We start from the raw sequence: 72,089 nt of genomic DNA, 5'->3' as shown, positions 1-72,089 counted from the left end.
ACACACACACACACACACACACACACACACACAGACAATGGAATACCACTCAGCCATAAAAAAGAATGAAATGATGCCATGTGCAGCAACATGGATGGACCTAGAGACTATTATACTAAGTGAAATAAATCAAAGACAATATCATATGATACCACTTATCTGTGAAGTCTAAAATATGATACAAATGAACTTATTTAAAAAACAGAAACAGACACACAGATACAGAAATTTAGGGTCACCAAAGAGGAAAGGGGGTGGGGGTGGGATGAATTAGGAGTTTGAGATTAACAGATGTGAACTAATATATAGAGAATGGATAAACAAGATCCTAATGTACAGTGCAGTGAACTGTTCACTGTTCAATATCCTTTCATAAACCACAAAGGAAAATAACATGAAAAAGAATATATACATAACACGATCACTTTGCTGTACATCAGAAACTAATAAAATATTGTAAATCAACTATACTTCAATTTATTAATAAAAATAAAAAGAATGTTCAAACTACCACACAACTGCACTCATTTCAGACACTAGCAAAGTAATGTTCAAAATTCTCCAAGCCAATTCTACCCAAAGCAATATATAGATTCAATGCAATCCCTATCAAGCTACCAACGGTATTTTTCACAGAACTAGAACAAATAATTTCACAATTTGTATGGAAATACAAAAAACCTCAAATAGCCAAAGCAATCTTGAGAAAGAAGAATGGAACTGGAGGAATCAACCTGCCTGACTTCAGACTCTACTACAAAGCCACAGTCATCAAGACAGTATGGTACTGGCACAAAGACAGAAATACAGATCAATGGAATAGAATAGAAAGCCCAGAGATAAATCCACGAACCTATGGACACCTTATCTTTGACAAAGGAGACAAGGATATACAATGGAAAAAAGACAACCTCTTTAACAAGTGGTGCTAGGAAAACTGGTCAACCACTTGTAAAAGAATGAAACTAGAACATTTTCTAACACCATACACAAAAATAAACTCAAAATGGATTAAAGATCTAAATGTAAGATCAGAAACTATAAAACTCCTAGAGGAGAACATAGGCAAAACACTCTCCGACATAAATCACAGCAAGATCTTCTATGACCCACCTCCCAGAATATTGGAAATAAAAGCAAAAATAAACAAATGGAACCTAATGAAACTTAAAAGCTTTTGCACAACAAAGGAAACTGTAAGTAAGGTGAAAAGACAGCCCTCAGAATGGGAGAAAATAATAGCAAATGAAGCATCAGACAAAGGATTAATCTCAAAAATATACAAGCAGCTCCTGCAGCTCAATTCCAGAAAAATAAATGACCCAATCAAAAAGTGGGCCAAAGAACTAAACAGACATTTCTCCAAAGAAGACGTACAGATGGCTAACAAGCACATGAAAAGATGCTCAACATCACTCATTATCAGAGAAATGCAAATCAAAACCACAATGAGGTACCATTACACGTCAGTCAGGATGGCTGCTATCCAAAAGTCTACAAGCAATAAATGCTGGCGAGGGTGTGGAGAAAAGGGAACCCTCTTACACTGTTGGTGGGAATGCAAACTAGTACGGCCACTATGGAAAACAGTGTGGAGATTTCTTAAAAAACTGGAAATAGAACTGCCATATGACCCAGTAATCCCATTTCTGGGCATACACACCAAGGAAACCAGATCTGAAAGAGACACGTGCACCCCAGTGTTCATCGCAGCACTGTTTATAATAGCCAGGACATGGAAGCAACCTAGATGCCCATCAGCAGACGAATGGATAAGGAAGCTGTGGTACATATACACCATGGAATATTACTCAGCCGTTAAAAAGAATTCATTTGAATCAGTTCTAATGAGATGGATGAAACTGGAGCCCATTATACAGAGTGAAGTAAGCCAGAAAGATAAAGAACTTTACAGTATACTAACACATATATATGGAATTTAAAAAGGTGGTAACGATAACCCTATATGCAAAACAGAAAAAGAGACACAGAAGTACAGAACAGACTTTTGAACTCTGTGGGAGAAGGTGAGGGTGGGATATTTCGAAAGAACAGCATGTATATTATCTATGGTGAAACAGATCACCAGCCCAGGTGGGATGCATGAGGCAAGTGCTCGGGCCTGGTGCACTGGGAAGACCCAGAGGAGTCGGGTGGAGAGGGAGGTGGGAGGGGGGATCGGGATGGGCAATACATGTAACTCTATGGCTGATTCATATCAATGTATGGCAAAACCCACTGAAAAAATAAAAAATTAAAAATTAAAAAAAAAATTCTCCAAGCCAGGCTTCAACAGTACGTGAATCATGAACTTGCAGATGTTCAAGCTAGATTTAGGAAAGACACAGGCACCAGAGATCAAACTGCCAAGGTCCGTTGGATGGAAAAAGCAAGAGAGTTCCAGAAAAACATCTACTTCTGCTTTATTGACTATGCTAACGTCTTTGACTGTGTGGTTCACCACAAACTGTGGAAAATTCTTAAACAGATGGGAATACCAGACCACCTTAACTGCTTCCTGAGAAACCTGTATGCAGGTTAAGAAGCAACAGTTAGAACTGGACATGGAACCACAGACTGGTTCCAAATTGGGAAAGGAGTATGTCAAGACTGTATATTGTAACCCTGCTTAAGAAATGCTGGGCTGGATGAGCACAAGTTGGGTCAAGATTGCCGGGAGAAATATCAATAACCTCAGATACACAGATGACACCACCCTTATGATAGAATGTGAAGAAGAACTAAAGAGCCTCTTGATGAAAGTGAAAGAGGAGAGTTAAAAGCTGGCTTAAAACTCAACACTCAGTAAACTTAGATCATGGAATCCAGTCCCATCACTTCATGGCAAATAGATGGGGAAACAATGGACAGTGACAGACTTTATTTTTTGGCCCCCAAAATCACTGCAGATGGTGACTGCAACCATGAAATTAAAAGACGCTTGCTCCTTACAAGGAAAGCTATGACCAACCTAGAGAGCATATTAAAAAGCAGAGACATAACTTTGACAACAAAGGTCTGTCTAGTCACAGCTAAGGTTTTTCCAGTAGTCATGTTTATGGATGTGACAGTTGGACTCTAAAGAAAGCTGAGCAATGAAGAATTGATGCTTTTGAACTGTGGTGTTGGAGAAGACTCTTTGAGAGTCCCATGGACTATAAGGAGATCCAACCAGTCAATACTAAAGGAGATCAGTCCTGAATATTCACTGGAAGGACTGATGCTGAAGCTGAAACTCCAATACTTTGGCCACCTGATATGAAGAAGTGACTCACTGGAAAAGATCCTGATGCTGGGAAAGACTGAAGGTCGGAGGAGAAGGGGACGACAGAGGATGAGATGGTTGGATGGCATCACTGACGCGATGGACGTGAGTTTGAATAGGGTCTTGGAGTTGGGTGATGGACAGGGAAGCCTGGTGTGCTGCAGTCCATGGGGTCGCATAGAGTTGGACATGACTAAGCAACTGAACTGAACTGATTAACAAAAAATTTTCTTATAAAGAAAAAAAAAACTTTACAGGAAAAGCTGTATTTGCCTTGTTCAATAACATAAGAAAGGCTTGGCACATAGAAGTTTCTAAATAATGCAAGAATGAATGAGCCTCTGATAAAAATCTTGCAAAAAACTGTATAAATACCCTAGACAGACGGTTTGCTGCCAGAAAGCAAAGAATGAATCAGATAAAAGTGTTTTAATGCTGGAGCCTCTATGGGACAGTGGAAGCCCTCAGCTACTCCATGTTTTTTGGTCAAGAGACTTTCAGCTCTAGTTGGGGAAAGGCCTTTGTCTTTACCTCAGTATCATGCCCAGTGGAGATGAAGGGTCTTTAGCACAGTTGTGCCCAGCCAAGATGGATTAATATCAGGACCAAAGGGCAATGTCACAGGATGAACAGAACTCTGCTGAAGGACTGGGAAAGCCACACTGAAGGAACAAGACAAGGGTGCCCACTCTCACCACTACTATTCAAGATAGTTTTGGAAGTGTTGGCCACAGCAATCAGAGCAGAAAAAGAAATAAAAGGAATTAAGATAGGAAAAGAAGAAGTTAAACTCTGTTTGCAGACGACATGATCCTCTACATAGAAAACCCCGAAGACTCTACCAGAAAATTACTACAGCTAATCAATGAATACAGTAATGTTGCAGGATATAAAATTAACACACAGAAATCCCTTGCATTCCTATATACTAACAATGAAAAAACAGAAAGAGAAGTTAAGGGAACAATACCAATCACCATTTCAACAAAAAGAATAAAATACTTAGGAGTATATCTACCTAAAGAAATGAAAGACCTATATATAGAAAACTATAAAACACTGATGAAAGAAATCAAAGAGGACACAAATAGATGGAGAAATATACCATGTTCATGGATTGGAAGAATCAATATTGTGAAAATGGCTATACTACCCAAAGCAATCTATTGATTCAACGCAATCCCTATCAAGCTACCAACGGTATTTTTCACAGAACTAGAACAAATAATTTCACAATTTGTATGGAAATACAAAAAACCTCGAATAGCCAAAGCTATCTTGAGAAAGAAGAATGGAATTGGAGGAATCAACCTGCCTGACTTTAGGCTCTACTACAAAGCCACAGTCATCAAGACAGTATGGTACTGGCACAAAGACAGAAATACAGATCAATGGAACAGAATAGAAAGCCCAGAGATAAATCCACGAACCTATGGACACCTTATCTTTGACAAAGGAGGCAAAAATACACAGTGGAAAAAAGACAACCTCTTTAACAAGTGGTACTGGGAAAACTGGTCAACCACTTGTAAAAGAATGAAACTAGAACACTTTCTAACACCATACACAAAAATAAACTCAAAATGGATTAAAGATCTAAATGTAAGATCAGAAACTATAAAACTCCTAGAGGAGAACATAGGCAAAACACTCTCCGACTTAAATCACAGCAGGATCCTCTATGACCCACCTCCCAGAATATTGGAAATAAAAGCAAAAATAAACAAATGGAACCTAATGAAACTTAAAAGCTTTTGCACAACAAAGGAAACTATAAGTAAGGTGAAAAGACAGCCCTCAGAATGGGAGAAAATAATAGCAAACGAAGCATCAGACAAAGGATTAATCTCAAAAATATACAAGCAGCTCCTGCAGCTCAATTCCAGAAAAATAAATGACCCAATCAAAAAATGGGCCAAAGAACTAAACAGACATTTCTCCAAAGAAGACGTACAGATGGCTAACAAGCACATGAAAAGATGCTCAACATCACTCATTATCAGAGAAATGCAAATCAAAACCACAATGAGGTACCATTACACGTCAGTCAGGATGGCTGCTATCCAAAAGTCTACAAGCAATAAATGCTGGAGAGGGTGTGGAGAAAAGGGAACCCTCTTACACTGTTGGTGGGAATGCAAACTAGTACAGCCGCTATGGAGAACAGTGTGGAGATTTCTTAAAAAACTGGAAATAGAACTACCATATGACCCAGCAATCCCACTTCTGGGCATACACACCGAGGAATCTAGATCTGAAAGAGACACATGCACCCCAATGTTCATTGCAGCACTGTTTATAATTGCCAGGACATGGAAGCAACCTAGATGCTCACCAGCAGACAAATGGATAAGGAAGCTATGCTACATATACACAATGGAATATTACTCAGCCGTTAAAAAGAATTCATTTGAATCAGTTCTAATGAGATGGATGAAACTGGAGCCCATTATACAGAGTGAAGTAAGCCAGAAAGATAAAGACCCATACAGTATACTAATGCATATATATGGAATTTTAAAAGATGGTAATGATAACCCAATATGCAAAACAGAAAAAGAGACACAGATGTACAGAACAGACTTTTAGACTCTGTGGGAAAAGGCGAGCGTGGGATGTTCTGAGAGAACAGCATTGAAACAAGTATACTATCAAGGGTGAAACAGATCACCAGTCCAGGTTGGATGCATGAGACAAGTGCTCAGGGCTGGTGCACTGGGAAGACCCAGAGGGATGGGATGGGGAGGGAGGTGGCAGGAGGGATTGGGATGGGGAACACATGTAAATCCATGGCTGATTCATGTCAATGTATGGCAAAAACCACTACAATATTGTAAAGTAATTAGCCTCCAACTAAAAAAAAAAAAAAAAAAAAAAAAAGAAAACAATTAAAAAAAAAAAAAAAAAAGAAAGCCACACTGACAGTTCTTGGAGCATCTGAGAGACAGAGAGTGAAAACTTGGTGATCCTCATTGTGGAAGTTACTTGTAAGAAAAAAGAAGAGGGGATCTGAAGGTTTAGTGATTTCACTTGAGGGGCTGGCAAGTATGGAACCTATTATGCTACCCCTTAATTTTATTTACCATGTTGGTATATTCTGGTCAAATCCATTATGTATCTTTGGAAGAAACTGCCCTCCTGCCTCCCATCTGTTTCTAAGCATAAACCAGCCGTGAGATGTTAGGTACATTTCTCTTTTTAAATTCAGTACTCCTATTTAAAATTATTTATTTTTCATTCACTCATCATTTTAAAGCATTTAAAAATAAATTGACCATTTTTATAGGTGTGACTGCTCTTCTTTTTGTGTCCCTAAAAGAATTAAAGCTGGACAGTGAAAATAACATTGCTTATGTTTACTTTCACAAAAATTTTCTTTGAACCTAAAAATTTTCAGAGTCTATAAATTATAGAGTGCTCTTTTGTCACTACTGCTAAGTCACTTCAGTTGTGCCCATCTCTGTGCAACCTCATAGACGGCAGCTCACCAGGCTCCACCGTCCCTGGGATTCTCCAGGCAAGAACACTGGAGTGGGTTGCCATTGCCTTCTCCGATGCATAAAAGTGAAAAGTAAAGAGAAGTCGCTCAGTCATGTTTGACTCTTAGTGACCCCATGGCCTGCAGCTTACTAGGCTCCTCCATCCATGGGATTTTCCGGGCAAGAGTACTGGAGTGGGGTGCCATTGCCTTCTCCGTTGTCACTACTAATTAATGTCTATGAGGGATTGAATGTATTTGTATGATATGACTCAAGTCTTTCTGTTTGGGAACAATAAAGTTAATAATAGGTGAATAAAATTCTTGCCTCTCAAATGATGGGTAAAAGAAAAAAAAAATGTAAACAGCTCATACAACTTAAGATCAAAACCCCAAACAATCCTATTAGAAAATAAACAGAAGACCTGAAAAGACATTTTTCCAAAGAATACACACAGGTGGTCAAGAGGTGCATGAAAACATACTGAACATTGCTTATCATCAGAGAAATGCAAATCAAAACCACAATGAGATATCACCTCATACCTGTCAGAATGGCCATCATGAAGACGACCACAAATAACAAATTTGGCGAGGATGTGAAGAAAAGGGAACCCTCATATTCTGCTGGTGGGAATGTAAACTGGTGCAGTCACTATGGAAAATAGTATGGCAATTCCTCAAGAAACTACATCATGATCCAGGAATTCCACTCCTTTGGGTATATATCCAAAGAAAATGAAAACAGTAATTTGAAAAGGTATACACACCTCAATGTTCACAGCAACATTATTTACAGCAGGCAAGATACAGAAGCAACCTAAGTGTCCATAACACATAAATGCATAAAGAAGATTCACAAAATGAAGCATTATTCAGCCATAAAAAAGAATGAAATTCTGCCATTAGCAAGAGAAGGGTAGACCTAGAGGGTATTATGATCAGTGAAAAAAGTCAGACTGAGAAAGACAAATACTGTACATTATCACTTATATGTGAAATCTAAAAAAAGAAGGAAACAAATGACAAACTCAGAGGTATAGAGAACAAATGAGTATCTACCAGTGGGGAGGGGGAAGAGGGGCCAGCAGGATTGGGGTGAGAGTTAAAAGGTACAAACTACTATGTATAAAACAGAGAAGCTACAAGGACATACTGTACAGCACAGAGAATATAGTCAATATTTTTTTTGTAAATTTAAATGAGTATAATCTATTGTTACAGCCTGGTGGAGCAGAGACCAGAACCTGCCCCATGACTCGAGGTTGAGGCAAACTCTGCCCTCGTCATTGTCCTAATAAGCATGCCTAACCGACATTCTTGGGACTGGACTCTGCTCCGCTTCACTGCCTGCCTCTGCGTCCGTCCCCATGGAAACAAAACAAGATGTTCCTCATTAACAGCAGAGCCTTAACTTTACTCCCTCTTTATGGTGTGCTGATCAAACTCCCCAGTATAGTTATTCCCTAATGATCTCGTGTGACTTCTGTCAATAAAAGTGTGACCTGAAAGGAGCCATTTTGTCTGCCTGCCATGGAGAGCAGGAGGGCCCCCTGACTCCCTGCTTGCCAAATTATTGTGTCTCTTTTCTTTACGTGCTTGCCCCCGATTCAGGTCTTTCTCACCAGCTGCACTGGACTTGGCAATCTATTAAAATATAGAATCATTATGTTTTACACCTGAAACCAATATATAATCAACTAAACTTCAACCAAAGATTAAAAATTAAAATTGACACTGTAACTTCAGAATAAACACACACTAATAACCCAAAAAGCTCACACTCACTGCTGCCATGAAATACCAGAGAAATCCTGCTCCATCTTGAGCCAGAGAGGTAAAGGTGTGCCATGTTACCCACCAGGCAAAGAGTATTGGGGTTTGTTTCACAGGTAAGGACATAAGCCCTGAATGCTGTGACTCTTCACTTATTACAGCAATGAAATACATGAATAGGATTACGCAGCAACTCTACCTAATGCATACATACCAGGAAGCTGTCTTAGAGAACAGCATTCTCTCTGGTCCACTTCAGCTCATCCTAGATAAATAAGCAACATGACTGCTCAGACCTACACCAAAAAAATCTGTATTGTAAATGCAGAACCTAAGGCTGAGTCTCTGGGGGAAAAAAAAAAGGCAATAATGAGGGCATATGATAGGCTGCCATTCTGCAAAGCTGATAGTGAAATTTGCATACACATTCTTTTCTGAACCAGGATCATTTCAGGGCAGCTTCATCCCTCTGGAGATATAGTTATCTGGAGCCCTGTTTCATAACAATCATAAATCAACCAGTATTAAGTATCAGTCAGTTATTTCTGTGCAGATGACACATATGAAAGCTACCAGAACAGTATGCTGTATAACAAGACAATCAGTGACATCGACTGTCACTGACTGAATATCATTACATACCAGACATGTCCTGAGGAACTTATAAGTCTTATATATTTGGGACAACTTCAATATTTGAATCTGCTCTTTCAACTGTAAATTTTGTACAATCTAAACATTAGTCAAGGGACTTTACCTGGTGGTCCAGTGGATAAGACTCCCCCCTTCCACTGCAAGGGTCATGGGTTCAATCCCTACTGGGGCAATAAGATCCTGCATGCTCCGTGGCATGGCCAAAAAATATAAACAAATAAATGCTAGTGGTGCTTTAGTAGCCAAGTTGTGTCCGACTCTTGCGACCCCATGGACGGTAGCTAGCCAGGCTCCTCTGTCCATAGGATTTGCCAGGCAATAATACAGGAGTGGGTTGCTATTTCTTTCTCCAGAGAATCTTCCCGACTCAGGGCTGGAACCCATGTCTCCTGCCTTGCAGGCGGATTCTTTACCACTGAGCCACCAGGGAAGCCCTAAATAAATAAATGCATACTATACAAGGGCTTTCTGGGACGCTCTTCCATGGTTATAATCCTCAAATGTGGCTCAAATAAAATTCTCCAATTCTTTCTTAGATTAATTTTTCCTGGACAATTTTCCTACACATACCCTTCTCCAAAATCACATAAATAATAACACCTCTTCAGAATAATTTCTCAAAGTTATCTCAGACGCTCACTCCCGGGCCATAATCGTCAGTAAGACACTTAACAACTTACAACTCTTCCATTTTCAAGCGGACAACACAGTAACACGGTAGGGTCACTAGGTTGATGATAACCAGACGGCGCAGGAGCCTGAGCAATCTTACCGAAACAGCGGAGATTGAAGTCCTCAAGGACTAAAGTCACGCAGGCTTTCAAACAGGGAAGCACAGTGAATGAGAACACCCTGCAGATGGTCCTAACCGTACCTACAACTTCGCTGATGGCTGGGATTCAGGTCTGGGTGGACTCGAGACGAGAGTCCAGGCCTGTCCCAGAAGACAGTTCAAAAGTTCGGGCCAATCCTGTCCTTTAACGTGCTCCTTGTATCCCAGAGCCTTCTCTTAACTTAGGCTTCACCAAGGACACGCTTAATTGCACTACAAACAAGTCCGCCTCTCTCCTAGCTGCGCTGAGGGGCCAGATGGAATATCCACGCGGAGCAGTGATGCTACTTCCGCTTCCCATCTGGGCAGTTGCGGGGGCGGGTCTCTGAGATTGAATTTAGCCTAGTTCAACCAGAGCAGGAGGGAACTTGTAGTTTCTGCCCACGTTGCGGTGAGGGGGTTTGGGGTCGGTTCAGTGTGAGGACTGGGAGCAGAAATAGGCCCACCGGACGACGTTGATGCTGCAACCAGCCTGTGGCAGGGGCTAGGGGCAGGAGGGCGATCTATAAGCCGAAGTGGTGTTGGAGGCAGGAAGAGGCCCAACGCAGGGATTAGAGGACAGGGGACAATGGTGGTAACTCACCCAACACGGTGCTCATCAAAAGCTGTAGTACCTGCCTGTTCTCAACTTCCTGGAGCGCTTAAAATGATTCTCATATATTAATAAGCCAGCCAATACATGACATGCTCTATCTTCTCCGTTCAGTCGTGTTTGTTTTCCCTTGTTTCTTCTTATTTACATTGGACACCGTGCTAAACAATAATTATTGATTCTTTTGAATATTCAGAGTAGTACGTTTTCCTTTAACCTTTGAGTTTTTCTTCACGTATGTTTTTTATTTTTCTTGATATTACCATAAAGTGCAAGACCTCCCATACTAAGTTGAGAAACAACACTGACACCAGGCCTTGTTTATTCATTCAGGAATAGTTCTAAATTTTCCCTGTAATCATATTTGCTGCTTATTTCATTGGGTGACCACAGAATAGTTTATAGAAGTTTTTTGGAAACCTTTAAAGGTGTTTTTTTTTTTTTTTAAACACATTTTACCAAAATCGTTCATGTGCATTATCAAATGTTTTATGCAGCTATTGATAGCTCTTTTGCTACATTAATGTTTCATCTGTTGCAAAAAACATACTTTTGGGACTTCCCTGGTGGTCCAGTGGCTGAGACTCTGAATTCTCAATGCAGGGGGCCCCAGGTTCGATCCCTGGTCAGGGAACTAGATCCCACATGCCATAGCTAAATAATCCACATGCCACAACTAAAGATCCTGCATGCTGGAACAAAGACCCAGCACAGCCAAATAAATATTAAAAAAAAAAAAAAAACAAACAATAAAAAACACATACTCACTTTTTATTTGGCCAAAGGACTCTCTTTTTGTTTTAAATAATTTCTGGGTTTTTGCTGGCCTTAAAATTCTCTTCCAACTCTAGGTGTCATAGATTTCCTAATTTTCTTCTAAAATTAAATATTTTTTACTGACATTTTAGTCTTTAATCCTTAAAGAATGTATTTTGGCATGTGGTGTAGGGTAGTATTTCCAATTACTTTTTTCCTATGGAAAGACAGCCAATTGTTTACTGATAATCTATCCTTGACAGATGAATTTGAAATTTCACCTTTAATAAATAATAAATTCCTATGTATACCTATATTTCAGACTCTTCTGTGTCAGTTAATATTTACTTATGTCTGTATCAGACTCTTGATAAAAATAGATTTATGTAATTTTAAAATTTAGTGGTAAAAATATAATGGAATTTTGCTTCCTTTACCTTTAGCTGTTACACCATTTTCCTATACACTTAACATCTGCACTGCCGTGATTCTGCTATTTCTATACATTTGCATTTTCTAGAATTTCATGTAAATAAAGTCATCAGTAATTTTTTCACTTAGTGTATTTTTCAAGATTCATGTGCTTTATAGCAAAAATAATTTCTTTTTATTGCAGAATGATATTCCATTTATTTATTCACCAGTTGATGAATGTTGGGTTGGGTTGTTTCCACTTTGTGCATGTTATAAGTAATGGCGCTTTGAAAATTCATGTATGTCCTTTTGTTCAGATGTATTTTCACTTCTTTTGGGTAGCTATTAGGATTACCCAGAGAAACAGAACAAATGTGTATATATACATATATATACAGACACATACATATTAGATACCTATATAGATATGTATGTATGTGTGTGTGTGTATGTATAGTATGTATCTTCTATTATTACCTACCAGGGAAGGACAGAAAACCAAACCAATTAAAGTAATCATTATCAATTTGATTCCTTTATGGATGACTGGAGCTAAACCCCACCAAACCCTTCTGAAGTACATCATATGTCTCTCAGAACTTTCCAGTCAGTAATTGAAAGACAGCAGTTCATCCATTCTATGGGCCAGAGGTGGTCCCAGAGAGATTAGCATACCTCTGTGTCTGAGTTATACATTTCTGAATACAGAGCAGATTTTCTCAGTTGTCCCATAGTGTGGTATCAAAGAAGCTTTAAGGCAGAAAGCAGGAGGTATATGGCACGGGCCTATGGCAAGGTGTTGTCCAATTGCAGCTGGGCAAAACTTGTCACAGCTTCCACTGAAATAATTACAGCAGATCTCTCCTCCCCTCATGTAGCACAAATGTAAGCTGACCCTGATCTAACCCTACTTTAATGAATAAGACCCCCCACTCCCCCCTCAAAGCTCCTGCACTAAAGAGATACTTGTCTGCTGTTACGCCACGTGGAAAGACAGACTGCTGAAGTGTAATAGCATCTTTTATAATGTCCCTGCCACGGGGATGCACAGGCCACCCTTTATGTATCAAGTGACAGAACACTGAGGAGGGAGAAAAGACCACGGGAAGACAGCTGCCTGTGAGAGCAGCAGGCTTGGGCAAAGAGGGAAGAAGGAACCAGAGCTCCATTGACTGCAGGGTCTCAGAAACAGGACAAAGCAAGTGGGAAACTCAAAGGATGGCACCATTGGGGACTGAGGTTGACAGCCATGTCCAAAGTTGTCTGGTGCAGAAAAGGCCAATGTGTGGAACTTCCCTGGTGGTTCATTGGTTAAGACTCAGTGCTTCCACTGCAGAAAATGAGAGTTTTATCCCTGATAAGGTAACTAAGATCCCACACATCAAGGTGCATGGAAAAAGAAAAGTCCAATGTGAAGCATTCATGACCCAGGAAAAGCGGGGGAACAGTCACAGCCATTCCCATCATCATTACGGTTATGTCCACAATGGGGCAATCAAGCAGTCAGTCTCCACGGCTGTGTCCCTGTGGAGGGAGCCAGTCAATTTACCTCACAAGAGTGCATTAATTTCACTGTTGCTGATGATACAGAGCAGCAATGTTGACTCCAGCTTGTGCTTCAGCAAGCATGGCATTTTGCATGATGTACTATGCATATAAGTTAAATAAGCAGGGTGACAATATAAAATAAAAATAGTGGAGTATATAGATTTCAATCACTGACAGTTAAGTCATTCATGTGAAAATACACTAACGATGCAAAGAAAAATTTCCAAGTGAAGGTTTTCTCACATTTCTTGGGTTTTATTCCAGAGTGAATATTCTTGTAATGTTGAAGGCATAAGGAGTATTTAAAGGATTTTCCACAATAAACTTAACAAAAATTCATAATCTTCACATAAAAACTTTTTAGCATGAATTTTCATGTGAAAAGTGAAGAAAGACCAGATGAAAGCTTTACCACATTCCTCACATTTATATGGTTTTGTTCCAGGGTGAATTTGTGAGTGTTAAGATGTGAAAAACTTTGAAATAATTTCCCTCATTTTTCTCATGGAAAAGGCCATCTTAACTATGAGATTTCATATGTTCTCTGTCTATAGGAAGTATAGAAGGTCTTCCCACACTCCCTACATTTATGCAGTTTTTTATTTCTCTGTGATTCTGCATAGCAGGCCTCTTTCCAGTATGAAATTTTATACAGCTCCTAAGACAATAAGCTCTAAAGAAGGCTTTCCTAGATTCCTTACTTAAAAGCTCTAATGAAGGCTTTCCTAGATTTCTTACTTATAAAGTGCTTGTCTCCAGTATGAGATTTTATATACCGCTTAAGTTTAGAAGCTATAATGAAGGCTTTTCTGTTAGGGGAAGCACACTGATTGAAATCGCCCACCCTGGCCAGGCACCATAGTAACCATTTGCATGAGTTGTTTTATGACAGGAGATCCTGATAAGGAATATGGAACTAATAAGCCACCACCAGCTGGAAGAGTTCGGGAAAGGTCGAGAGGAGACACTGCCTGTCCGTCCACTTCCCAGAATCCCTCTTGCTAGCATCCATCTTGGCTGAGCAATGCGTGTGCCACCAGGAAAGACTCTGAATTAGAATGATTGACCAAAGACCACCCGGAAACTAATCCCATCACCATAAAACCCAAGACTGCGAGCCAGAGCAGTTCTCCTGGGTTCCCTTACCTCCTGCTCTCCACCCGGGTGCCCTTTCTCAATAAAATCTCTTGCTTTGTCAGCATGTCTCCTCGGACAATTCATTTCTGAGTGTTAGACAAGAGCCCAGTTTTGGGCCCTGGAAGGGGTCCCCCTTCCTGCAACATTTCCACATTCTTTATTTACATTTACATGGGTTTCTCTCCAGTGTGAATTCCCATATGAATTTTAAGGGATCTAGGATATCTTCCCACACTCCTTACATTCATAACTTTACTTTGAGGTGTGATTTCATACATGTACATCATAGCCTGTGGAGTGAACAGAAGCTTTCCCATGTTACTTCTATTCACAGTGTTTTTCCCCATTCTGAGTTACCATTTGTACCTGAAGAGAAGGCTGATGCCCAGGGCTTCCAGCTTTCTCTCCCACACTGGTTCTCCCATCTACAGCATTCAGTCGGACTGATGGCTTTTCCACACTAATTAAACAGAATGCTTCACAACAGTAGAGGTTTTCTTATTATGCTCTTAAGTGCTCTTAAGGTTTTTTATTATGCTCTTAAGTGTTCCCTCCATTCTGAGTATTCCTGTGTGTCTATCATAAGGTTAGTGTGTTCACTGAAGCCTTTCTCATGTTGCTCACAGTCATAGACTTCCCATCCATTTTTGATTGCTGCTTGTGGATGGATAAAGAAATGATGATGCTGTTTTGCCAAAAGTTTTCACTTTTGTCTCAGGTTCAAAGCATTTGTTAACAAAACGAGTGACTCATTATATACAGATAAATAATACAAATATTTATTAGAGAATTATCGAGCTCATTTTCAACATACTAACATTAAAAGAAAAGAGAAATAGAAAGCAGAGAATACATCACTAAATTGGGTTTTGACCAACATCCTGACTTAAATAGCACTGAGAAGTCCCATGTCACAGCACATCTGGAATCCCAATCAGGAAAGGGTCTCAGGCAGAAAGTCTGCTCTATGGGTAAAACTTCAAAGATTGCGGTTCAGGGTTCCCATTTATAATCCCAGGAGGGCTGCAAACTGATATTATTATCAATCTGTGACCAAATTGCAAGCCTGGTTTCTTGTTAATACTGTTGGTTTTGTCATGTAAAATTTGGAATGTTGCTAATAAGCCTGGGGCTTGCCTGGCCAGGCCCCTTCCAGGGACTCAACAATCTCAAGACCCCTCCCCCATCTTATCTATGGTGCTGCAAGTCTTGCATTCACAGCAGGCAGTCACTGATAGTCACTCACAGTCAGGACAGTGTCCAGGCAGGTTGGAAGCAATGTCAGAGGCCTGCTTTGTCTCTGAAGCCTAAACAAGACTATTTAATTTCTCGAACAGATGCAAAGATTGCTCAGACTCATTAACTGATCCTATTCATCTCAAACTTGAAATATGATTATAATGATGATGATGACTTTCACCATTTCTATTATATTTACAAACATCTGCTCTGTTGATTTCTTTCAAATTGAATGATGGAATATTTCTGCTAGAGTGATGTTCCACCTACTTCAACCTTGAAATAATCCTCTACAGCTTCATGAATCATTGTGAAAATCTCAAATTTCTGAAAGAATCTGAAAAACACCATGAAATTCCCTGGCCTGTGTAAATTTTCCACTTGCGCAGAATTTTCTGTTTGCAAAATAAGGATAGAGAAATGTAAACGGAACGTCTATAAGTTTCCCAATAACTGCACAAACAAGCCTGCTGTTTTCCGGAACCAACTGACGTCAAGCACCTGTACTCACAGATAAGATGACCCCATATGATACACATTATGTTACTTTTATGTTACTCATTCACTGTACTGGATGCGCTAACGGTATACATTATGTTATTCATTCACTGTACTGGATGTGCTGACAATGTGACTTCTGCCTATAAAAGTCAGCTTACACTGCTATACGGTGCGACTCTGCCTCCGAGGAGACTAGAGTCGCCCGGCTTGCGCAAACTGACAATAAAGCCTCTTGCATATTGCATCTGCTGGACTGTTTATTGAGTCGCGGGAGCTCCTCTCCAGAACAGAGACCTGACGTTTGGGTCTTACATTTCCTGTTACATATGTGGAAGCAAGAACTTAGGGGAACTCTGAAGCAATAAGTATCAAGCTAGGTTTACGATATCCCCAAATTCATCCTATTCAGAGTATCTCACCATAGACACTGCTCTTCCCTGGATGACTGTCACCTATTGCATACATCTATCACTTTGCTTGTGCTGTAAATGAAATTACCTTTCTTTTCTGAATGTGGAAAAAATGAAATATGGCATTTTAATATTACTGAGGTTACTGTTTTCATCTCAACAGATGTTTCCCCGCCAAGGTTATCCTGCTGAAATGCTGAGTCTTTGGTTTAAATTGTTTTTCCCATAAAAAAAGAATAACAATTGTGTAAGAGTTTGTAGCAGGAAAGAGTTCATTTATGGAGTTAAAAATAATACTCATTTTTATTTGCTTCCAAAGTAAAGATGCTAAAAATGTTGATATATACATACTTGATTTGAGGAGTTTGGTTATCCCAAAGTATTTAACAATGCAGAGCTGAAATCTAGTACCTGATTAAAAAGAATTCCATAAAAATTAAATGTGATAGGGAAAAAAAATAGAATATTATCAGTGAAGGAAAAAAGAACTCTTTGGGAAAAAAAAGCCTACATCAAACTGATAAAAAAAAATTGAAAAAGGCATCTTGGATAAAGATGTGATATATATGTAGAATAGAATATTACTCATTCATAAAAAAGAAAAAATGTCATTTGCAACAATATGGATGGACTGAGAGACTACCATATTAAGTGAAGTAAGTCAGACAAAGGAAGACAAATATCCTATCACTTATATGTGGAATCTAATTTAAAAATGATACAAATGAACTCATTTATAAAACAGATTTAACAATATCAAAAACAAACTGATGTTTACCAAGGGAAATGAGGGAGGGAGGGATAAATCAGGAGCTTGGGAGAGATATACACATACTACTATATATAAGATAAACACCAAGGACCTACGGTATAGCACAAGAAACTCTACTAAATATTCTGTAATGACATATATAAGAAAAGAATCTGAAAAATCATAAATATATGTGTATGTATAACTGAAACACTTTGCTGTACACTGAAACTTAACACAGTGCTGTAAATCAACTATACTGCAATAAAATTATATATATATAAGAGAGAAGGACTTCCCTGGTGGTCTAGTAGTTAAGAATCCACCTGGTAATACAGAAGACAAGGGTTTGATACCTGGTCTGGGAAGATCTCACAAGACACCGAGTGACTAAGAACTATAGAACCTGCAAGCTGCAACTACTGAAGCCCATGGGCCTAGAACCTGTGCTCTGCAAGAGAAGCCACCGCAATGAGCACCCCCTACTCTCCACATCTAGAAAAGCCCATGCACAGCAACAAAGACCAAGTGCAGCCAAAAACAAACAGATAAACTAATAAAATTAAAAAAAAAGAGCAAGTCACCTTGTGAACCCATACGAAATTTTGAATCAATGTCAAATAAGTACCTATGATAACTTGAATATATTGTGAAACACTGGAGAACAATGACCTCAGCCCTCTGTGAGAAAGCCCATCATTATTCATAAGTCTCCTCACTATTATTCCAAACACATTGAAAGTTTCATTGACCAAGAATCACTCACCTTGGAAGACTCCGCTTCTTTCCACTGTCCTCAAATCTTATTTCAACCAAGATATCAGAGTGTGTTTCAATGACTGATATCCTGTCCCTGAGGAAAGACATATTAATTAAAGAAGCTCCTGCAAAACAGGAGAAACTATCCAATGAATCAGGTCCTGTATTTCTAAAAATGTGGCAAAACTATTTCAGAATAGATAAAAATGGGAATTCACCTATATCTGTTTTCCACAAAGATTGTTTCTCTTTGGCATCTGAAGCCCACGTTCAGATTGATATACACAATGACAAAGCTTAAGACTTTTTTTTGAAATGGGAAACTAAGTGCAAAAAAAGTTCATTCACATGGAGAAACCAATATGCCAATGATTGTCAAACTTTATTCTTCATGAAAGTCAAGTCCAGAGTTTGTTAGAACATAGATGACTGGGTCCCAATGCTGCAGTTTCATTCAGTGGGTCAAAGGAGTCTGAGAATGTCTAAGAACAATGGTGATACAGTTAGTCTTCAAACTACAATTTTAGACACCACCTGAATTGAAACTCATTCATGTGAAGACTAGTGAGTTTCCATTATATTCAGATTTAACATCACCCTTGCTGCAACATCCCAGACCACCTTACCTGCCTCCTGAGAAGCCTGTATGCAGGTCAAGAAGCAACGGTTAGAAATGGACAGGGAACAACGGACTGGTTCCAAATTGGGAAAGGAGTACGTCAAGGTTGTATATTGTCACCCTACTTATTTAACTTATATACAGAGTACATCATGCAAAATGCCAGGCTGGATGAAGCACAAGCTGGAATCAACACTGCTGGGAGAAATATCAATAGCCTCAGGTATCCAGATGACACAACCCTTATGGCTCTTCGAATCAGGTGGCCCAAGTATTGGAGTTTCAGCTTTAACAGCAGTTCTTGGCTTTCATCACTTCATGGCAAATAGATGGGGAAACAATGACAGTGACAGACTTTATTTTCTTGGGTTTCAAAATCACTACAGATGGTGACAGCAGCCATGAAATTAAAAGATGCTTGCTCCTTGGAAAAAAAGCTATGAAAAATGCTAGACAGTGTATTAAAAAGCAGACATTACTTAGCCAATAAAGGTCCATATAGTCAAAGCTATAGTTTTTCCAGTAGTCCTCTATGGATGTGAAAATTGGACCATAAAGTAGGCTGAGTGTTGAAGAACTGATGCTTTTGAACTATGGTGTTGGAGAAGACTCTTGAGAGTCCTTTGGACTGCAAGGAGCTTAACCTAGTCAATCCTAAAGGAAATCTATTCTGAATATTCATTGGAAAGACTGATGCTGAAGCTGAAGTTCCAGTATTTTGACTACCTGATGAGAAGAGCTGACTCATTAGAAAAGAACCTGATGCTGGGGAAGATTGAAGGCAGGTGGAAAAGGAGACGACAGAAGATGAGATGGCTGGATGGCATCACTGACTCAATGGACATGAGTTTGAGCAAGCTCCAGAAGATGGTGATGGACAGGGTTGCCTGGCATGCTGCAGTCCATGGGGTCACAGAGTTGGACACAACTGAATGACTGAACAATATCATGCTGCAAGAGTAAGTGCATCACAAATATCTGTTTTCTAAGAGGCTATAAGAATGATGGCAGCCTTATCTGCTGCAGTCAGGTTCTTGTAGTTCTCTAGCATCACTTCTCTGTATAGCTTTCTCTGAAAGAGGTCCAGTAAAGTCCAGTCTTCCTGGGTGAACCACAACCACATCAGCAAAGGTCACTGAGTCCTAAACCATCACACACATACTAGCTTTATTAAAGTAAGAGTTCTACCAACGTTCAGTGGGGAATGGAGATGGGTGACCCATAGGAAGAGGTATTCAACATCTCTCATCCCTCCCAGGTCACACTGGTCCTAGGTTCTCTTCCATCTACACTCACTCATGATTTATATTCTTCAGCTATGGCTCTACTGGAAAATGGAATACATGAACTTATCCAAATACAATGAGCCTAAAAGCATTTTATTTCCCTTTGGCAGCACAGTTGTAAGCCAATTGGAGGCCCTGTACATACTGATGAGAAATGCAAGGTCATCTTCGTTACTATGTAAGTGCACCAGGCAAAACAAAAACAATGCAGTCACCATCGTGAGAGGCAGTATTAGGAGGTAATTACTGAAATACTGAGATCATTCAGGGTAATGAATCCCTTGGACTGCAAGGAGATCAAACCAGTCAATCCTAAAGGAAATCAGTCCTAAATATTCATTGTAAGGTCTGATGTTGAAGCTGAAGCTCCAATGCTTTGCCACCTGATGCAAAGAACAGACTCACTGGAAAAGACCCTGATGCTGGGAAAGACTGAGGGCAGGATGAGAAGGGGACGACAGAGGATGAGATGGTTGGATGGCACCGGACTCAATGGAGATGAGTTTGAGCAGGCTCTGGGAGATGGTGATGGACAGGGAAGCCTGGCGTGTTGCAGTCCAAAGGGTCACAGAGTTGGACACAACTGAGTGAACTGAACTGAATGTGTCACCAGAATAAGACTCCATTTTGGGAGGGGATTTCCCAGGGACTGAGTCCTGCAGTGGCTTTTAAGAAGTTCTGGACAAGGGTCTACCTAAACAAAATGTGTCCACTGGTGGATGTAGCAGGCCATTTTGTAGGATACTCTGTCTTCTTACCAAGAACAACTTCTCAAACACTCAGACAATCCTTTCTGTCTATCTTTCCCTCAGGAAGGCAGAAAGGGCCCTTAGAAAGAACACCTAGGAGAAAAGAAAGAAGTCATGGGCACACAGAGATGATCATAATTCCCAGTCACTGCCTGAAAGTCATTCCACTCTAACTCAAATCTTATGAATATTCTTCACATCCAAGAAATCTCACATAAATCCACACTACTGCTGTGAAATACCAGAAGAGCCTTGTCTCACCTGGAGCCAGAAAAGGGGATGGTGAGCCACGCTGCCCGTTAGGAAAAGATAGTGGCTTCACTTTACATGTAAGGGACCTTAAGATCTGGGTAATGTGACTTTTTACTTGCCAAGGCAATAAAATACATGAATAATATTATATAGCAACTCTACCTAACACACATTCCAGAAAATTGACTTAGAGAACAGTATTCTCTGGCTTCCTTCAGCAGTTCCTAGATGAACCAGAAGTATGACAGCTCAGGCCCAGATTAAAGGAAACTGGCAGATCCTAAACTAGGGTCTCTGAAAAATGGCATTAATGAGGACTTCTCATGGGACATATCATAGCTGTCATGTTGTAATGATGGTAAAATTTGCTTCAAAATTTCATTCTTTGACGTCAAGATCATGTAAGGCAGCTTATAAATATAAGTGGATAGGGATATCTCCATCCCCAGGGAGATTGGGTTATCTGGAATCTCGCTTCATACCAAATACCAAATAAGAAATACTAGTTATCTCATATACAACATCATAAGTTAACTCTTTCTATGTAGATAATAGTTACAAAAAGAGTATCCTCTATATAACAATATCAGTAACATTAATTGCTATTCACTGAAGACATTATGTACCAGATATCTCATTAGGAGCTTATACCTTATGTATATGTTTAGAAGAACTTGATTATTGGAATCTACTCTTTCCACTGTGAATTATGTAAACTCTAAAGAGAAATCAAGTACATAGGATAAAAATTTAATGTCCAGTAGATTCAAATCCCTTTGCAGGAAGAAAACAATGTAAAACATCTTATTGTTTTGTGTGTGTATGTGTGCTAAGTCATTTCAGTCACGTGCAACTCTGTGCAGCCCTATGGGCTGTAGCCTGCCAGGCTCCTCTGTCCATGGGATTCTCCAGGCAAGAATACTGGAGTGGGTTGCCATGCCCTCCTCATCTCATTTTTAATATTGACTAAGTGTTTAATAAATATTTGAGTATATATAGGATAAAATAAAATATATTCATATAAACAAATTTCATCTTTTATTTTTGTTTATTGTAGGTACTGAAAATATTTTCATTATGTACATGATCTATATATTATATTTATATTGGAAAAGCACTGGTGTAGGCTGCTGCTAAAAGGGCTTCCCAGGTGGTGCTAAAGGTAAAGAACCCACCTGCCTGGTTTGATCCCTGGGTGGAGAAGATCCCCTAGAGGAGGGCATGGCAACCCACTCCAGTATTCTTGCCTGGAGAATCCCATGGACAGAGAAGCTTCATAGGCTACAGTCCACAGGGTTGCAAAGAGTAGGAAATGACTGAAGTGACTTAGCAGGCACGCAGGGTACTGCTGGGCTTATGAAGGGAGAAAATAAAATGTTTATTTGGTCAACACCCTTGAGTTTCTCTTGATGGATGTTAGAAAAGTTTGAAGCTCTGGGCCTCTTTAAGTTCTTGAAAGTGAAAGTCATTCAGTTGTGTCCGACTCTTTGAGACCCCATGGACTATACAGTCCATGAAATTCTCCAGGCCAGGATACTGGAGTGGGTAGCCTTCCCTTCTCCAGGGTATCTTCCCAACCCAGGGATCGAACCCAGGTCTCCCACATTGCAGGCAGATTCTTTACCATCACTGGATTATTCCTTTATTCTTTCAATGCCACTATGCCAGAAACTCATTTGAGAACAGTAACATATACAGAAAATATTATAGGCATTAAATATCCACATTCTTATTAAAGATAGACAATAAAAGAATAATTGATAAATCAATTCATTAGTAATATGGGAAAACAAACAGGTAAAAAAAAATCATTATCCCACACACACATAGAAACAGAGACACACAGACACCCTACATATATTTTGCTATTTCCTGGGCAAGATAAAGAAAGGAGAAATCATTAGGTCTCCCACACTTGACCCAAAAAGATTACAAAAAAATTTATGAAACTTTTTACAAAAGAATTCAGAATACATTAAAGTACTGGTAAGCCTCCACAGTTCTTCATTGGAAACACTCAAAACAGTTCTGCACTCTCTCCTTGCCTTGGACAAGGAGCAATGCCCCATCATATTTAGTCCAACATTCATCTATTTTATGAATCTCTTCAGAAAACCACCTTCTCATGTTATTTTTCAATTCCATTTTCATTCAATTTGCTTTTGTTTATTCACTTCTTCCACAGACTTTCTTCATGCTTTTTAAGTTCTTTTAACATTCTGTATCTAAAGGTTAACTTCTTTTTATTAAATATCAATAACCTTTAACATATCCAAATATGGACCACCACTTTCCCCCACTGCTCACCAGAATCTCCAGGACTGTATGGATGCGAGGACGTGAGGACATGGGGTTGGAGTCAATGACTTTAAAGGCAGAAATTCCTCACAGCTTGAAGAAAACTCATAAAGGTTGCTTTGGATGCTTTTGCAGAGCAGAGCACAAGATGAAACCAAAATGACCCTGTGGAGGCGCCCTTACATTTTGCTGTAGTGGCCTCTGGACCTGGTTCTGACAGGCCTCGAGGCCCCAACATAAGGGATCGGTACACGCCAGGCATCTCTAGGCCTGTCTGGGGAGTCCCGGGACAAATTTTTCTTTGAATTTTATTTATTTATTTCATTTTGTTTTTAAATCAGTAAGCAAGCTGAGACTAGCATTACATTTGCTGGACTTCACAACTGCTTGGTACATAAAATTTAGTTTCCCCTTTTTTTGATAAGGGTTGAGGGTACTGCCTGTAAACCTGTAAAGCCCCAGCCTTTATACTTTTTCTTTTGGTCTCCTGTCTTTCCCTTTTTTATTTTTGTTAAGACACTTACCTGATAAGCTCCTGATGGTCCTGAGTGACTCCTGCTCTGAGCAGTAGCCTCCCTTTCTAGAATGGCCCTATCAACCTCAGAGAAACTAGAATCTATATCCAAAGTGGGGCAATCCCTGTTTTTAAGTTTGATTTTCAGAAAGATGCTCTTACATGTTGATAGGCGGTGGCATTCACCAGAGCCCAAGCACACTGACCAGGAGCTTTACAACCTGATTTGAGAAACCTGAGATTTCTTGGGAATAAGAACAGAATGTCCCTCCCCCTTTTCATTTTTCATTAAATACTGAGCCACCAGTCTCTATGGATGAGATCCCTCATATCCCAGCAGGTTGGGGAACAAATCATTACAGAAGCAAAGCAAGGAGCAACAGAGAGATAGGTGAGGGCTGCTGGTGTCTTTGGTTGGGACAGCCACTGGGGACCTCCAGGTCTCTTTGTCTCCCACAAGGGATGTTGTGGAGATGTCTCTTGGTATTGCAAGGAACATCATAAATAATATGGTGATGAAGAAAGGTTAAGTTGTTTCTGGTTTTCTTTAAAATTGGTAGGGAGAAAATGTTATCCTGTGGCTTCCCAGGGGCGCTAGTGGTAAAAAAAAAACCCACCCGCCAATGCAGGAGACTTAAAGAGATGTGGATCCAATCCCTGGATCAGGAAGATCTCCTGGAAGAGGGCATGGCAACCGACCCCAGTATTCTTGCCTGGAGAACCCCTTGGACAGAGGAACCTGGCAGCCTACAGTCCACAGGGTCACAAAGGGTTGGACACCACTGAAGCAACTTAGCATGCATGCAGTAGGTCAATAGCTCACATTTATATCAAGTGAGGGAATTCCCTGGTGGCTCAGATGATAAAGCGTCTGCCTACAATGTGGGAGACCCAGGTTCGATTCCCGGGTTGGGAATAAATACTTATTAACAGGAAAAGAACAGACACTATATAAGAATGAAAGGATAATTTGTCAGAAACATATAAAATGACTACATTTGTGTGTATCCAGTTCTATGGCCTCAAAATAAAAGAATTTAAAAAACAACCTAAAATCCACTGTCATACTGGGACACTAAAATACCTCTCTCAATAAAGGGGCGATCAGGAGATAAAGTTCGTAATGATACACGTTTTAAAAACACGATTTATTCATCAGATATACTGAAAATCTATTCAGTTCAGTTCAGTCGCTCAGCTGTGTTCAACTCTTTGTGACCCCATGGACTGCAGCAGGCCAGGCTTCCCTGTCCATCACCAACTCTTGGAGCTTTCTCAAACTCATGTCCATCGAGTTGGTGATGCCATCCAATCATCTCATCCTCTGTCGTACCCTTCTACTCCTGCCTTCAATCTTTCCAGCATCAGGGTCTTTTCCAAGAAGCCAGTTCTTCATATCAGGGAGCCAAAGTATTGGAGCTTCAGCTTCAACATCAGTCCTTCCAATGAATATTCAGGGCTGATTTCCGTGAGGACTGACTGGTTGGATCTCCTTGCAGTACAAGGGACTCTCAAGAGTGTTCTCCAACACCACAGTTCAAAAGTATCATCAGTTCGTTGGTGCTCAGCTTTCTTTATAGTCCAGTTCTCATATCCATACATGACTATGGGAAAAACCATAGCTTGACAAGACGGACCTTTGTTGGCTAAGTAATGTCTCTGCTTGTAAATATGCTGTCTAGGTTGGTCATAGCTTTTCTTCCAAGGAGCAAGTGTCTTTTTAAATTTCATGGCTGCAGTCACCATCTACAGTGATTTTGGAGCCCAAGAAAATAGTCTCTCACTGTTTCCACTTTTTCCCCATCTATTTGCCATGAAGTGACGGGACCAGATGCCATGATCTTAGTTTTCTGAATGTTGAGTTTTAAGCCTACTTTTTCACTCTCCTCTTTCATCAAGAGACTCTTTAGTTCTTCTTCACTTTCTGTCATAAGGGTGGTGTCATCTGTGTATCTGAGGTTATTGATGTTTCTCCTGGCAATCTTGATTCCAGCTTGTATTTCATCCAGCCCAGCATTTCTCATGATGTATTCTGCATATAAGTTAAATAAGCAGGGTGACAATATACAGCCTTGACATACTCCTTTCCTGATTTGGAACCAGTCTGTTGTTTCATGTCTAGTTCTAACTGTTGCTTCTTGACCTGCACACAGATTTCTCAGGAGGCAGGTAAGGTGGTCTGGTATTCCCATCTCTTTAAGAATTATCCACAGTCTGTTGTGATCCACATAGTCAAAGGCACTGGCATAGTCAATAAAGCAGAAGTAGATGTTTTTCTGGAACTTTCTTGCTTTGATGGTTCAGTGGATGTTGGCACTTTGATCTCTGGTTCCTCTGCCTTTTCTAAATCCAGCGTTAACACCTGGAAGTTCTCAGTTCATGTAGTGTTGAAGCCTGGCTTGAAGAATTTTGAGCATTACTCAAAAAAAGAGTCGGACACGACTGAGCGACTGAACTGAACTGAACTTGTTAGCATGTGAGATGAGTGCAATTGTGTGGTAGTTTTGAGCATTCTTTGGCATTGCCTTTCTTTGGGACTGGAATGAAAACTGACCTATACTCAACAATTACAGAATACACATTGTTTTCACCTATACTTAAAGGATTAAAAAAATTTTTTTTTTGATTGGAGAAGAACTGCTTTACAATGTTGTGTTGGTTTTCGCCATACAACAACATGAATCAGCCATAAGAATACATATGCTCCCTCTTCCTTGAAGCATTCTTAAAGCTTGACCATATATGAGATGCGTCAGTTAAGACTGAAATCCACTGTAACAGATTCTTCCCACACGAGTGATTTAAACCAGTTAGGAGTTTATTTTTCTCATGTTACATGAAATGCAGAAACAAGCAACTCATAGTTGTTTATATACAGCCAAAAAATACCTTACGTGTCTATTATATAATCAGTAGTCTATGAATGTCATTTTATTGGTCTATTCTCTAAGAAAAAAGAGGTAAACCTGAGGGCAGATGGTAAAGTGAAAATGCCAGATGCCATGCTCCCATTTCCATGGAATTCTTTAGAACCCACAAGCAGTGACCTCTTGCTTCTTTCTCACAGGCCAAGACTGTGAGCTCATGGGCACTCACAGCTGCAAGGAAAGCTGGGAGATGAGTCCTCAGAAACTGTCTACACTGCTAGTTTGAACACAACTGTAGTTTTGTTACTTGAAGGAAGCAAGAGAGAAATGGATACTGGGACAGCAACTTCTTGTATCTCACACATTAGGCCACAGAGCAAGTCTCTAATAATTTTCTGTTTGTATGTTATTGAATTTATGTCATGAAGATCAGGCATTCTGTGGACAATGCAATTCAGTTAGAAATCTATAACTAAAAGATAACTAAAATATGCCCAGTCTGCACATTAAAATACGTATTTCTAAATAACCTATAGTTCAGTCCAAGATATCTTGATGAGAAATGCAAAATATTTAGTACTTACTTATAAGAAAAACATGACATACCTAAACGTTAGTGAGGTACTTCCCTTGTGGTCCTGTGGCTAAGACTCCACACTCCTGATACAGAGGGCCTAGGTTCAATTCCTGGTCAGGGAACTAGATCCTCTATGTTGTGATTAAAGATCTTGTAAGCCACAATGAAGACAGAGGCTCCTACATGCCACAATTAATACTTGTTGTAGCCAAATAAATACATAAATAAATAAATACTAAAAAAAAAAAAACCTTTGTGATGTAGATTAAGGGAAATTTAGAGTGCTATATAATCTTTAATACTCATCAGCTAATGAGTTGTCACACTTTAAAGATTAAACACTCACTGATAAATATAACCACAGAACCACAACATTTACAATGTTTGCCCCAGTGTGATCTAACTCAAGAGTTGTGACTGATGGCTTTCTAAATTGGTTGTAATATGGTTTCTATCCAGAGTGTGTTTGAAAATGCCTGAGGGGGGAAGGGGCCCTTAAGGCTAGCTTGTAGTCATTTCATTCACAGAGCTTCTGCCCAGTATGTATTCGCTTGTGCATTATAAGGTTAGTGCTAGTGCTAAATGCTTTTCCACACTGGATACATTTATAAGGCTTCTCCCCTGTGTGAGTTCTCATATGCACTCGTAGGCAAGAGGAATTCCTAAAGGCCTTCCCACATTCTTTACATGCATAGGTTTTCTCTCCAGTGTGGGCTCTCTTGTGCACAATGAGATAAGAGCCTGTGCTGAAGGATTTTCCGCAGTGATTACACTCATAAGGTTTCTCTCCAGTGTGAGATCGGGTATGTTTCTTAAGGGATGACTGATCAATAAAGGCTTTCCCACAGTCACTGCATTCATAGGGTTTCTCTCCAGTATGGGTTCTCATATGTTTCTGAAGGGATGAAGGAACGGTGAAAGCCTTGCCACATTCCTTACAGTCATAAGGTTTCTCTCCAGTGTGAGTTCTTTTGTGAACGTTAAGATGAGAGCTCTGGCTGAAGGATTTTCCACAGTGATTACACTCATAAGGTTTCTCTCCAGTGTGTGATCTTATGTGTTTCTTAAGGGAAGATTGAAAAACAAAAGCTTTCCCACAATCCCTACATTCATAAGCTTTCTCTCCAGTGTGAGGTCTCATACATATCTGCAGGGACAAGGGGCCAGTGAAAACTTTCCCATGTCCATTACATTTTGAGCTTTCTTTCATAGTACACATTTTTTTGTGGACACTATGGGAAGCTCTTTTTCCACAGTCACTGCATTCATGGAGTTTCTCTTCAGTAGGTATTTGTTCATGTACTGAGAAGGAAGAGTGTAATTTGAAGGACATAAGATGTTGATTACACTCAGATTTTTCTCCTGTGAGAGTTCTGAAGTCTTTCCTAAGGGATGACTCTTGATTGAAAGTTTTTCCACAATCACTGAATTCAAGAATTTTCTCTCCAATGTGAGAACTCACATGACTCCTAAGAGTTGAGGGATGGCCAAAGTCTTTCCCATATTCTTTATATTCATAGCATTCCTCACTCTTGCAATATCTTGTACGAGTAAGGCAATAATTCTTTCTGAAGAATTTTCTACAATGATTACGTTCCAATGGTTTCTCACCAGGGTGGGCTGGTGCCTACAGACAAAGGAGTAAGTGATGACTAAAGGCTTTCTTGGGGCTTCCCTGGTAGCTCAAACAGTAAAGAGTCTGCCTGCAACGCAGGAGACCTGGGTTTAATCCCTGGGTTGGGAAAATCCCCTGGAGAAGGGCATGGCAACCCACTCCAGTATTCTTGCCTGGAGAATCCCACGGACAGAGGAGCCTGGCAGGCTACAGACCATAGGGTCGCACAGAGTGCGACCTGAAGTGACACGCCTGAAGTGACTTAACATGCACAAAGGCTTTCTCATTTTTATTACACAGGAACTCATTTCCATGTGGATCCTGCCATATATAGGAAGTATATTATTATGACTAACATTTTTGCCATTTTCAGGGTGTGTGTCTATTTTTTGCCTTATTCTTTCATGTTGAAATTGCTGAATACTCTTCCTAAGGCCCCATGGAATTCATTCCATCAAAGGGCATCCTAATTATAGAGTTTTTCTAATCATGGGTGAAGAATGATTGATTTATTAAATACTTAATAGTGGAATGACATTTAAGTAAATGTTTGTTGTTGTTGTTTAGTTGCTATGTTGTGTCTCTTTTGTGACCCTATGGGTTGCAGCCCACCAGGCTCCTCTGTCCATGGGATTTCTTAGGTAAGAATACTGGAGTGAGTAGCCATTTCTTTTTCCAAGGGAACTTCCCAACTCAAGGATTGAACCTGCATCTCCTGCATTGGCAGGCAGATTCTCTACCACTGCACTACCAGGGAAGACCAAGTAAATGTTAGTTTTTGATATTCTCTGCAAGCTGCAAGTGTTGAGGTAGGTTTGGAGATTTCTCCAATTTTATGGGATTAATAAAGGATTTCCTGATGCAGCTTTCTGATGAGTGAATTCTACTTGCCTCAAGTGTCTCCTCTTGCTTGGGTGCTGCTCCTGTTTTAATTCCTTGAAATTCACAGAGCTCTCCCAGTCTTAAAAAACAGGAATCATTTCTAGTGAATCTCACCATTTTTATGCCATTGGCAGTTTTTTCTCCAGGAACATTCTGCATGAGAATTACATCTTTTGATTTAAGTTGAGTAGCCCCATCTGAAAGTGAATGGGGAAATTTTTTATAATTATGGGAGAAAAAGTAGGGGCAGAAAAAAGGAGGCAGGCATGCTATGGATTTCTTTTCAATTAATAACACTAAATATAGGAAGAAAATGTGAGACAGAAGATGTAACCATTGATCAGAGAAATTAATTTAGGAACTTGGTTCTGGGAAAAGATGCCAATGATAGGAACAAGCAATGGAAATGAGAGGTATTTTACATAGAATTCTGGAGGCTTCAGACAGAAAGCTCACGTAATGGTCTCAGCTTTCTTATCTCACAATGACTAATAAACTGTACCACCCCTCACAGGCTGTGGCTATTCCGTACAATGACCCCTTCCTGTGTGGGGCTCACCTGTACAAGCACTTTGGAGAATTCCTCTCCCCTCTGGCCTCAGCTCTTTCTGCACCACCTCAGTGATCGGACTGTGTATGCAGAGATGATACCCTGCTCGTGGGGAAAGACACATGATGTGGGGAGACTGTGAAGGAGACAAGGAATCTTTCCACAAAACTGATTCCAATACTTTGGTTTTCAAGGATTCTGAAGATAGGTAAGAGCAGCAAAAGAATCAGATTACATAGCCCTTTCACAGAGCACCATAAGACAAACACCCACATACCTTTCCCCACATGATCTGACCCTTGAATTCTAAGCCCAAGATCTGTATATTACCTAAATTTTAAGGACTGAGAAAATACAATCAGTGAATTTTCTTGGGAAGTGATAAGACTGCCCCACACAGGCAGGAACCGTCCATTCTGTGTTTACCATATATAGCTGTTCTTTTCAGTTTCTGGGACAGATAAGTGATGAAGAACTAGTACATGCATGAACAAATGAATATGAAGGAATGAGGCCAACTTTACCAACTGAGGCCAGGTTCCTAAAGTTCTCCAACATCACATCTCTGTACAGGATTTTCTGAGCGGGGGCCAGCAGGGCCCACTCCTCCTGTGAGAAGTCCACTGACACTTCCTCGAAGGTCACCAAGTCCTAAAACACCATGTATACATTCAGGTTCAGCCAAGAACTATCTCTAACTCTGAACCAGAAAGATGATGGGTGAGGCTGAGAGGACTTGTGGGGAAGACCCAATGTGCAGTAAGCTCAGACATTCTTCAGAGGTCTTTCATCATTTCATCCAAGTTCTTGGAACTTTCCACTTCCGTTTTCACTCACTGGACCATCTCTTTCAGGCTCATGGTTTTTGGAAGCTTGTCTAACACAGCTGAGCTGATATTGCACAACTAGGTTACAAGGAGTCTTCCAATCTTATTCAAGATCTAGTATAGATTGAGCATACTACAGAAGGAGAAAAATACTTGGAAAATGAATGTTTTTCCTAGTGAAGAAAAGTCTTTATGTTCCTTCATGGCACCCAGCAGAATATGGAACTAACACTCACCCTGGGGGATTATCTCAAACACAAAACAAATATTGAAGCCTTTCCTTAAACATTCTCTCTCTCCCATTCTAAGAAGCCCAAAGAACTGAGGGAGCCTGATGCTAGCCTGGTTGGGCTGTGAAGCTCTGGGTCATGGACAAGAGATGTACCCTTTGGGAACAATGATTTTTTTTGGAAACAGTAACTTCCCACATACCTGTGACCAGGTTGTCAGCAATCCTGCAGACATTCTTTCTTTTGTGTGTCTCTCTCCTGGTTTGGCAGCGTTCTGAGCATGAAGACCTAGAAACGAAGAAAGAAGCCATGAGATTCTGGGCCTGACAGATATTCAACACTTAGAGGCCTTGTAAGCTTCCTCATACTAGCTTCAGAGTAACCACACGTACCGAAATGCACATATATATACACATAATACAGTAAAGAATTTATCTCCTTACCTAAGAACAATTAGGAATTGGGAATACAGTATGTTCTTATTTTTTAAACTTTTCCCTAGATTGAGCCACCAAAATTGCCTAGAGTCACTAACAACTCAGGAGCAATGAGTCCTCTAGTATTAAAATTCCTCTGTATAAGAAACCAGGACTCCTTTGGGAAATATGTTCAGTGTAGAACAAGAAATGTTTCAGCATAAGCCTGGAACAGCTTATACCAGAAAGGAAGGAATCTACCACATAGGAGAAAACTTAAAAAGGTTCCTACTGGCTTATGATGGAACAATTTAATAAAGAGTAATGATTACAATCAGTTGAAATACACCAAATATAAAACAAAGCCATGAGTCCATAATGTTACTAAAAAAAGGTCAATGGTCTCTACCGGAGGTGGCCAGGATATAATTTTGTTATTCTGAAAATTAGTAAAAAAAAAAAATCCAGCCTGTATCATCCTGTCCCCTCCTTTATGAACATTTTATTACTAATAAATAGTTGTGATAAAGGAAAGTTCTTTCCAGAATAACCCTACAAACTTTATTCTAAGTTTCATTTATTATGAAGAAAATGCTAGAATCAGAAAGTCACCATTCTGAAACCACTAGTAAATTAATGCACTTAGGCAATGACAACTAATGGTTACGAAAATAATAGGTGAAAAGTGAATGTACTTAGGCAATGACAATCAATGGTTACTAAAATATTAGGTGAAAAGTGAATATTTATTTTCAACTTCTAGCTTTGAAAAAATTTCAAACTCAAAAGCTTTAAGAATTAGTGTAAAAATGATGAGATTCCCTATACTCTTTACTATCTGTTAAAGTTCTGTCACATTTGCTTCCTTTCTCCTCTCTGTAGGGGTGTGTGTGTGTTTCATCAAGAATATTGAGAGGAAACTACTTGAGAGGAAATTGCAGGTGTCAGACCCTTTTTTCCTATACACTTCAGAGTGTCATAGAACTTGGGACTTTCCCTAACATGATCAAACCCAGGATTTAATATTTATTATCTAACATATAATTCATGTGCAGAATTTTACCAACTAGCCCAATAATATCCTTTAGAGCAGCCACTTTAAAATTTCCCGTCCAGGATTGTGCCCTCAGACTATGTTTCTTTCATCTTCTTTAACCTGGACCAGTCCCTTGGCCTTTCATCTTTCCAGGTTTGAAAAGTCCCAGGTCAAATGTTTTACAGATTACATCTCAGTTTTAGTTTGTCTGTTGTTTTCTCATGGTTAGACTCACAAAGTTTATTTTTGGATGATGTATTTTGTAACTGATGCTTGTCCTCAGTGAATCACTTCAGGAGGCATATGATGACAGTGTGTCTGATTACGGATGTTAATTTTGATCACTTGGTTAAGGTGGTATGCAGCAGGTTTCCCCATTAAGTGACCCCCCCTTTTTTCTGTAACTAAGAAGAAACCTGAAGGAGATAATTTTAAGAGTAAATAGATGTGCTGGGCAACTTTATAAAGGAAGATCAAGTTGATAAATCTTAACATCTTAAAAGAGACACCTGGACACCATGAGTTCTGATATGATGCAATAAGAGGCAATACCAATTATAAAATATTCTTTGCTAAAAAAAATCCTAACAAATCTTTTCATCTAATTAGCAGTTTATAGAAGAAGGGTAAGAGAAAGGGACAGAGGACACGCTAAATGATATATAGAGGACATAATCAGAAATATCCAGTTTGGGGAGAAAGAGGAAAGGAGAACTCTTCCTGATTAAGAGACTTAAGAGGTGTAACAATTCACTGCAATGTGTGGCCCTTACAGCTTTTTTCTTAAAAAAAAAAAAAAAAAAAAAAGTGTTATTTATTTTAGGCTGTGCTGGCTCTTCGGTGTTGTGCGGGCTTTTCTCCAGTTGCAGTGAGTGGGGGCTACTCTCTAGTTGTGGTGCACGGGCTTCAGTAGTTGTGGAACATGGGTTCAGTAGTTGTGGTGCTTGGGCTTAGTTGCTCTGCAGCATGTAGGACCTGCCTAGACCAGGGATTGAACTCGTGTCTCCTGCACTGGTGGGTGGATTCTTTACCACTGAGCCACCAGTTCAGTTCAGTTCAGTCGCTCAGTCGTGTCCGACTCTGCGACCCCATGAATTGCAGCACTTCATGGCCAGGCCTCCCTGTCCATCACCAACTCCTGGAGTTTACCCAAACTCATGTCCATCAAGTTAGTGATGCCACCCAGCCACCTCATCCTCTGTCGTCCCCTTCTCCTCCTGCCCCCAATCCCTCCCAGCATCAGGGTCTTTTCCAATGAGTCAACTCTTCGCATGAGGTGGCCAAAGTATTGAAGTTTCAGCTTCAGCATCAGTCCTTCCAATGAACACCCAGGACTGATCTCCTTTAGGATGGACTGGTTGGATCTCCTTGCAGTCCAACGGACTCTCAAGAGTCTTCTCCAACACCACAGCTCAAAAGCATCAATTTTTCAGTGCTCAGCTTTCTTCACAGTCCAACTCTCACATCCATACATGACCAGTGGAGAAACCATAGCCTTGACTAGAAGGACCTTTGTTGCAAAGTAATGTCTCTGCTTTTTAATATGCTATCTAGGTTGGTCTTTATTTAACTTTTATGCAGAATACATCATGAGAAACGCTGGGCTGGAAGAAGCACAAGCTGGAATCAAGATTGCCAGAGAATTATCAATAAGCTCATATATGCAGATGACACCACCCTTATGGCAGAAAGTGAAGAGGAACTAAAAACCCTCTTGATGAAAGTGAAAGAGGAGAGTGAAAAAGCTGGCTTAAAGCTCAACATGCAGAAAACTAAGATCATGGCATCTGGTCCCATCACTTCATGGCAAATAGATGGGGAAACAGTGTCAGACTTTATTTTTTTGGGCTCCAAAATCACTGCAGATGGTGATTGCAGCCATGAAATTAAAAGACGCTTACTCCTTGGAAGGAAAGTTATGACCAACTGAGTCACCAGGGAAGCCCCCAATTCTTTTTTTATAGATTAGAGAAATATGTTAAAAAATTTTAATGTTAAGGCTTTGTGATGGCATTTACAAAGTTCCTGGTTTCAGCTTGCACCTTAAAGACATATTTAAGTTACATGATTTTAGGTTCTCAATTAACAAAGGTCAACAGACATGGACAAAGTCTAGAAAATGCTCAATTTGTCAAACTAATGACAAATTAGTTTGAAAACTAGAGAATTTGCCTTCAAAAATAGCTATTTCTACCAAAGTGGGAAAAAAGGTATTGTTTTTGGACTAAACTACAATTTTAAGTATCACTGTCCCTTGGAAAATATCAGTATAGCTTGAAAAATCACATTCACTTACAACTCACACTTCTGATCCTTGGAATGACAATTTTTAATTCCAATACGCAGTGTGCTTTTTTTCCCCCACAAAGTGATTTATTATAAAAAGGCTTGCTCCTTCTCAATGCTGAGTTAGTTCAGCAATGCAGCTCCATCCTTTTAAGCATTCTAGTCAAGTGTTAGTCACTCAGTCGTGTCTAACTCTTTGTGGCCCCATGGACTGTAGCCCACCAGGCTCCTCTGTCCATGGAATTCTCCAGGCAAGAATACTGGAGTGGGTTGCAATTCCCTTCTCCATGCAGTGTACTTCTGAGTCAGCAGTTTTATACTGGATGCCCTTTAAAGCAACCTTCCTGAATGTTAAAATGATCTATGATTTTTTCATTAAACTTATGAGCAAATTTGCCAATATGTTTATCAAGAGCAATGTTTCCCTTTCTTTTTTTAAAAAATATTTATGTATTTATTGCCTGCACCAGGTCTTTGTTGGGGCATGTGAGATCTAATTCCCTGACCAGGGATTGAGCCTGGATCCCCTGCATTAGAAGCTGGGAGTCTTAGCCATGGGACTACCAGGGAAGTCCCTCCCTTTCCTTTTTAAAAGTAATTTTTAAGTTTATTTTTATTGAGGTAATAATCATTTACAAAATTATGTAAGCTTCATGTGTACAAAAACAAAGCTCTGTTGTATTCTTTACTTTCATAAGGATTCTTATAGAGTTTAGCTGATAGTTGACCAAAATGAAATGATTTATCCAAAACTTCTTCAGAATGACATATATGGGAATATTTAGCCAAGTGAATTCTATGTAAAGAAATATATTGTGAGGGGTATTTCAAGTGTCTGCCAAATTCACAATGCTCAGAGACTGAAAAACATTAGCCTCAAATATCTGTCATGGTTATTGTGCTGCTGTTCTATTTTATGGAACTGTTAATCTTCCACTAGTGGAAGGGAAGGAATTATACCTTGTGAATCTTACCATGCCTACCATGTTGGATTTTTTCCCATTCAAAATATTCCACTGAGGTGCTGACCTTCTGGCATTGAGACAAATTTCCCAATCTGAAATAAGATTACAAAAAATTACCTTACTGAAAAATAAATGGAAGGAAGGTGCTTAAAAATGAAGGCCAATGTGTATTTACTTTCAAACATTGACTTAAAATATATTTTAGAACAGAAAGAAAGAATAAATTAAGTTTGGCTGGATTAAGAGTTTGGCATGATAAGGTGCTGTGGTCAAATTAGTAGGTGATTTACTAAGAAATGATTCTATAAGTGTTAAAACTGACAATGAACGGAAAGCACCATGGAGGAAAACAAAGATGAAAGGAAATGGACAAAGAGCCTAAGGCAAATGCAAAATTTAAATTAAAAAATCAGACAGATTCTACTGTCAGGCCAAAAGAAAGTTTCCAAAGGTGAGGGAAAAGTTAAAGAGAAGAAAAGTGTGGACTTCCCTGGTGGTACAGTAGATGAGAATCCACCTGACAATGCCTGCATTGGGTTTGGTCCCTGGTGCGAGAAGATCCCACTTACTGTGGAACAACTTAGCCCATGTGCCACAACTGCTGAGCCCGAAAGCCTAGAGCCTGTGCTCCACAACAAGAGAGGCCACCAAAATGAGAAGCCTGTGCACCACAAAAAGTAGTCCCCGCTTGTCACAACTAGAGAAAGTTGTGAACAGCAACGAAGACCTAGCACAGTCAAATAAATAAATAAATAAATAGCCTTTTCTCTCTTGGAAAACTTTCCATTTTCTTCAGCTTTCCTCTTAGTTCTACCTGAAAGATCAGACGAGGTCTGCATAGCTGGTGCCCTGCTCTGAGAGGAAGATGCCTGATATAAGACTAATATGTAAGGGATGACAAATACTTCCATAAATACGGGGCCGAGAGTCTGCACTTCAGGGATACTAAATACTCTCAGGTATAACTTGAGAAACAACAAAATGTTCATCTCAACTTTATCAAACCAGTAAACTTTAAAATAAAACTAAAATGCAAACATATTCACATTCTCTCTCTCTCATTTTTCACAAAACAGACTCCCAATCTTTTGCCTAAAACCCAAGCTCAAGCTTATATACATAATTTTGAAGTCCTAAGCCTTTTATCCTAGGAAAAATAAAGTCAGTACAATGGACAGATCTTCATTTTTCAAGAGGAAGCCACTGTACTATAAAGTCTGTGACCTCTAAGGTCACTGGATACTAAACCATCACAAACATCCTGGCATCAGTCAGTTGCCATCTCCATCAGTGTGCACTTGAAAAAGAGGAAAGGAGACCCAAAGCCTAGACAGGTTTCATGTTCTCCCACCATCAACCCCAGGGCTTGATGGTTCTCAAGCCCCTTCTCCTCTCTACCTGGACATATTCATAGTGACTTCATCCAATGTAGCTTTAAGAGCACCTCTCTCTCTCCTAACGATGTATCTCACCACAACTAGATTGTGACCTCTTCTGGTCTTATTTTTCTCTAGTGATAGGATTAGCAATAGTTCTGAGCACATTACAGACAATAAATGCTGGAAATGCATCACTCCTCCAGTGATAGCACAAATTCTCAGAATCACATGTCAGCTCCCTGTCTATTATAGCAAAATGAGGGCACACAATTAGCATGGATGATTGGATTGAATTAGTAAATACTGGGATGATGGTATCATTCTCTTATGTAAATGAAAGGCCCTAAGATCTGAGGAAATTTAACTTGGACTCAGTCCCTAAGCAGGTTCTGTTGTAATAAAAAGGTCTGTTTCACTGGAAGGAAACACATCTACCTGGTAGGGAGAAGCATGTGCTTTTATAAAAGAATAAATTTCCTACTCACTTGAAAATAATTTGTCAGACATCCAGTCACAGTCCTTTCCCCTTCTGACTTCTCTTCATAAAGACAGAAAAAGTCTTGGGAAAGACAGCCTTGAGGAGAAGAAATAAAACCTGAGAATTCAGGCTGCCCAGTTCCCATGTTCACAAGCCTGGAAACACCCCACACTAATTCTAAGTAAACACATACACACTGCTGCCATAAAATGCCCTACAGTCCGCCTCACCTGAAATTAGAAATGGATTTTGTTAAAAAGGAAAAAATGTTTAACAATCTAATTAATTTCATTTTACAGATAAAGAAATTAAAGTCTAGACAGGTAAAAATTATTGGGGTATTTTTTTTGCTAACAGTGATAACTCATCATGTAATTAAGCAGAACTTCTCCCACAAAAATGGGCAGACTTAACCCTTTCTCCCCAAGTCCCAGGATTTAGACAACAGGATATTGTTATATACTTAAGGACCCTCCTAGACAGCCCAGAAGCAGGACTACGTAGACTCAGACCACAAAGACATTTTGCTCACAAGCCAGTGAAGTAGTCTCTGAAAGGAGCATCAGCAAGCACTTGCCACAAGGGAAAAGATCAATGACTGGCATCTGTGATCTGACAGTGAAATCTGCCTTATACATCTTATTCCTGAAGTCTCTTCAAGATAGTTCAATTCCTCTTAAGTAGTAGTGGGAGTCTTGCCTCATGTCATCAATCTTTAAGCAGTAGGCATTACTGATTTGTCATCAAGCATCATTTTTAGCCATCTCTCTGCAGAAGACGGCAGTTACATATTATGTGAAAGTCATTAGAAACTGTAGATGGCATGAATATAAATAATTGCCATTTACTGAGTACCCATTATGTGCTAGAAACATTGAAAGCTCATATGATTATCAAGTTATTATTACTGTCATTCAATAGTTGAGGCAATTCATGTACAAACAGCAGTGGTAATTAGTCCAAGATCACCACTTAGGAAGTGGTGAGCCAGAGCCTGAATCCAGGTTACTCTGTCTCAAAAGCTTGAACTCCTGAGATTATTGTTATTCTCCAATATGATTGGACAGTGATCACGAAATAGTGTGTAGGAAATGATTAACTTAGCAGGTCTGGGTTGCCCCAAATTTTTACTAGGAATATGAGTATGAACCTATGACGTTAAGAAAAGATATATTTTAATTGGGTTTTTGAAGAATAATAATATGAGAATATGTTCACAATATTATGAAAAGAAGGATATAAAATTATAAATATTTAAAAAAAAACTTATTTATTTATTTATATTTTTGGCCACTTTGTGTGGTATGTGGGATCTTACTTCCCCAACCAGGGATCAAACTTGTGCCCCCTGCAGTGGAAGCATGGAGTCTTAAGCACCGGACCGCCAGAAAAGTCATGAAAATATCTATTTCAGATATTCACTGAAAGGCCTAGACACAATTAAACCCCAGGAGCACTGAGTCCACGTCTCATACAGACCTTGGTGTCTATAAGGAAACAGGCTTCTTGGAGAAATCATTGATTATGGTCTGTAACAGTCAAGTCTGAGGCTTCTCTGGTGCCTCAGCAGTCAAGAATCTGTCTGCAATGCAGGAGACCTGGGTTTGACCCCTGGGTTGGGAAGATCCCCCGGAGGAGGGCATGGCAACCCACCCCAGTACTCTTTCCTGGAGAATTCCATGGACAGAGGAGCCTGGCAGGCTACAATTCATAGGGTCACACAGAGTTGGATATGATTGAAGTGACTAAGCAGCAACAGTCAAGTTCAAAGTGAATTGGGAATTTACGCGCGCTCAAAGATTTATAGCGATGTGTTGAAGGGACACATGAATCAAATTAAAAGGACTACTCTTGGCCAAGTTTAGGAGAGTCTGAGCATCAAATGACAGCAACTGTTTATAATATGATAAATGAAAGAATAGGGGAAAATGTTGTGAAACCCCGAAAGGGAAAAAAATAGAGAAGGCAGGGGAAGTAGGGAGAGAAAGCTCTTGTTCACAAAAGACTGACAGCAAGAGAATGGAAAAATTTGGAAAAAAAGAAAAAGAATTACGAAAAACAACAACAACAAAAGCACTTTTCAGGACCCCAATGTAACAACAGGCAGAAGTGAAGATCAACAAGTGATGCCAAAACCACTGGGTGAAAGGGTTGGGCAACAGATTATTCCCCTGATTGTTGTTCTTAAGTTGCTGAGTCATGTCCAACTCTTTTGTGACCCCAGAGATTAGCCCGTCAGGCTCTTCTGTTCATGGGATTTCCCAGACAAGAATCCTGGAGTGGGTTGTCATTTCCTTCTCCAGGTGATCTTCCTGACAAAGGGATCAAACCAGCGTTCCTGCACTGTGGACAGATCCTCTTCCACCGAGCCACCTGGGAAGCCTATTACCTACAGATTACCACAAAGAAAAATGTGACTGTGCAAGAGAGATGGGTACCTTAACTAAACGCTTTGCATTCCTAATACACAGTGGATGACTTGAATTTATGCGCCTCCAGATGTGACATAACGTGAAGTACACATCACCTAGGAAATTTTCAAGTCTCTTAAACCTGCTGTCTAACACAGTAGTCATTGTCTTGCTCTATGTGGCTACCGTGAAAATGAAATGTGGCTATCGAGACTGAGGGCCTGAATTTGTCATTTTACTCACTTTTAATTAAATTTTAGAAATAAAACTGTTCAGTTACTCAAAAAATCTTTCAGTATGTTTGAAGCAATCTGGGTTTCCCCAAATACTTTTTCAACAGTCAATTTTCTGAAAGCTAAAGATCAAGAATTTCTAATAAAAATTTAGCATCCATACTGAGGTGAGCTTAGGTGCAAAATACATATCAGAGTCCAGCAACTTGGTACAAAAGAAAAGTAATATTTCTCACTAATAACTTTGTATTAGTTACATTGGTCATTAATTTCATCAATAGTTATATATTAATAACTGGGTAAATTAGGTTAGATATGACATATTATTAAAAATAACTTCACATGTATATTTTCTCCTAATTTGACTACTAAAAAATTTTAAATCACACTACATTTGTATTAGATACTACTGGCTCTACCAGGGTGACTCAGTGGTAAAGAACCTGACTGCAAAGGCAGGTGACCTGGGTATGACCCCTGGGTCAAGAAGATCCCCTGGAGGGAATGGCAACCCACTCCAACAGTCTTGCCTGGGAAGTCCCATGGACAGAGGAGCCTGGTGGGCTACAGTCCAAGAGGTCGCAAAAGACACAGACACGACTGAGCACACACACCCTAGACTCAATGTCCACTTTATGAGATACACAAGTTAATTACATGAAATTGTAGGAAAACATCACCATATGGGAATGCCAACATTTTTCAATATAAATCTCCTGGACTGCAGGAACCAAAAATACTGGCAAATGTTTTAGGTAAAACAGATGTAAAACTTAAATGCAATGTGCAAATCTTATTTGAATCCCAGCTCCCCCCCCTCCCCCCCCAAACCCGACAACTATAAAATATACTTTTGGAAAACTGGAGAAATTTTGATTTTCTTGGACGGACAGTGGAGTTTTGTTTTTAGTAGGAAACTGTCCTCATTCTTGAAGTCAATGTCTGCAATTTACCATTAAATAGTTCATCATTATATATATATATATATATATATAATGACAGACAAAATCTTAAATTAGTGAACCTAGATTAAGGGTTCATGGATATTCCTTTTATTGACCACAAATTTTCTTAAGATAAAAACTTCAAGAAGAGGGAATTTCTTGGTGGTCCAGTGGTTAGAACTCCGCACTGTCAATCCCGTGGGTCAGGGTTCAACTCCTGGTGGGGGAACTAAGATCCCTCCAGCCCGTGCGAAAGAAAAAAAAAAAGAGAGAAATTCTAGATGAATACCTGAAAGAAAAATTTACCCCTCAAAACTCATCTTGCGTAAATTCAATTCCAACTGCTGCTACTAACGGAAAACAGCCTCGATCGGCTTCCTTCCCAGACACTTCTATATTTTGAAGGTTTGGGGCTTTACGGGGCTCTCATATGGTACATTTATTATTTATATGAATCCCTTCACTCCTGTTCTTATTCAGATCAAAGAGACGTGCTCCCTAATAACCTACAAAGGTTTCTTCTCGTTCCAAAGGAATATGACTTACCAAACTTCAATAACCGACAACCACAGGCGGAGTAAAGCCATCGAGAGCTAAACGGGACCCAGTGACAGGGGGCCATAGGCGCCGGAGTGTCGAGAAGAACGGAGATGCTATTTCTTTTTCCTGTGGAGAAAGGACCCAAAGGCTGCTCTGGAAGCTTGTGAAATCGGGACCAAAGCGGATGGAGATTAGGCCGGGCCGACCCGCCTTCTCCCGGAACTGCCGCCGGGATACCGGCTGGCCGAGCCGGTCCAGGCTCTCGGATGAGGGGCCGCCGCCCGGCAGCGCCGGCGGGAAGCCAGGGCGGCCAGGTCAGCCCTCGAGGCCAGCGTCCTCTGACTTCAAGCCTCCTCTTGGGTCTCTTCCCCTCCTGCTTGACCGCACAAAGCCGGGACAATAAGAAACGAAAATTTCACCTCAGACCCCGGCTGGGGCGCACAAATAACGGAACTTCCGCTTTGCGCACGCGCAAATTCAAACGCGCACGCGCACTTCCAGCCTAAGGGGTGGGGCCTCGGAGGTTGGGCGGGCCCTAGAGGCCACTGCTTCTAAAGTCCCGGAGCCTTATACACTCTTCTTCCCTTTTCTTCCGGCTGAGAGGCACTGGGGCTCAGGTTCCGGACCCGCAAGGCGGGGCTGTGGCCCAGGATCGGCTCGGTGGTTTGCTTTACTCAGTAGTCCATGCACCTTACATGAATGACAATTGCTTTCAAATTGGGTGGATAATTGAATAGTCATTTCATAGAAGGAGACAGATAATTAATGTGACAGTGCACAGTCTACAATAATCTTTAGGAATCCTCTAAGTTGTCTTGCAGCAAAAGGAAACGGAAATTTAAAAAATTTATTTTACTTTATTTTGATGTATTTACTTCGCTGCATTGGATCTTAGTATCAGCGCACAGGCTTAGCTGCCCTGCAGCATGTGTGATATTAGTTCCCCCACCAGGGATGAACCAGCGTCCCCTGCATTGGAAGGGAGACTGTTAACCACTGGACCAGCGGGGAAGCCCCAGGAAAGGGAATTTTTAATAGCTGTTATTCAATTTGGTGTGAGGACTTGTTTCTCAGTGTTACATCATGAACTATACAATTAACCTACTAAATCTGATTTAATTGTAATTTATCCTCAAAAAGTTTGTGTCTTTTTTATTGTTGGCTGGGAGGCTTGCAAGATCTTAGTTCCTTGACCAGGGATCGAATCCAGGCCCCCTCCAATGAAAGCACTAAACCCTAACCATTGGATCACCAGGGAATTCCCAGAAACTGTATGTCTTTAGATAACAAAGTTTTCCAGAGATAAAAAGATTTCTCTTGAGGGGAGGTTAGATCAGGTGAATATAACAGTTCAGCAGAGGATGAGATAGTTGGATAGCATTACTGACTCAATAGACATGAGTTTGAGCAAGCTGTGGGAGATGGTGAAGGACAGGGAAGCCTGGCATGCTGCAGTCCATGGGTTCGAAAAGAGTTGGACAGGACGGAGCGACTGAACGACACCACCACCTAGAATCAAAGTAGAGGAATAGGGAGGTTGAAAGGCTTGGAGATTATGGTTGAGAAACTGGAAGAAGTAGGAGAGGATGTTAGTGAATCCTGTGACATCACACTTCCAGGTGTATTGTTTTGTCATACGAAAGTGAAAAGGTATTCGGAGTCAGGATGTAAAGGAATACTAGAGAAAGCTGAACAGAGACCTACTACTGTGAAGTATGCTGATTTCAGAAATAAAGAAGCCAGAATGGCAGTTGGGTTGGGGGGGCCACAGGAAATGTGGGCACATAATACAACTTATAACCCTTAATTTTTTTTTTTACAAAATAATTCCCGTTATCATTATTATTTTTTAAGAGGATAGGAGTGTTTCAGAGATTAGTACAAGGAATGAGTAAGCTCTTGACTATGAAATCTGCAACAGTAGGTCATAGTGCTTCTAGTTCTTCGAGATGTGTTGTTTAGTTGGTAAGTCATGTCTGACTCTTTTGTGATCCCATGGACTATAGCCCACCAGGCCCTTCTGACCATGCGATTTCCCAGGCAATAATTCTGGAGTGGGTTGCCAGAACTGTGCAATTGCAGAGGCATTGTGGGGTTTATATTGACTCATATGGGTCTATAATCTTTCTTTCCCCCACATGTGTAGATGAGACGTCAGTTATTGAGAAAAGTAAATCAGAAAACTGAACTAATTAGTGAGTTGGAGAAACATGAGTGGAGCGTCTTTAATGGAAGACAACATAAATTAGTACATTGGGACATCAGAGCCTGAGAGATTAAAAAAGGGGAAAAAAGGCTTCCAGGTGAGAATCTAATAGTGGCTCTTCATTGAGTCAAAAGTTCCCATCTAAATCGGCTAGTGGGGATGAAGAACTGAGAAAGATGTGTTGAGGATTTGGGAGAAAAGAGGAGTGGGAGAGAACATGGAAATATATGGTTGGTAAATCCCACCATTGAGAACTTTTTATTGCTCCAAGAAAGGTTCATGGAAGACTGAGAGAAATTAATGGTGGAGAATATGTCTCTAGTGTCTTAAAAAACTGGATGTTTGATGGCAACTCACAAGTAGAGTTATTTTACTTTGCTGACCCAAGGGTCATTTGTAATGTAAGTTTTAAACATTTCATACCCTCTTGGTGTATGTGTGTGTGGCATAATATCTCGACATGCAAATGAAGTCTGGGGTGTGGGTTCCATTTTATATCTGCAGAGTGACTATGACAATAGGATAACTGGTTCTGTGGATACCAGTAAGCCTCCTTTTCCAGCTCATCCTGTCTCCCCAGTGGGCTCCTGAACAAAGTAGCCACGGTGGCAGGGATGAAAGTTATGCATGGGCTCAGCAAAAACCTACTACCTCGGGACTTCTCTGGTGGTCCAGTGGTTAAGCATGTGGTTAAGATTCTGTCTTTCAATGCAGGCAACACAGGTTCAATCCCTGATTGGGGAACTAAGATCCCACAGGGGAATATTCAACTAAGCCACGCCCCTAGGCCTGGTCGCGTCCCAGCTCCGCCCCACAAGCCTAGTCAACCAAGCCCGACCACGGGCCTGGTCCCGTTCCAGCGTCATACAACGCCAAGTCCTCGGCTGACCGGCTCCAAAACCCAGTCGCGTCTCTCCCTGTAGGAAACTAGCACTTCTCCGCTTGCTGCTGGAAGCTGCCATCGCCCTCACCATTTTCCCAGCTCCCGAGACCCCGCCCCTAACGCTGTACGTGGCTCAGAAACCGGAAGCAGCAGCACGCTTCTGCGCGTGCGCGAGCGGACGGCCTTGTCTTCTTGCATCTCTGTCTAAATCTGATGCAAATTTTCGCCCGAGTTCTGCTCAGCCGGCCCCAAGTCTGGTGCTCGGGAGGTGGAGAACTCGCCCTTGGGATCAGTGGTCAAAAGACTGCCGATTGGGTTTCCCGCCGGGAGCTGCTCCCTGCCGCTCCCGGGGTCTCTAGCAGCCGCGGCTTGTCCCAAACTCACTGAATCAGGAACTCTGTGAGGGTCCAGCAGTCGGGGTGAATCGGCAGCAGGCAAGAGTTGAGAGCCATTCTCGTACTTAATCGGCCTCCAAAAGCATCCTCTGCTCTTTCCGGAAAGGAAAAGCATCCCTGCCATTCGGTCACGGGGACGTGAGCCTCAGCCTCGTCTCTGAGCGCGTCTGTGGATTTCGGTTTGTTTGGTGAGTGCGGGGTGACGTTTGCTTAACTCCGTTCGCATCTCTCCCTTCCGGGTGCAAGAGATACGTTTTAACCTTTGATTTCTTTTTCTCTGACTGTGGGAGTTAGTTTGCTACATTATATTTAGCTACATACTAGTGAACTGATTACTTAGTATCTTTTTGACGCCCGTTTGCCAGTTGCCGCTCTGAATGTTAGTCATTCATCCATAGAAATTTTTGAATTTCACACCGCAAGTGTGATCATATGCCAGTTTCAGCGTTTTCTTTTTTGTTCCTTGTACCTTATATATTTGTTTATTTAGTTCATTTGCCAGGACTTTCAGTTCAATGTAGAAAGCATATAAATTGCATCCTTGCCTTGTTCCTGATCCCAGAGGGAACTCTGTCATTTCATTATTAAATAGGATGTTTGCTATAGGTGTTTGTAGATTATATATATATATATATATATATATATACACTAATTAAAGCCTATTTCCTTCTAGTCCTAGTGGGTTAAGTTATTATCATCAATGGATATTGATTGAAATCAGTCACTATTTTGTATTGAAGGGGATGAGTCATATGATCTTTTTCTATTGATGTGAATTATATTTATCGTTTTAACTATGTAAATCATTTTAACCACCCATCATTCCTAGGAGGAAATGAACTTAGTTTGTGATTACTATCTTCATTATTCATTCCTGGACTGTACTTAATATTTTGCCCTTGTGTATATGAATGAGATCTTTCATATGTGTGTGTGTGTGTGTGTGTGTGTGTGTGTACATGTACATAAATACACATATATTTGAGTTTTAAGTCCCTTTCTCATCTTGAAAATACACAGGAAAACACCCCCTCAACAACAAAGAAATGGAATTATGAATCCTTTACTTATTTGGTGAATCTGTCTGTAAAAGTCTGTAGCTTCTGTTTCCTTTGTAGATATGTTCTAAACTGCTAATTTTTTTTTCCTTTAATGACTGGATGTAAACAGGTTTTGTATTTATAGTTTTATTTTGTTAACTTTTTTCACTTTATTTTTTAAAAATTGAAGTATAGTTGACTTACAATGTTGTGTTGATTTCTGCTCTGTAGCAAAATGACTTATACATGTATACACATTCTTTTTTTATATAGTATATTCTTTTTCATTATAGCCTATCCCAGGATATTGAATATAATTCCCTTTGCAATGCAATAGGACTTTGTTGTTTATCCATTCTATAGTTTGCATCTACTAATTCCAGACTCCTAGTCCATCCCTGTCCTATCTCCTCTCCCCTTTGGTAACCACAAATCTGTTCTCTATATCTGTTGAGTCTTTTTCCATTTTGTAGATCGGCTTGTTTGTGCCACATCTTAGATTCCTCATATAATTGATATCATATGGTATTTGTCTTTAATTTTCTAACTTACTTTACTTAATGTGATATTTTCTGGCTATACCCGTGTTGCTGCAAATAGCATTATTCCTTTTTTTTTTTAATGACTGAGTAGTGTTCCATTCTCTATATGTACCACATCTTTATCCATTCCTCCACTGATGGATATTTAGGTTGTTTACCTGACTTCACTGTTGTGAATAGTGTTGCTTTGAACATAGGGATGCATGTATCTTTTTGAATTGCTTTATTCCAGATATATGTCCAGGAGTGGGATTTTTGGATCATATGGTAGTTCTGTGTTTAGTTTTTTAAGGAACCTTACATACTGTTCTCCACAATGGTTGTACCAATTTACATTCCTACCAACAGTGTAGGAGTGTTCCCTTTTTTCCATGGGAGAGAGTGTGTTCTAATTTCTTTGATTTACATGCAGCTGTCCAGCTTTCCCAGTACCACTTGCTGAAGAGATTGTCTTTTTCCCATTGTATATTCTTGCCTCTTTTGTTGATGATTAATTGACCATAGAAGTATGGATTTGTTTCTGGGCTCTCTGTTCTGTTCCATTGATCTGTATGTCTGTTTTGTTTTTTTGTGTGTGTGCAAATACCACACTGTTTTGAATACTGTAGTTTTGTAGTATTGTCTGAAGCCTGGGATGGTTCTGCTTTTTGCTTTGTTCTTCTTCCTCAGGACTGCTTTGGCAATTCTGGGTCTTTTATGATTTCATATAAATTTTAATATTATTTGTTCTAGTTCTGTGAAAAATGTCATGGGTAATTTGATAGGGATAGCAATAAATCTGTAGGTTGCTTTGGGTAGTATTGCCATTTTAACTTTTCTGATTCTGTTTTAAGTTTTTAAAAATGTCACTGGTGGTGGTTTAGTCACTAAGTAGTGTCTGACACTTGTGACCCCTTGGGCTGTAGCCTGCCAGGCTCCTCTGTCCATGGGATTCTCCAGGCAAGAATACTGGAGTGGGTCTCCTTTTCCTTCTCCAAAAAATATCGTTAATTTTGTCATATATGTGTGTGTGTGTGTGTGTGTGTATATATATTTACACCTTTATGCTGTTCTTTTTCTGCCATTATACGTCAATGGTTAACCTATCGTTACTGATTTTTCTTCTATAGGAATTGATGAGATTTATAAATACAATTAACCCTTGAATAACATGGGTTTGAAATGCATGTGTCCAGTTATATACAGATTTTTTTTCCCCACTATTAAATACCGCAGATACTACAGGATGGGCCATTGGTTGAAACCTTGGATACTGAGGGCTGACTCTGAGTTAAACTCAGATTTTCCACTGCCGGAGGGTTTGTACCCCAACCCCTGCAATTGTTTGATAGTCAGTTGTGCATAAATATATGTGCCACACCAGCTGTTGATTTCTTGTGTTATTTGAAACAGTTGTTCTATTTATTTATTCTTAAAAAATTATTTTTGGCTGCACTGGATCTCCATTGCCAAGCATGGGTTTTCTTTAGTTGTAGCGAGTGGGGGCTACTCTTCTTTGCAGTGTGTGGGCTTCTCATGGTGGTGGCTTCTCATTGCAGAGCACAGACTCTAGGTGTGTGGGCTTCAGTAGTTGCCACTTGTGAGCTGAGTAGTTGCAGCATGAGGGCCCTAGAGTGCTGGCTCAGTAGTTGCGGTGCACAGCTTGGTTGCTCTGTGGCATGTAAAATCTTTCTGGACCAGGGGTCAAACCCCTGGCCCCTGCAGATTCTTAACCACTGGGCCACCAGGGAAGTCCTAAAGCAGTTGTTTTAATTTCCTGCTTCTACCCTTTCACATAAGTGGTCCTGACTTGCTAAAGATAAATGTGTGTGTATCTCCTTATCCCTATAATGTGATATATTTTTATATAGCATATACCATCACCTGATAATATTTTGTTAATTTACTGGTCCTCCTTAAAATAATTTTAAGACCCAAGCACTTTAGGATTTTTCTCGTTTGTTCAGTGCTGTGTCTCCTCTGACTGCACATAGTTGGACAGGGCAAATATTACCTAAATAAACATGAGATGAAGGAGCAGGAGGTAGAGAACTTAAGGGGAGCATCCTTGTTGAAGCCATAGGACTTAGTCCAGAGAAGGAGCTCAAGGGCAGGGATAGAGATGCAAATGTAGAGGATGGACTTGTGGACACAGTGGAGGAAGGAGACGGTGGGATGAATTGCGAGAGTAGCATTGACATATGTATGCCACCATGTGGACAATAGATAGTAGAAAGCTGCTGTGTAGCACAGGGAGTCAGCTTGCTGCTGTGTTACAACCTAGAGGGGTGGGATGGACATGGGTGAGAGGGAGACTCAAGAGGGAGGGAATATATGTGATTTATAGCTGATTCACAGCTATATTGTTGTATATATACTGTTGTATAGAAGAAACCAACATAACATTGTAAAGCATTTGTTGTTCAGTCACTAGTGAAAGTCACTCAGCCGTGTTTGACTCTTTGCGACCCCATGGACTATACAGTCCATGGAATTCTCCAGGACAGAATACTTGAGTGGGTAGCTGTTTCCTTCTCCAGGGCATCTTCCCAACCCAGGGATTGAACCCAGGTCTTCCCTACATTGCAGGCAGATCTTTACCAGCTGATCTACCAGGGAAGCATTCAGTCGCTAAGTTGTGTCCAACTCTTTGCAACCCTATGAACTGCAGCATGCCAGGCTTCCTTGTCCCTCACTATCTCCTGGAGTTTGCTCTAACTCATGTCCACTGAGTCGGTGATGCCATCCAGCCGACATCCATCTTCTGTCATCCCCTTCTCCTCTTGCCCTCAATCTTTCTCAGCCTCCAAGTCTTTTCCAATGAGTTGGTTCTTTGCATCAGATGGCCAAAGTATCGAAGGTTCAGCATCAATCCTTCCAATGAGTATTCAGGGTTGATTTCCTTTGGGATTGACTGGTTTGATCTCCTTCCTGTCCAAGGGACTCTGAAAAATCTTCCCTCCAATTAAAAATAAATTAATAAAAAAAGAGAAGGAGCTCAAAGATAAAACAGTCGAAGGGAATACTTCATTTGTTTACTCTCCATAGTGTGCCCGACAGCATTCTAGGCTAGAGCCCAGTAATGTTAGGGCATAAGGGCCTCACTGACAAGTAAATTATAAGGTATATATTCAGAAACACACTCTTTGGGCATTTAGCTTTGAAGGTAAATACACCTGGATACACACCCTCCCTCAGCAGCTTTCTAATTGGATAACATTGAGCACACGTCTAAGTGACTAAGTTTCTATTGGCTCTACAATACATATTTGGTCCACTGAAGTGAAAGAGACTGCTGTGTTTGCATTATTTGAAATTCATGCACTAGTACTGTGGATGCCACTGTCAGAGATGACACATATGCCAACTTCACTTCAGGTGTTCTTGTTCAGCTATTGCTATACCTCCTGTACAGGCAGAATTTAACATGAAATGTCTTCTCTGCCACCTGCATGTGAAATTCAGTCAGTTGTGCTATTTTTCAGAAACCAGGTTTTGGAGACCCTGCAGCCCTTGGAGGGGAAGGATCTCGTAGTCAGAGATTGAGTAGTAATACATGTTGGCCTGCCAGGCAGTGCAGAAATAAATATTGGGTGTGGAACCCCTGGAGATCTGGCACAAGTCACACTTTCCTTTGAGATGGAGTGTATATTTTTTACTACTAAAGGCATTTGCTTATATTTTTAATGTTTTCATTATCATGGGCAGATTGACAGATAAATTTTTTTAGACTCCAGCTGACTCACTTACAAAATGGACTCTAAAACCTTTTTTTTTTTTTTTTTTTAATGATCTACAAGAGTGAGAGGACTGTTTCTAGCTCTTGAGGAGATAAAATTGCTCCAATTAAAGAAAAAAACTTTTTATTTTGTATTAGGGTGAAGCTAATTAACAACGTTGTGATAGTTTCAGGTGAGCAAGGAAGGCACTCAGCCATACATATACGTGCATCCATTCTTCCCTAAACTCCCCTCCCATCCAGGCCTCCACATAACATTGAACAGAGTTCCGTGTGTTACACAGTAGGTCCTTGTTGGTTATCCACTTTAAATATAGCAGTGTGTACATGTCCATTCCAAACTCCCTAACTATCCCTTTCCCCTATCCCTCCCCCTGGCAACCATAAGCTCCTTCTCTATGTCTGTGAGTCTCTTTCTGTTTTGTAAGTAAGTTACTGTTTTTTTTTTCTTGCTCCATTTTTTCACAAGATCAATGTGTATTTGCTTGGATGTGCAGGGACTTTGTGTGTGTGTGTGTGTGTGTGTGTGTTTTGAGGAGAATGATCACTCATAACAGATGTGCTGCCAAATTCACAGTCTTGATTGTGGACACTGTGGGGACACTCAGATTCTCATGTCTTCTTTCTCCTGTCTCAGCTGTAACATCTCAATACTTTTTCTTTCTTCATGAAGGGAACATGGAGGAAGAGAGAACAGCTGCCCAGTTACGGAAAAATGTGATACAAGTAAGTAAGAGCTAATAATTCTCCGAAAGAATGTTTCAATTCCATCAGGTTATCTATGTCCTAAATTTAGAGCAGAGATCAACAACCTTTTCCTACATTGGGTCACATAGTAAGCATTTTAGACCATAGTTTCTATTTTACTCAGTTCTGCCATTTTATTGTTTTTTGTTTGATTTGGGCAGCTTGTAGGATCTTATTTCCCTGACCAGGGATTGAACCTGTGCCCTCAGCAGTGAAAGCATGGAGTCTTAACCACTGGACTGCCAGGGATTTCCCATCAGTTCTGCCATTTTAGTGTGAAAGCAGCCATATACAGTGTATAAACAAATGTTTTATTGTATCCCAGTAAAAGTTTATGTATATAAACAAGTGATAGACTGATTTTAGATCATGTTCTATAATTTACAGCCCCTGGGCCTAGAGTATAAGAAAATATGACTGACTATGGGCCTGGGTTGAATGTTGTGCTTCTTGCTGACTTCTGGGCCCCAGGTATATGGGGGGGGAAAAAAAAAAGCAAAGGTCCTTGTCCCTTGGGGATTTAAGCTTCATCCAAATTTTATCTAGTGTTTTGTGTTGTGCTGATTGCTATGGTGGGGATTAAGTAAGCAGGTGAACTTGTTTCTGTAACAAGGAATTTTTTTTTAAATGGTTTTTTTTGTTACAATAGTTTTTCTGTTTTACAGTAGAATGTTTTGTTATGGTTGTTTTTTCTGTTTTCTGTTTTGGTTTTTTGGCCCCAAGGCATGTGGGATCTTAGCCCCTCAACCAAGGACTGAACCCACATCCCCTGCATTGGAATATACAGTCTTAAGCCCTGAGCCTCCAGGGAAGTCCCTCTAACAAGGGATTTTTGCTTCTTTCAATGTGGAAATTGTCATTTCATTTTTAGAGCATTTCTCTCATATCTGCAATGTGCTCTGGATGTTCTTGATTATTGTAAGAGTGGAATTAGTCACCATCAAACAGTGGAAAGATAAATTTAGTGTTTCAAAAATGTTGTTAAATCTATGAAACAGAATTTGATCAGTCAGGATGCTTAGATAGAACAAGAAAGATCTGATGACTGAATCCTAGGGTAGATATTTGCGAGAAAAGAACCTTCTGAATCTCCTGTGAGTTGATTCTCAGTTCCCCAGTAGTGTCAGCCTCATTCACTCTCCTGCACATGCTGGGGGAGTTGGTACCTTTCTGAACAAAGTATGTGGAATGTTTTAGGACACAGTGGTCTTCGAGGATGTGGCTGTGGACTTTACCCAAGAGGAGTGGGCTCTGCTGAATCTCACTCAGAGAAACCTCTACAGAGATGTGATGCTGGAAAACTTCCGGAACCTGGCCTCATTAGGTAAGAATGGCAACATTCCTCCAACATTCTGTTATTTAGAAAACAGCTTTATCTTATAAATTGCTCTTGTTCTAGGATTTGGGTTGAAAAACTGGAATAAATTGTTAAATAAGACAGACATGGTCACTGACACCAAGGAGCTTATAGTCTAGTGGCTTCACCATGAAAATAAACATGTGTATTGTTAAAATAGTTCACCAATATAAAACAAGCAAAAGAATTAGTGAAAATTTCCTTACCCATTTTGCCACTGGCACTGAATGCAGAGTTTTCATCTTCTCAGGGTTGTAAAGTTTTCATTTTCTCTCAGGGTACTGACAGCTTTATTTTTCTTCATTCAGTCATTCTTTCATTCTTTTTTTTTCCCATTTATTTTTATTCATTGGAGGCTAATTACTTTACAATTTGTAGTGGTTTTTCATTCTTTCATTCTTTAAGCATTTTTTTGAGGAAGAACTTGTATCAAACCCTTTTGAATATGTACTATAGACAGTAAGATGTCATTGTATTCAAAATGCTTCAGTAATGGAGAAGATAAATATGAAATTAACATGAATAAAAGAAAGAAAATAAACATATATATCGAACCTGCTTTTCCTTTTTCTTGTGGTCAGAATCCTCAAGGAGGCTTATTAAGTGTGTATAGTGTGGGCACAGACTTCAGGGGTCACTTTGGGGGACAGGGAGAAAATTGGTGGTTTGGGACCTTTTGAGAATTTTACTGCTTTTAATTCCCTGTACCCAAAGACCACCAGTTTAACAAGTTGGGTTTATTCCTTGGAGCGGTCAGGGAGAAGCACATGTCATGGGGAACAATGCAGTGTGTTAGAAAGTAAATATTATAGGATTTAATACTTAGGTCAAATAATTTGGGGGTAGGTCCATGAAAACAAGCTGTTCCGTTTTCCTAGGCCTTCCATAACAAAGTGCCACAAACTGGGTAGCTAAGAACAACAGAAGCTTATTCTTTTACCTTTTAAAAAACTTCCTCTACCTCTACTTCCCAGTCTTATTCTGTAGCTAGACAACTATTTTATTTATTTAGGCTGTGCTGGGTCTTCCTTGCTGCACTTGGGCTTTCTCTAGTTGCAGTGAGTGGGGCTACTCTTTGTTGGGGTGCTTGGGCTTCTCACAGTGGTGGCTTCTCTTGTCGGGGAGCCCAGGCTTTAAGGTGCGAGGGCCTCAGTAGTTGTGGTGCATGGGCTTAATTGCTCCCGGCAATCTTCCTGCACCAGGGATTGAACATGTGTCTCCTGCCTTGGCAGGCGTCTTCTATACCACCTGTACCACTAGGGAAGTGTGAAATTTATTCTTCTAAATTTCAGGAGATTGGCAGTCTGAAATCAAGGTGTCATGGTCCTTCTGAAGGCTCAGGAAAAGTCCCTCCTTGTCTCTTCCTAGCCTTTGGTTGTTGCTGGCAGTCCTTGGTTGGTAGCCACATCACTCTAATCTCTGCCTGCATCTTCATAGGGCCTTTGTCCTTTGTCTCTACATCTTTCTGTCCTTGTAAGGACCCCAGTCATTGCATTTAGGGCCTACCCCCAATCGAATATAACTTTATGTTAACTTGATTACATCTGCAAATATCTATTTCCAAATAAAGTAATGTTCTGAATTCTGGGTGGACATGGATTTCTGCCCCCCCACCCCTGCCGCCACCCAGTATACTCTATTTTTCTTAGAGCAGTTTATAGGCTCACAGCAAAATTAACTGGCAGGTACAAAGATTTTCCATAAGTGCACTGCCTTCTACCAAAGTGGTATATTTATTACGGTTGATGAACCTATATTGCCACATCATTATCACAGTAAATCTCAACTTTATATTTGTGTTCACTTTTGTTGTATCTTTTTTTTTTTTGTTGTTGTTGTTGTTGTATCTTTTTACAGTTTAGACAAATATGTGATGACATTTACACCATTATGGGCTTCCCTGGTGGCTCAGTAGTAAAGAACCCTCCTGACAATGCAGCAGATGTGCAGTTTGGATCGCTGGGTTGGGAAGATCCTCTGGAGTAAGAAATGGCAAACCACTCTAGGATTCTTGTCTGGGAAATCCCATAAACAGAGGAGTCTGGCAGGCTATATAGTCCATGGGGTCATGAAAGAGTAGGACACAACTGATTGACTAAACAACAATAGGCATCCACCATTATAGTATCATAGAGTAATTTCACTACTCCTAAAAATTCTTTATCCCCCTCCACCCCAATTTTTCTCTCCTTCTCTCCCAACTCCTGGCAGCCACTGATCTTTTTACTGTTCTTATAGTTTTGCCTTTTCCAAAATGTCATGTAGTTGGAATCATACAGTATATAGCCTTTTCAGATTGACTATTTTCACTTAGTAATATGCATTTAATGCTCTTCCATTTCTTCATGGCTTGATGGCTGATTTCCTTTTAGTGCTGAGTAATATTTTGTTGTGTGGATATACAATACCAGTCTGTTTATCCATTCACTCACAGAAGAACACCTTGATTACTTCCTGCTGCTGCTAAGTCACTTCAGTCGTGTCCGACTCTGTGTGAGCCCATAGATGGCAGCCCACCAGGCTCCCCTGTCCCTGGGATTCTCCAGGCAAGAACACTGGAGTGGGTTGCCATTTCCTTCTCAAATGTGTGAAAGTGAAAAGTGAAAGTGAAATCGCTCAGTCATGTCCGACTCTTAGCAACCCCATGGACCGCAGCCTACCAGGCTCCTCCATCCATGGGATTTTCCAGGTAAGAGTACTGGAGTGGGGTGCCATTGCCTTCTCCGTGATTACTTCCAGGCTTTGGCAATTATGATTAAAACTGCTATAAACATCCACATGAAGTTTTTTGTGTAGATGTGTTTTTAACTCCTTTTGGTAACTTCCAGAGAGCATGATTGCTTGCTTATATGGCTGAGTATGTTTACTTTGGTAAGAAACTGCCAAATTGTTTTCCAAAGTAGCTGTACCATTTTGCATTCCCACCAGTTCCATATCCTCACCAGGACTTAGCTATTCTTTTAGGTATGTAGTGGTGTCTCATTGTTTTGATTTGCATTTTCCTCATGACATGTAATGTGGAACATCTTTTTTTTCATATGCTTATTTGCCATCTATCTATCTTCTTTGTAAGGCATCTGTTAAAGTCTTAGGCCCATTAAAAAAAAAAAACTTAAAAAAATGTTTATTGAATTGTAGTTGGTTTACAGTGTTGTGTTTAATTTCTGTTGTATAGCAAAATGACTCAGTTATACATATATATATATTCTTCATATTCTTTTGGAGAAGGAAATGGCAACCCACTCCAGTATTCTTGCCTGAAGAATTCCATGAACAGAGGAACCTGGCAGTATATAGTCCATGGGATTGCAAAGAGTCAGACACAACTGAGCGACTAACACTTTTCACTTTCTTTTCCACTATGATTTATCACAGGATATTAAATATATTTCCCTGTGCTGTACAGCAGGACCTTGTTTATTTATTCTATATATAATAGTTTGCATCTGCTAATCCCAGACTCACAATCCACTCCTTGCCCTTGACACCCACAAGTCTGTTCTCTGTGTCTGCAAGTCTGTTTTTGTTTTGTAGGTATGTTCCACTTGTGTCGTATTTTAGATTCCACATATTAAGTGATATCATATGGTATTTGTCTTTCTCTTGTTGACTTACCTTGCTTAGTATGATAATCCCTAGGTCCATCCATGTTGCTGCAAATGGCATTATTTATTTCTTTTTAATGGCTGAGTAATATTCCACTGTATATGCATACTGCATCTTCTTTATCCATTCATCTGTTGATGGACATTTGAGTTGTTTCCATGTCTTGGCTATTGTAATAAATAGTGTTGGTTTGAATGTTGAGGTGTATGTATCTTTTAGAATTATAATTTTGTCTGGGTATATGCACAGGAGTGGGATTGCTGGATCATATGGCAACTGTACTTTTTGTTTCTTGAGGAACCTCCATACTGTTTTCCATAGTGACTGCACAAGTTTACATTCCCACCAACAATGTAGGTGGTTGTTCAGTTGCTAAGTCATATCTGACTCTTTGTGACCTCATGGACAGTAGCACCCCAGGCTTCACTACCTTCACTATCTCCTGAATAGTGTAGGAGGGTTTCCTTTTCTCTATACCCTCTCCAGTGTTTGTTATTTGTAGACTTTTTAAAATTAATTAATCTTTTTATTGAAGGTTAATTGCTTTACAGAATTTTATTGTTTTCTGTCAAACTTCAACATGAATCAGCCATAGGTATACATGTATCCCCTCCCTTTTGAACCTCCCTCCCGTCTCCCTTCCTATCCTACCCCTCTAGGTTGATACAGAGCCCCTGTTTGAGTTTCCTGAGCCATACAGCAAATTCCTGTTGGCTGTCTATTTTACATATGGTAATGTAACTTTCCATGTTATTCTTTGCATACATATTTGTAGGCTTTTAAATAATCACCATTCTGACTGGTGTGAGGTAGAACCTCATTGTTGTTTTGATTTGCATTTTTTAAATAGTGATGACGAACATCTTTTCTTGTGCCTGTTGGCCATTTGTATGTCTTCTTTAAGAGGGAAATGTCTAGGTCTTCTGCCTGTTTTTCAATTTTGTTGTTGTTGTTATTGAATTGTAGGAGCTGTTTGAGTTAAGGAGCTTAATTTTGGAAATTAAGCTCTTGTCAGTTGCATCATTTGCAGATATTTTCTCTCAGTCTGTAGGTTGTCTTTTTGCTTTGTTTGTGGTTTCCTTTGCTATGCACAATCTTGTAAGTTTGACATGGTAAGTTTGTTTATTTTTGCTTTTATTTCTCTTGCCTTGGGAGACTGGCCTAAGAAAACATTGGTATGATTTATGTCAAAGAGTATTTTGCCTGTGTTCTCTTATAGGAGTTTTATGGTGTCTTGTCTTTTAAGCCATTTTGAGTATAGTTTTGTGTATGATGTGAGGGTGTGTTGTTGATTCCTTGATACACATGCAACTGTCTAGCGTTCCCAACACCACTTGCTGAAGAGACTTTTTTTCCATTGTATATTCTTACTTTGGCCTATTTTTAAAAAATCAAGTTATTTTCTTATTGTTGAGTTTTAAGACTTTCGTGTATATTTTGGATAATAGTTCTTTATCACACATGTCTTTTGCAAATATTTTCTCCAAGTATGTGGCATGTCTTTTCATTTTCTTGACAGTGTTTTACTCAGAGCAAAAATTTTTAGTTTTAATGGAGACCAGCTTATCAATTCTTTCTTTCATGAATTGTGCTTTCCAGGTTACTTGTTGGCTTTAAAAATAATAAGTTATTTTACCGACAAAAAATGGTTTACTTAGGAATAGCAGGGGAATTGCAATTTGAGATAAGAAAGCTATAACAAAAGCCATAGGCAAGTCCACAGAACAATGGAGAAGAATGTAATTTTGTAGAGAAAAATGAGGAAATTGGGAGAGGTTGTTTTGGATGAAAGTCCACTGGATAAAGGTGAAAGTTCAGGGTGATGACGGCTGAGTTGCTGGAGTAGTGATTTCTGATAGGAGATGTGATGTACATCTTTTCCTGTTAGGATTGTAGTTGGTGATTCTTTGGGTCTCTGATGGACAATTCTCCCTGTAATTAATGTTGTAAAGAATTAGATGAAAGCTTCCTCTTCTGGCCTCTCAACTCCATTTTAGTGAAGTTTTCTTTGATTAATTTTCACATATCTAACAAATCACTAGATCTTAGGGCATCTATATTTTTTCCCTGTTATCTTTTAGGAATTCCATAGTTTTACGTTTTACATTTAGATTTCTGACCCATTTTGAGCTAATTTTTTACTCTCTATTGAGGGACCCCAAGTTGTCCCAAAGCCCTGAATGCCTCCCTGTGTATTCTGAGTTAATTTTTTGCAAGTCTATATCAAGACTTTTTTTTTTTAATGTACCTTAATGTCTAGTAGTTGTTTTAGCACCATTTGTTGGAAAGACTTGTTTTTTTCTCTATTGTATTGCCTTTGAGCCTTTGCCAAAGAAAAGTTGACTATATTTATGTGGGTCTATTTCTAGACTCTCAATTCTGTTCCATTGGTCTATTTAGATATGAATTTTTGAGGGCCACTGTCACCCCAGTTCACAGGTGGTCATTTTAGATTGGATGCTGACAGAAAGCAGGGAAAATTCTAGTAATACTTTGTCTCTAGGCTAAATCATGAAGTTGCCTTATTTTGTTTCATTTTATCATGGTATTAGAGTAACCTTGTCTATTAGATTGGTATTTAGAGATTATTTATCTTCAACAGGAGAACAAAATATCCTGCCTGTGAGTATTGGACCAGCTTCTAATAATATTGAGGTCTATGTGTGAATATCAGATCAGTTCTATTCATCAGACTGCCCCTTCCCCTTAAAAGATAAATTAGATATTTTGTTGCAGTTAAACTCACACTTGTGAAACAGTTCACCTCAGATTGGGATTTGAACCCACCTGCCAGAGCTTGAACTCAAGTGCCAGGACATGAACTTGGCCAAAATCCAGTTTGGGACTTAAACTCGTGAGGCTGGAACTTAAGCCTGGCCAAAACCCATGGTCTTCCAACTGAGATCACACACCTGATTTCTGGACTGAGTAAAGGTCAGATTCTTTGTATCTCAGTGCAAAAGGAACAGCAAGAAGCAAACTGATAGGCAAAAAGTAGATTTATTAACATAGGATGCTTGTAAGAGATGTAAGTGGATAGGTGAGGGAGCCCTGCACTGAGGATTAAATGGGCTATAATTTTATTGCCAAAGGAAAGTGGGGGAGGGGAAAGGGCTGCCTTCTTTGAGTTGATTTCAGGCTTACATCACTAGCTCCTCCTTTGTATCAAGTAGCAGAATGTCTGACCCTGTGTGGTCAAACTAGAATTGTCATGTGTGCATGCATGCTCAGTCATGTTTGACTCTTTGAGATCCCATAGACTGTAGCCCACCAGACTCCCCTGTCCATGGAATTTTCCAAGTAAGAATAGTGAAGTGGGTTGCCATTTTCTACTTCAGAGGATCTTCCCAGCTTTGGGGTTGAACCTGCAAATCCTGCTTTGGCAGGCAGAGTTTTGACCACTGGTGCCAGATTGTCATAGCACTTATTCAGATCACTAGAAGGATGGTGACAATTTTCTTTCACCTGATGACCTGGGGCATATCTTGTGCTTTTATAAGTGGCACTATAGTTAAACAAGCCTGCTTTGTTCCACCATGGTCTAATAGCTTTTTGAGCATCATTAACTTCCACTGGTCTCTCAAAGTTCCCTAGGTTTCCCTATTTACCTATAATCCACTACTGGGACTTCTGTATAACTATTCTACCCTGTATAACTATCCTATCTATCCCTATCACTTGCTTTAAAGTATCAGAAGAGCAGTTTTTGCTCTGTTTCATAGAAATATTTGTGGTAACTCATTGTTTTCCCTCATGATATACCTTTCTGTGTGGACAGGGTATCCATTACACAAACCCTATCTGATCTCACAGTGGAAACAAGAGGAGGACCTAGAGACAGTGGAGAAAAGACCTATCCAGGGGGAGCATCAGGAAGGCAAGAATACTTGATGTGGTTGGGGGATATTACATTTGGAAAAAATAACATAAAATCAAAATGAAGCTTTGTTTTGTCTGAGGAAGCTGAGCTTCCACAGACACCTTAGATTACTATTTTATTTATTTTTAAAATTTTTAAAAATACTATGCTGGATCTTCATTGCTTTGCATGGGCTTTTCTCTAGTTGCAGAGTGTGAAGACTGCCCTCTAATTGCAGTGCTTGGGCTTAGTATTTGCTGCTTTTGGGCTCGAGGTTGTGGGCTTAGTAGTTATGGCACACTGGCTTAGTTGCTCTGTGGCATGTGGAATCTTCCTGAACCAGGGATTGAACCGGTGTCCCCTGCGTTGGCAAGTGGATTCTTATCCACTGTTCCACCAGGGAAGGCCTTGATTACAATTTTGACTTTTCTTCAGTCCTCTCACCTGTTCCTTGTTCTTGGGAAAGACCACATTTCCTCTTTGTAATGTAGTATTTGATGTTGTGTGTTTTATTCCATTTCTTTTTGTTTTGTTCTCCTAGTAGTATCTTACTTATGCTACCATCAGTCTCCATCTTCATGGGATTATTTCCTAGTCACTTTACTATTTTGACCATGTGCTTATTAACCAAAGTCCTGAGCCAGCCATACTGCCAAAGCCCTTTGCTCATGGGTGCCTTTGTTACTTTGTTTCAGGTTTCAAGATTCAACTTAAAGGTAATGAATCAGTCATTCCACAAGATACTTGTGGAGAAAAAATATCCAATGAACAGGATGTAGTAGGATTCAAAAGGAGTGATTCCTCATTGTCCATTTTACATAAAATCTGGGAATACCATGATATTGATTATCAGAACAAAAACCACGAGAGACATTTGAGGTAAGTGCCATTCATATAAGAGAAAAGTAGTGTCTCAGGAAAGAATCTTAAAATATCACAGAATTAAAAAAAGAAAAATCTAAAACTTAGTCAAAAATTGTAATTTCATAAAGACTTTTCATAAGATATTTTTCTCACAAGTGAGACTTGAGCCCTTCCATGTTTGACACATAAATCATTGAGCAACCATCAGAAAAATCTCATAAGTAAAAAACTCAGTCGTAATATTGTCTGTCTTAGAGCACTATGTGAGTACTTTCATCTTATCATTGGACAGGGCAGAAAAACACACATAGTCACTGAAAATGGTAAAAATTTACTTGCCACTAATAATGTGCTTTTTATTTTTGAAAGAAGTCATGGGGTTGAGAACATCTACAAACATAATGAAGAAAATCAGTGTGGACAAACCTTCAGCCAAATTTCACACCTTAATGTACTCAAGAGAACTACTGAAGTAAGAGCCTTTGAGTGCCATGAGTGTAAAAAGGTCTTCATAGATCATTTATCCCTGAAGAATCACATTAGGTCTCACACTGGTAGCAAACCCTATCAGTGTAAGGAATGTGGGAAAGCTTTCCATTTTTTTGCTTGTTTTAAGAAGCATATGAAAACTCCCACTGAAGAGAAACCCTACGAATGTAAGGAATGTACCAAAGCCTTCAGTTGTTCTTCCTTCTTTCGGGCACACATGAAGATTCATACAGGAAAGACAAGTTGTGAATGCAGGGAATGTGGGAAAACCTTTAGCTGTTCTTCATCCCTCACAGAACACAAAAGAATTCACAGTGGAGATAAGCCTTATGAATGTAAGGAGTGTGGGAAAGCCTTTAGCTGTTCCTCCTCACTCTCCAAACACAAAAGAATTCACAGTGGAGATAAGCCATATGAATGTAAGGAGTGTGGGAAGGCCTTCAGTTCCTCCTCTCACCTTATTATACATATAAGAATCCATACTGGAGAAAAGCCTTATGAATGTAAAGAGTGTGGGAAAGCCTTCAGTGAGTCCTCAAAGCTCACTGTACACGTTAGAACACATACAGGCGAGAAACCCTATAAATGTAAGGAATGTGGGAAAGCCTACAACTGTCCATCCTCCTTGAGCATCCATATGAGAAAACATACAGGGGAAAAACCCTATGAATGCCTCGAATGTGGTAAAGCCTTCTATCTTCCCACTTCCCTGAATACACATGTGAAAAATCAGAGTAGAGAGAAACCCTATGAATGTAAAGAATGTGGAAAAGCCTTCAGTTGCCCCTCGTCCTTTCGAGCACATGTGAGAGATCACACTGGAAAGGTGCAGTATGAATGTAAGGAATGTGGGAAAGCCTTCAGTCGTTCCTCATCCCTCACTGAACACTTAAGAACTCACAGCGGAGAAAAGCCTTATGAATGTAAGGAATGTGGGAAAGCCTTCATCAGTTCATCCCACCTGACGGTACATATAAGAACTCACACTGGAGAAAAACCTTATGAATGTAAGAAATGTGGAAAAGCCTTCATTTACCCCTCAGCCCTTAGGATCCACATGAGAACACACACTGGGGAGAAACCCTATGAATGTAAGGAATGTGGGAAAGCCTTTCGCCATTCTTCATACCTGACTGTCCATACAAGGATGCACACTGGAGAGAAACCCTTTGAATGTCTGGAATGTGGGAAAGCTTTCAGTTGTCCTTCATCCTTTCGAAGACATGTAAGAAGCCACACTGGTGAGAAGCCCTATGAATGTAAGGAATGTGGGAAAGCCTTTGTTTGTCCTGCTTACTTTCGAAGACATGTGAAAACTCACTCTAGAGAAAATGTATAAAGTAAGGAATGAGGGAATGTCTTTAATGCTTTTTCAAAGCTTAGGCAGCACATGAGATCTTACACTGTGGAGACACACTATGAATGTAAGAAATTGTCACTCATCTTTTGGAAAAACCAATAACTGAGAGAAACTCTGTGTTTGTAAATCATGTGGTAATACCTCCATGACCATCACTTATTACGTTACTTATTACTTATACACATGACTTATTGTATTCTAAGAAAATTCATACTCGAAGCAAAGATCAATGCCTCATCCTTAAAGTGGGCTACTGCTGGCTTATTGATTTCCAGTTTTAATTTTCTGATGTGAATGTTTAAGGTGGTAAATTTCCTCTAATACCTTTCAGCTCTAGCCACATATGTTTTATTATGAGGTACTTTTATTTTGGTTCAGATGTAAATGTTATTTCTGTTACAGAGTTTTCTGGACCCATTGGGCATTTAAAGTATATTTTTTATATGTAGGCATGAGTGATCTTTTATTACTATTATTAGTTACTGATTAATTTTCATTATTCTCTTAGTGTGCAGTCATTGTGGTATCAACATTCCAGTATGTGTAGTTTCTTTTGTAAATGGTAATTTCATTTTGATCTAGTATGGCAGAAACCGGAAATTTTCTACCCACTATTCCTCCCCGCCTCTTTTTTTTTTTTTTTTCTTAACAAAAACATTATTAGTTTTTACCATTAAAAGCTTTCCCTGTCTAATAAGTAATCCAGTGGAAATCAATAAGTACAAAAGCCTTGATAGAAGAGTCTCATCTGTTATGGTATTTTTGTATTTTTTTTTTTATCCTTGCTTATGACTGGGAATTGGACCCAATGTTTTGAACTTTTATAAAAGAGACCTTGCAACAGGAAAGCTACAAGTAAAGTTGGTTGGACTGGTTTATGTTGTGGTACTTTGGACGTGGCTGGGACTACATTTCCCAGAGTCAATTCTTTATCTAGTTCTAGGTTTGAGTTGTCTAAAATAAGAGTTTGTGTGAGAATTGGAAGGCAGAGGGAAGAAACCATTATTCTGAGTTTGTGGGGCCAACGAGACAGGGAGACCGATGCGTGGGGGCCTGGCAAGCTTCAGTTTCCAGCTTTCCCCCTAATTATTGGACTCACTGATCTTTACTGCCTCAAAGCAGAACACAAAATGCTTGACTTTCATTATCTCAGAGGCAGCCACTCCATAGACACCTCCATAAATTTCTCCATCATGGCCATACATAGCTTCTTGGATTTTTCTGGTAAGTTCTTGCATTGTAATTTTGCTGATATTACAGCCCCTCTGGCACATCTGTTGACTGCATAGAGTTGGCTCCAGTTTGGATCAGGGTTGTTGTCATCTACATGGTCCAAAGTGTGCTAATCTTAAGTGTACAGCTTGATGAAGTTTTACACTGAATACTGTGACAAACAGAACTTTTCCAGGATTTCAGAAAGTTCATTCATCTGCTTTCTCAATAATTGCTCTGGGGACTTTACTGGTGGTCCAGTGGCTAAGAATCTGCCTGCTGGTGCAGGGGGCTGGGGTTTGATCCCTGATCAGGGAACTAGATCTCACATGCCACAAATAAAGATCCTGCATACTGCAACTAAGACTTAGTGCAGCCGAATAAATAAATAAAAATAAATATTAAAAAATGTTGCTCCACAATTTTGGCTTTGATTATAATTTATTAAGTTTGCTTGTTCTTGATCTTCATGTAAATGTTAAGATACAATATGGACAGTTACATGTTTGGGTTCTTTTTTCAATATAATGTCTAATTTGCCTCTTAATTTCTATTTTGGCAGACTATGAACTTATATCTCTTGTTACATGCTTTGAATATAAGAATGAAATTACTGAATCATAGGATAGACTTTATGTTTAGGTAGGTATTCCAGTTTTTCAAAAACAATTCTACTTATAATCCTAAAAGCAATGAATGAAGATCCTAACTGTTCCACATGCTTGATTAGCACTTTCTAATTTTAGCTGTTCAACACAGAATGTACTATTATCTTGTTTCTGGTTTTAATTTGCATTTATCTGATATGTAACAATGGTGAATACTTTTTTTATATGCTCATTGATTATTTGGATATCTGTTTTTTTTTTTTTTTTTTTTAAATTTTTTTTGGCTGTGTGATTTGCAGGTTCTTAGTTCCCTGACCAGAGATTGAACCTGGGCCATGATAGTAAAAGCCTGGAATCCTAACCACTAGGCAACCAGGCAATTCCCTGGATATCTTCTTTCTGGGGGATACCTGTTGAAGCATTTCACCCACTTTTGGTTCCTTTTCTATTTGAAAGATTTCCTATGGTTGTGTGTGTATGTGTGCTCAGTTGATCAGTCATGTCCAACTCTTTGCAACCCCAGGGACTGTAGCCCTCTAGTCCCCTCTGTCCATGGAATTCTCCAGGCAAGAATACTGGAGTGGGTAGCTGTTCCCTTCTCCAGGGGATCTTACTGACCAGAGATAAACCCCAGGTCTCCTGTCTTGCAGGTGAATTCTTTGCTGTCTGAGCTACCAGGGAAGTCAGGTAAGCTCTGACTATAGTTAGATCTTGAGAATTTATTCATCTTCTATCTGGCAGTTTGTATCCCTTGATCAGTATCTCCCCATTTTCCCTACCCCTAGTCCCTGGAGAAACTGGTTGCATGAAATCAGGATTCAATTGTGTAGAGTCCACAGAGATAAGAAAAGATATCTATACCTGTGCCACTGAATGTAGAAGCATGTGAGAATACATAGCTGAGATCTAAAAATATAGAAAATTGTAATTTTTATTGGCCCTATTTTAAAACTAAGAAACTGACATTTCAATAGGCTGGGTAACAAAGTTTTTAGAAACAGTAGGTATTAATAGTTTCAGCTACAATTCATACTTAGGATTACAAGTTGATTCAAAAGAAGAAATATGGGCTTCACTTTCATGAGAGGACTATAAAAGAATTTGGGAGCCATGTCTTAAAACTGTTGCTTTTGTGCATGATCAGTCACTCAGTCATGTCCAACTCTTTGTGACCCCATGGACTGTAGCCCACCAGGCTCCTCTGTCCATGGGATTTCCCAGGCAAGAATACTGAAGTGGGTTGCCATTTCCTTCTCCAGGGGATCTTCTGGCCCATGGATTGAACCCACATCTCCTGTGTCTCCTGCATTGGCAGGAGGAGTCTTTTGCACTACACCACCTGGGAAGCCCTTCCTCTGGTTACTTATCGTTTTAAAATGTATGTATATGTCTCTATCTAGTTACATACATATACATAAAACATCTATTATATATATATGTAAATTATGTATACTATATATACCTGTACTGCAGATAGTTTTTCCCAGTCTCTGGCTTGTCTTCATTCTTTTTTGTAAACTATAAAGAGAATTAAATAGTTTGATTACAAGAAAATTCTAGGGTATAACTAATTGCAGAGATGGCTGGATCCTGGAGCTAAAAAGATGTTAGCTGGATGAATTCTCTCTCCATTCCTTGACTGTGCATCTTTCTGCATTAATTATTCTCCCAGGTGGGCTCTTTCTCTCCACAGTGGCCCTCAGAAGATCCAAGCTGCTTTCTTTCCAGGTTGACGTGTCAGGGAGAAGACAGTGATTGTCATTGTGACCGATTCCAATATGCCTGTTACAGTTCAATCTGATTGGCTTACTTGCCAACTTATCAATTCATTGTGGCCAGAGGAGTATGATTCTTTGGTTGGTTTAGGACTGGCTTCTCACTGAATCTTGTTGTTCAATTGCTAAGTTGTCAGAATCTTTGTGACCCAATGGACTGAAGCACACCAGGCTTCCCTGTCCTTCACTATCTCCCAGAGTTTGCTCCAACTCATGTCCATTGAGTTGGTGATGCCATCCAACCATCTCATTCTCTGTCACCCCCTTGTCCTCCTGCCTTCAATCTTTCCCATCATCAGGGTGTTTTCCAATGAATTGGCTCTCTGCATCAGGTAGTCAAAGTATCGGAGCTTCAGTTTCAGTAACGGTCCTTCCAATGAATATTCAGGGTTGATTTTATGATGTATATGGTGAAGGGAGAAGGCAGCAGGGGCAGATAGGGTATAGTAATATATGTAGTAATAATAACATTAGCCAACACAATATGCTTACTCTGATCTTAGCAGTGGGAGTGAACTATGAAGGCTGGGAACTCTCAGCCAGCCATAGTTCAAGAAATCTTTCAGAAAGGTTTGATTATGTTACCATCTCGTTTGATTGCTGAAGATGATTTCTCAGTCTTTACATAATTTTGCAATATTTTTAGATACTTGGTAGCAAGAGCCTTCCAACTTTTTTATTCATCAAGATTGTCATTCCTTCTCTGTTTCCCACTTGATTCTATATTAATTTTAGGATCTCCTTAGCAATTTTCACAAATCTTTTGGGACTCTGCTTGGAATTGCATTGACTCTATAGAATAACGTGAATAAAATTAATGTCTTTACAACACTAAGTCTTTTAACTGATGAGCCTAATATAATTGTTTCATTTATCTAGGTCATTTTTAATTCCTCTTAACTGGTTTTTTTTTTTTTGTAGTTTCTACTGTAGAGGTCTTGAATAACTTTATTTCTAGGCTTGTGGTATGTTTTCCTTTGTAAATATTTTTATTTAATTTTTGATTTTGGGGGCTAGCACATAGAATTGCAGTTTCCTTTTGTACAGTGATCTTTTATCCATGACATTTATACATTATTTATTCAAATGATTTATGAGTTATTTTGGATTTTTGTTGCATACAATCTTGTCAACACCAATAAAAGAAAGTCTTGATTTCTAAATTTTACCCTTTCTTTTTCTTGCCTCATTGCTTTATAGTAATAAATAGAAATGTTTAAAGTGAACATCTTTGCATTCTTCCTGATTTTAGGGAAAATGTTCCATATTTTTCCATTAAGTATAAAAATAGTTATATTTTTCATAGATAACTTTTAAAAATGAAAGGAATTCTGTTCTACTATCTATTCCTCAATTGTGAAGATGTTTTTGAAAAAATACCTTGTAACTTAAAAAAATCTTAATTGGAGGATAATTGCGTTACAATGTTGTGTTGATTTCTGCTGTACAATAACATAAATCATCCGTAATCAGCCATAAGTATATATATATGGGAAGAGTTTTTTAAATCATTAATGGATAATGGATTTTATCTAGTGCCTTTTCTGTCTCTGTCAGGGTCTTTAAAAATAATTCCTTGGTCTCTTAATGTGGAGAATTACTACATTCCTTGACTTTCAAGTGGTAAGACAACATGTATTCCTGGAATAAACCATACTTGGGAATGTTATAGATTAGCTTATTAACCTATTCATTTTGCTCAATTCAAAATGCTGTTTAAAAAAATTATTTCTGTGTCTGTGTTAATGAGGTTTGTCTTGTAATTTCTTTTATGTCAGTATGCTTTGTATCAGGTTCATGCTGCCTCATAAAAGTTGGAAACTGTTCTGAAGACTTTATATAGAATCTGAACTATCTACTATCTATTCCTTATATGTTTGGAAGAATTCACCAGGGAATCTATATTTGGGTTTTCTTGACAGGAAGCTTTTGTAAAATCATTTTCCTGGTGAATTTGTGTGTGTGTGTGTGTGTGTGTGTGTGTGTGTGTGTGTGTGTGTGTTTGTGTGTGTGTGTGTGTAATGCTCAGTTGTGTCCAACTCTTTGCAACCCCATGGACTGTATGTAGCCTGCCAGGTGCCACTGTCCATGGAATTTTCCAGGCAAGAATATTGGAGTGGGTTGCCATTTCCTACTCCAGTGGTGATTTATATTGAATGTATAAATAGACAAAAGATTATTTAAAATTTGTATTTGTTTTGCTATATTGTATCTCTCCATTCCATAACTTTCCAAATTTGTTGGCCTAAAGTTATTAATAAAATCCTATAATTTATTTTTAATGTCTAAAAGCTGTAATGATACTATCTCCTTTTTCATTCCTGATCTTGGTAATTTATGTGGTCCCTCTTTTCTTCATCTTGGTAGGGATTTAGATATTTTAATTGTTTTTGAAGAACCAACTCTCAGTTTTATTCTACTTATAATTCTTTAATTTTTGGTCTTATTCCTTCTACTGAATTTGGGTTTAATTTTCTCATATTTTCCTAGCTAGTTGTGATAGATGCTTATATCAGTGCCTGTCTTCTGTTTTGTGTAGTTTGCTTATAGAACCATCCCATCAGAATATTCTACTATTAACATTATCAGTTGCAATGCATTTGAGGTGTATGCAGAGAAACACCTTTATGTGCCTATTGTCATAAGGTCACAGGGTTTCCTTGTTGGAATGGAAAGAAAACTGGTCTAGGAACCAAGGCACCTGATTTCTAGTCTTCACTTTTCAACTCATTACCTCTGTGACCTTAGAAAAAAGTCATTTAAGCTTTCTGGTCCTTAGTTTAGTGCATCAGAAATGCACATAGGAAGTGCTGCTGCAGTGGCTGGGGTGGGACTTCATCCTTCCTGTTCTATCAGAAGCACTTGCTTCTCAGGGACTTCCCTGGTGGTCCATTGGTTAAGACTCTGTGCCTCCAATGCTAGGGGTGTAGGTTTGATCCCTGGTCAGGAAACTAAGATGATTGGAACTAAGATGTCACATGCCATGGGGCCATACCTTCTCTGTCCCATACTGTGGAGAAGTTTAGAAGACTTAAATTTGTTTCAGAGAAGGCTTTGAAGAGAAGGGACTTGTTTGGTTTTACGATAAGAGGGAAGAGGTAAGAGAAAAATACTATTTAATATTTCATGAGTTTCACTCTGTCATTCACTATCTTAATACTCAAGGTATTTCTATAAATATTTTTGATTGTCACAGAAAGTTATGAGGCAGATACTTATCCACTTGACACACATAGTGAAACAGCACACATGAGCTTAAACAATTGGCCAATGTTATACTTGTAGTGAAACTATGTCTGAATTCAGAATTCGTGATTTTTATAACTACACTATATTGCCTCCAGTGACCAAAGAATTCTGAAGAACCAGTTAGAGAAAGCAGGCTTATTTGTGGTTAGACAAGGAGCTGCTAGGGTCAGCTGAGGCTGAGACAGCATTTTGGAGTGACCTTCACTTGGCATCTTCTAGGCAAGCTCCAGATATCTTTTCAATTATCTACAGAATATGAACTCCTTATCTTATGGAAGGAGTGTGGTTACAAGGGAAGGAAAGAATCCATTTAATAAAGTATAAGACCTAATTAAAAAAAAATCATGCACCCCAATGTTCATTGATGGACCTAGAGAATGTCATACAGAGTGGGGTAAGTAAGAGAAAAGCAAATATTGTATGTTAATTCATATATGTGAAATCTAGAGAAATAGTATAGATAATTGCAAAGCAGAAATAGAGACACAGATGTAGAGAACAAATGTATGGATACCAAGGGGAAACGGTGGGGTTGGAGGAATTGGGAGACTGATATTGACACATATATACTACTTATACTGTGTATAAAATAGATAACCTATGGTATAGCACAGGGAACTCTACTTAATGCACTGTGGTGACCTGAATGGGAAGTAAGTAAGTACACATATAAGTCATTCATTTTGCTGTACAGTAGAAACTAATACAACATTGTAAAGCAACTATATGCCAATAAAAATTAAAAAAATAAAATATGAGACCAATATTGCTTTATCTAAGAGTGAAAATGTACAGCTCATTGTTAGCAATATATGCATATTAATAGTTTGATTCAACTGAAATAATTATGGTTTATTGAACTGTTTGTTACTCTGTGCTGGGAACTCTTTGAAACACTTTATAGCTCCAACACATTTACTCTTCATGCATAAAAGTTTTGAGATAGCTCTTTTCTGGCTGGAACCATGAAGTGTGCAGAAGAGGGGGAAAAAAGGTCCCTACTGTGCCTGAAACCCTTAAGAAAAAGCAAAACAATTTCACAGAACTTAAGGTCAAGCACCTGAGAAAGAAGTTTGCCCAAAAGATGCTTCGCAAGGCAAGGAGGAAGCTTATCTATGAAAAAGCTAAGCATCACCACAAGGAATACATGCAGATGTACAGAACTGAAATTCGAATGGCTAGGATGGCACAAAAAGCTGGCAACTTCTATGTACTTGCAGAACCCAAATTGGCATTTGTCATCAGGATCAGAGGTGTCAACAGCATGAGCCCAAAGGTTTGAAAGGTGCTACAGCTCCTTCGCCTCTGGCAGATCTTCAGTGACACTTTTGTGAAGCTCAACAAGGTTTCAGTTAACATGCTGATAATTGTGGAGCCATACAAGCATGGGGCTACCCAAATCTGAAGTCTGTAAATGAATTGATCTACAAATGTGGTTATGGCAAAATCAGCAAGAAGCAAATTGCCCTGACAGGTAATGTGTTGATTGCTCAATCTCTTGGGAAATATGGCATCTTCTTCATGGAGGATCTGATTCATGAGATCTATACCATTAGAAAACGTTTCAAAGAAGCAAACAATTTCCTGTGGCCCTTTAAATTGTCTTCTCCACAAGGTGGAATGAAGAATAAGACCACTCATTTTGTAGAAGGTGGAGATGCTGGCAACAGGAAAGATTAGATCAACAGGCTTATTAGAAGGAAGAATTAAGGTATCTACTAGGATTATTTTTATAATCTGGTCAGTTAATAAACAATTGAAACAAGTTGAAAAAAAAAACAAACTTTGAGACAGATGCTGTCATTATCCACATTTCATAGATGGGGAGATTGAGGCAGAGAAATTAAGGAGTTTGCCCAAAGTCACACAATTAGCAGCTAAAATCTGCCTGGATTCAGAATTCACATTTTAAACCACATGTGTTACTGCAGTTTACCCTTGAACAATGCTGCAGGGAGGGGCACTGACCTTGAGCAGGAGAAAACCCATGTATTATTGCAGTCAACGCTTCATATCAGTGATTTTGTATTCTCAGATTGAACGAGCCAAATGTGTAGTGTTGTAGTGTGAATAACTGGACCTGTACAGTTCATACCCATGTTCAAGGATCAAC

At 39.5% G+C, this 72,089-nt stretch overlaps 2 protein-coding genes and 1 pseudogene across 20 annotated transcripts; 2 read left to right on the top strand and 1 right to left on the bottom strand.

Moving 5' to 3' along the window:
* Positions 1 to 26,630: 26,630 nt before the first annotated feature.
* LOC136155707 (zinc finger protein 177-like) lies at positions 26,631 to 42,519 on the bottom strand. Of its 17 annotated transcripts, none has more exons than XM_065917707.1 (7): positions 42,073 to 42,519; positions 37,946 to 38,034; positions 36,077 to 36,173; positions 31,581 to 31,666; positions 30,331 to 30,519; positions 29,781 to 29,968; positions 26,631 to 28,901 (listed from the first exon to the last, which is right to left on the bottom strand). In XM_065917707.1, exons 2-7 carry the CDS (start codon positions 37,965 to 37,967, stop codon positions 27,792 to 27,794), a joined length of 1,692 nt encoding a protein of 563 aa, XP_065773779.1. In that variant the 5' UTR covers positions 37,968 to 38,034; positions 42,073 to 42,519; the 3' UTR covers positions 26,631 to 27,791. The 17 variants fall into 17 exon arrangements, with proteins under 17 accessions (XP_065773779.1, XP_065773778.1, XP_065773785.1 ...); XM_065917706.1 differs by lacking the exon at positions 36,077 to 36,173 and adding an exon at positions 30,846 to 30,972; XM_065917713.1 differs by lacking the exon at positions 37,946 to 38,034 and adding an exon at positions 30,846 to 30,972 and having other exon boundaries at positions 36,091 to 36,173; positions 42,073 to 42,117.
* Positions 42,520 to 45,186: 2,667 nt separating this feature from the next.
* Positions 45,187 to 63,129, top strand: ZNF699 (zinc finger protein 699). 3 transcript variants are annotated; one of them, XM_065917703.1, is made up of 6 exons: positions 45,187 to 45,738; positions 51,524 to 51,576; positions 52,795 to 52,921; positions 60,339 to 60,437; positions 61,115 to 61,298; positions 61,653 to 63,129. In XM_065917703.1, exons 2-6 carry the CDS (start codon positions 51,529 to 51,531, stop codon positions 63,109 to 63,111), a joined length of 1,917 nt encoding a protein of 638 aa, XP_065773775.1. In that variant the 5' UTR covers positions 45,187 to 45,738; positions 51,524 to 51,528; the 3' UTR covers positions 63,112 to 63,129. The 3 variants fall into 3 exon arrangements, with proteins under 3 accessions (XP_065773775.1, XP_065773774.1, XP_065773773.1); XM_065917702.1 differs by lacking the exon at positions 60,339 to 60,437 and having other exon boundaries at positions 61,656 to 63,129; XM_065917701.1 differs by lacking the exon at positions 60,339 to 60,437.
* Positions 63,130 to 71,060: 7,931 nt separating this feature from the next.
* On the top strand, positions 71,061 to 71,759 carry LOC136155714 (large ribosomal subunit protein uL30 pseudogene; annotated as a pseudogene).
* The last annotated feature ends 330 nt before the right edge of the window (positions 71,760 to 72,089 follow it).

Source organism: Muntiacus reevesi, chromosome 1 (genome assembly GCF_963930625.1).
Source record: "Muntiacus reevesi chromosome 1, mMunRee1.1, whole genome shotgun sequence".
Lineage (NCBI taxonomy): Eukaryota > Metazoa > Chordata > Mammalia > Artiodactyla > Cervidae > Muntiacus > Muntiacus reevesi.
Note: the sequence above shows the minus strand (reverse complement) of the source record. Positions and strands in the feature narration are given on the sequence as shown.

Coding starts and splice junctions, on each gene's coding strand:
- LOC136155707 (XM_065917704.1), bottom strand. CDS start 42,148: ATGGCCCCCTGTCACTGGGTCCCGTTTAGCTCTCGATGGCTTTACTCC. Junction 30,973..31,580: donor TGCTGACAACCTGGTCACAG/GTATGTGGGAAG, acceptor ATGGTGTTTTAG/GACTTGGTGACCTTCGAGGA. Junction 29,969..30,330: donor TCTCCAAAGTGCTTGTACAG/GTGAGCCCCACA, acceptor ATTCACTTTCAG/ATGGGGCTACTCAACTTAAA.
- ZNF699 (XM_065917703.1), top strand. CDS start 51,529: ATGGAGGAAGAGAGAACAGCTGCCCAGTTACGGAAAAATGTGATACAA. Junction 51,577..52,794: donor TACGGAAAAATGTGATACAA/GTAAGTAAGAGC, acceptor GGAATGTTTTAG/GACACAGTGGTCTTCGAGGA. Junction 52,922..60,338: donor CCGGAACCTGGCCTCATTAG/GTAAGAATGGCA, acceptor CTGTGTGGACAG/GGTATCCATTACACAAACCC.